We start from the raw sequence: 72,089 nt of genomic DNA on the forward strand, positions 1-72,089 counted from the left end.
TCTTCCTTTCTAAAACATCATTTTTCTATGGAGTTTATAGTACTAAACGTTGAAGGTTAATTCTTGCTTGAGTACAAAAATCTATAAGTCTTGAGTTCACATACTCCCTTCTATTATCTGTTCAAAGAACCTTGATGGCTTTCTCTGACTTCTTTTCTACTTGAGCCTTGAAGGTGAGAAATCATTCAAACACTTCAATCTTATGAGCCATGAAGAATACCCAAGTATAGCAAGAATAGTCATCAATGAAGGTGAGTGCATAGCAAGACTTTCCAAATGATGGCACTAGAAATGGGCTTGCCACATCACTATGAACTAGGTCAAGAACACTTTGTGCTCTCCAAGACTTCCCCTTGTCAAACATTTTTTTTGGATGCTTCCCAAGTGTGAAACCTAAACAAACACCATCTAAGAATTGGACTTGAGGTAGACCATGAACTATGTTCTTGCTACTAAGCTATTGAAGATACCTATAGTTGAGATGTCCAAACCTCTCATGCCATAGTTTGCTTTCTAGATTTGAATGAATTAACAAGGCTTGTGCATTAGATTTAGGCACAAAGGAAGAGAAAGTGTAAAGCCTTGAATCATGTTTAGCTTCACCTATTGCAACCATAGAATCATCTTTGATGCTTTTCACAATAACTGAATCTAGAAGAAATTCAACCTTGTTTCCACCTCCATAGTGAGTGATTTGGTAGACTAAAGGAAGGTTGGAGGTAAGATTAGGAAAATACAAAACATCCTTGAATGCTCCACTTTCCATCTCAACTTCACCTTTTCCTTCAACTTCTACTTTAGTATCATCCCCTACAAAGATGTGAGGTACCTCTGAAGGTGTCATTGAAGAAAAATCTCTCTTTGAAGCCCCCATGTGATGTGTGGCACCTAAGTCAATAATCCATTCCCGCTGCCTGACAGTGTGTGTGAGTAAAGCTTGCCTTTTGCTCTTAGAATCTGAAGATGAAGACCCCTTTTCCTTATAAGCATTAGGCAATGGAACATTGTGCTTCTTCATGATATTTTTCAATTCATCAATCTGCTTGTGATAACACTCATGTTCATCATGACCAATTCTTTTACAATAGGCACACTTCTTCTTTTCCTGATTATTGTCCCCCTTTTTGTTGGTATTAGGAGAAGACTTGCCTCCTTGTTAATTTGATTTATGTGGTGACTTTTCTATGTCCCCTTGTTTGTTATCTTTCCTCTTCTTCTTTTTACCCTTGCCTTTGTTTGAACTTTCACCAGTTGGATATTTGGAGCTCTCATTGTTAGCCACCAATGCCTTAGACTCTGAAGACTTGATAATCCCAATTGTTATCAACTTAGCTTGTTCATTTTCTAACAACTGGGCATATTCATCAAAAGTGAGTTTTTTATAAGAAGCCCCTAAGGTTGCCTTTGAGGTGTTGAAAGTAGAGACAAATGTGGAATAGTCGAATGGCAGCTTATTCTGAATTAGATAAATCAACTCGTCATCCTTAATGGGACTACCACAATCATCAAGTTATGTTCTCAACTCATTCACCTTAATGATAAAATCTTGGATGGAATCAAAATTCTTAGGATCGAGGGAGATAAGTTCATCTTCAATCTTGTAGACATCCTCCTCAATAACTTTCCCATATAGCTTTTTAAGGGCATCCCAAGTTTCCTTGGATGTATCATATTTTATGATCTGATAAAGGATCTTATCATCAACCCCTAACTTAAGGATTCCTAGGGCTTTTCTCTCTACTAATTCCCAAGCACAGATATCACTTTCAGATACTTTATCACCTAGGGTTTAGGAAGAGATACATCTACATATTGAGAAACTTCTTCATTCATTAATTCACACCATTTTTTAACTGACCATGTGGCATAATTATGTGGTGTTAATTTTGGAGCCTTAATGTTTCCCATAATGCAAGGAAAGAAAGATAACAGCAAGAAGAAAGGCACACAACACCAAGAAACATCCCCCCCCCCTCAAATGAATGCTTTAGGCACTTTATTATACTTGGTGCAATTACAATAGCCACTTGCTAATTTAGGGCATAAGTGGACTTCTGTCCTCTTGGAGTTCAAATATGGTGCTTAGCAATGTTGCTCAGATATACAACAATTTTGAAGTTTGATCAAAGCAATATAATGCAAAAAATGACCTATTTTTGAAAGTGGTATTTCTGTCCACACAAGCCTATAATCTAATTACAGATCTGGAAAGTAGATAAAAAATTATGCACTTTCAAAAAATATTAGAACCTAAATATGTGTCCAAATGAGCCTGTACGGAGCATTTGAAGTTGCAAAATGCAGGATTGAACAAGTTCAATCACCAAAAACTGATTTTTCTGACAAATCCATGCACCAAAAGTAGAAAATAATAGCACCACTAAAAAATTCAGAAAATTTTAGCCCAAATCAAAAAAAATTGTACCTAATTTGGAGTCTGGATGAGTGACTTATGGCCTTGCGAAGTTGGACTACCAAACTGAAAAACAATATGGTGAGGGGTCTGTGAGGCCTCGCCCCGACCCATCCTAGCACCGATGATACATTATTATTTTGATACTCATGACTCGATATGTCATAACATTATTGATGCACTGAACATTATTATGCTATTTTGGATGTGTGATGCTTTACTTTCAAATGTTTGATTTCATCATTTAATGCTTTATAAACATGTATGATGATGAAGTGAATGAATGCAGAACTAACACTTGATTTTTCCAATTTTAATGAATAAAATGAGATGAACAATTGAATTGTAGAAAAATGGATGTTTTAAATTACATGAAATTTTTGATGTATATATATTTGTGTGTGTGTGTGTGTGTGTGTGTGTGTGTGTGTGTGTGTGTGTGTGTGTGTTTCTTGACTACTGATGTGTGCAATGAGTGTGCAGAAAATTTAATCGAGAAATCTAATGGAAAGATGGAGTTGAACCCCTTTGTTCATTTGTGATATCTTTGCATTGTCTTTCTTTAAAGGTTGTTATTTGATCTTATTATCCCCCTAGCTTTTATTTGTTCCTATTAAGTCTTTAAGGCTTAAAAACATTAAATTTAAGCACCCTAGGGGTAAGGGTATGGGTGGGGAGCACTTTCCAACCCTTTAGCCTCCTTGGTTGACTTTTAGGGTCACTCAAAAATCCTACTTTTGGTTGATTACGAAAATTGATTGTCTTCTACTTGAGTTGGACTCAAAACTCCATCTTGAGGTTACTTGAACTCTAGTTGAGTTAAGGATACTTAGAGGCATTTTGGAGTAGTTTTGGTTTAGTTACCCAATCTCTAGTTTTGGAGAAAGTTTGAAGATTGAAGGAAGAAAAGGAAAAGCTCTTCTCAACCCACCATTTTTTCCATAACTCTTTTGGTGAAGGTAGGAGTTCTCCACTTCTTTGAATTGTTTTCTTCATTTGTTCATGCTTGAATCTTGCTTGAATCATGCATAAGGCATTGTGTTGTTTTTGTATTGCTTGCTTGTGTGTTGGGGTTGATTGGGAGGGATCTTAACTTGTTTTTCTTTTGATGTTATTCTCATGCTTACTTTGATGTTTTCTATTTTGAGGAGATTTCTGTAATAACCCTCCTCAAATCTGCCCTCAAAAAAATGCTGATGAAAGCTCAAGGAATTTCATCAAACAATTCACATGCAAGGGACGTATGACTGATATAGTATTTCAGCTAGCTTCAAATGACTTTTTCTTCAATTTGCATCAATAAAAATCTTGTGCTAGAAGACTACAATGGACTACACAATGACCTAACATGAGTGTGCTACTAATTTTGACAATATTCAGTGCATATATATGATCTAAGCATGAGAAATGAACACCTACAGCCAACTGGCATTTTTACAAACAGTTGGTATGCAAACTAACTAGCTGATAAATAATGATATTAAATTGCTTAAATGGTACCAGCAACTATTATCTTCTTAATTGCAATGAAAATTGCAATGCTCATGAAATATGGCCAAGACTTTGGCATTTACATGGATTACAAAATGATAATGCTGGTATAATGCACACTTACAACTGAAAGCTTATAACACTCTAAAAAATAATACATAACAAAAGAACCTGGTTGTAGATGGCTATAATAATTTTCTTCTATGTTGCCCCTTCTACTTTGCTTTTTTCGAACAGCTTTTTCGGCCTGCTTTTACGTACCTGCTTTTTTAGCTTGCTTTTTTGGTTCCGCTTTTTCGGCCTGCTTTTTTGGTTCCGCTTTTTCGGACTACTTTTTCGGCCTGCTTTTTTGGTTCCACTTTTTCAGACTGCTTTTTCGTATCTACTTTTTTCAAACTGCTACCCTTTTGAATCTCAAGACCATATCTTTCAATGGCGTCAAGATTTCCAGCTTGAAGGGATTTCGTCCTCCAAACTATTGAGACATAATCTCCAGCAAATTTTCCAATTTCTTTGATATTTTCAAGCATGCATAAAAGAAGCTCTTCCATTTCTTTTATAGTGTTCTCACAAGAGCTCCATCCTTCGTTTTCTCAATGTGGGATAAAACATAACTCCCTTTATGTAACTTATGTCTCCACTTTGTTATAAAATAAAGGGGACTCTTCTAATTTAAATATTTCCCACAACTATAATCTATGCATTAATAAAGTTAAATATTTAAATTTAACTTTATAAAATAGCTTTATCAATGCATAACAAATTTTATCAGTGATAAACAAGTCTTCTTGTCGATTTTAAACAATTACCATCGACATATCGTTGCCACTGGATGTCCGCCCATGCCCAAGATGACTTACCATAAATAGTAAGTATGCCCAAAGTTGCCTCAAAACCCCTCAGAAAGACCTACAACTGAAACTATCTAGGCCAAATGGCCTCTAAGTCCCTTTAATGTCCTAGTTAGCCTACAGGACAGTGGGGAAATAGGCTAACGACAACATCATGATATGAATGGTAAAAAGGGGACATTACAATTTCATGGAGATTGTTTTGGCATCACTCACCCTTGGATAGGAAAGAAGTGGCAATGTATGGGGGAAGGGCCTCAGTTGGACCTCAATAGTGTAGAGTCTCCAGTCATGGTGAGAGGACAGAAACAGGGTAGGGTGTATAGGCCCCTACTTGTCATCCCATACCTTGTATGAAAAATTGAATTCTTGAAGAAGGGAAGGAATGAACACCCTTGTTATATTGGCCCCGAAAGAGCATTATAGAAGAACAGAAGTTTTTGAATTTTAGCCCCGAAAAGGCTATGTTACGGTATGGTGATTGACATCTCCTATTGAGAAAATCCACCTCCCCCCTATTTTGGTTCATTGTTGAACCTATTGTGCAAAATCGGGTCAGGAATGCATGCTTGAATTATTCATCATATTATGTTGTTTTACCTCCATGTTAGTTCTTGTCAGACCCCTATGGTTTCTTTGATGCATTGAAGACATTGGAAAAGATCTATTGTGCAAGTTCTAGAAGAGATTTCAATTGAATTGTAACATTATGTAAAAAAGTATTTAAACTTTGATGTATTTGGCAAGGAGATTGGGTTTTCTTACTGGTTCTTTTTCGATGGAACCTTGAACCATGATGAATAATAGAGAAAGAAAAAAATTATGAAAACCTCCTTGCATTGCTCTCGTGTGATTTCAAATTTTGCATATGTATGTGAGAAATAGAATGATAGATAATGTCTTTGAATTATGAATTTTCAAGTTTTCAATCATGTTAATGAAAAACAATTTGATATGTTGAAGTTTCCAATTCGATGTTTAAGTATTAAAAGAAAATAAAAATCCTACATTGTGATCACAAAGTTGTCTCTGTCCTTGTTAAGTTTCATAATTGACAAAATCAAGTTGATCAAGAATTATGCATCACCTTGAATTCTGAAAAAAGAAAAAGAGAACACACACCATGAATATATGATGATTGAGAAAACATGAATTATAGGAGAAAAGAAAAGTATAATCCTATGCACATCTTTGGATTAGTATATTGTTCATAGGAAATCTATGTTGTCATTAGGCTAGAATGCACTCTTGAAAAAAAAATATATATGGCAAGAAGCAAGTTATATCATCACTTAGAAAATTGGCTTCAAAATAAAAATGTGCATATCTAGGAGTGAAAACCCTCTTTGGAAAATGTATGGAGAAAATTTCAATTCCCCCCTAAGTCACAGAGAATATTCTCTGAATTATTATTTTGTGTTGCAACAAAAAATCACTATTAAATCTTTTAAAAAGAATATAATCAAATACATTTGAAATTAAAATATTTAAGTGGATATCTTGTTGAGATATCTCACCCATAAAACTTTTGCATTAAACTCCTAGTGGCTAAGAGGGCAGGGTACTTGCCTAGGCCATCATTTCCATTTATTTTATTAATAAAAAAAAAAAAAAAAAACTTACCCTCCAAATTAAATCCCCCCAACCTTGCAGCAAGTACATGTGTCAAATCGTATGTGGGGAGGGCAAGAAAGTGTTTCAATTTTTTTGAAAAAAAAGAAAACTAACTCTTAATGCACCACCCATATTCCCCCCCACTTCATGCATTGACCTCAAGGCTCACGCGAGTGCGCTAGTCAGGTCTGCAGTGCGCAGACCTTGGGCAGCGCACTCCCCATTGGACATGGTGCCACATGAGGGGACATGCCCACTTGGCCTAGGGGAAAGGGAAGGTGGGTATAGGTTAAGATAGGGGGGTGGGGTAAGTATTTGATTAGTAGTCAGTATTTTTTTTTTTTTTTTGGTTGTATATGTGTTAGTGTTAATAGTGTATAGTTTTAAGATAGTTTAGTTAAATGTAGGATAGGATTTAAATTTATGTGAAATTTTAAATTAAGAATTACATTAAAATCTATAATTAGATTAGTAGCCTTGATAGTATTAGGAAGTAATGTAATATTTTATGTTGGTAATGATATTAATATTAAATAGTGTTTTAGATGTTAGAATATTAAATTAGTTTTAATTTAAAGGTTTTAACTTGAAATTAGAATATTTTAATTAAACAATTTTAATGTTTTATTAATCAATTTTTATTCCCTTGTGAGCTTGTAGATTGATTTTAATATGGACTTAAATTTATGATAGTTTTGAATAAAGTTTAGTTTAACTTATAGATTTATTGAATTTGTTCTAATCATCTTTTTTAATGTTAAATAATAGATTAATTAATTAGATTGTTATAAGTATGTTGGAGAAAATTTTAAGGTTAGTTTAGATTTTGGATTAAAGTTTTAAAACGTAATTAGAATGAAGTTGAAAGAAGTTAATTAATGATATTAAGCCTAAAGTAAATGATTAAAATTGTAATGACGTTCAAGTTATCAAGTTAATAAAAGGGGCTAATTAATTAGATTGTTTTTTAAGGTTAGTAGTATTTGATCATAATTAGATTGGTGCTAAACAAGTTATGTAATTAGGAGATAGATGTCATGTTAGTTAGTAGGTCCTTTTGACGTAGTTAATAAGTCGTTGTGTTAACCTATTGTCATCCCTAGGAGGTAATAATTTAAGGAGTACTAAAATCAATTGATGGATTAGGACCTTAGTTAAATGGGCTAGTCGTTTAATTTAATTAATTGATTTACTAGAAACTTTTAGTTCATCCAACTATCTATTTTATGATATGATCAAACTAAGTTGTAACCTCGTTACATTGTTGAGAACTTGCACCTAACTTCAAAGTACCTATGGCTATCTGAATTTTTAAACTACTCGAACAATTAGTTCCATCATAGATTAAACATCTAAATCTTTGTCAACCATTTTATCTTATTAAATCTTAGTCAAAAAAAAAAAATTGTGTGTTTTTGCTCTTATATTTTGGGCATCACAGGGTCAAATTCTTAAACACCTGCTGATGTCATCAAAACTAGGGCCTAAAATTGACGGTTTGGGTCCTGTCAAGGTAAAAAATTAAAGACCACCAAGTACCCTCAGACGAGTGTCAAATATTATGTAATGAATATTTGGCAAAAATACAAATTGATAATGAAATTTTACCAATTAACGTACACTTCTAATGTAGCTGCAAGTTGTGCTAGGAGGTCAATCATCCTGGTCGTGAGGAATCATCTTGCAGGTTATGCTCGTATAGGAGAAGTTTAACTGCCTCACTATTTATCTACCGCCGCAATGAAAGGATACAAGCCAGAGGATGATTCCTCCCTGCAAGAGGGCAATCAAAGCTAACAAGGTGTGGATATTCGCCAAAGGGATTTTCCTGACATTTTTAACATTCCCTTTTATCCACTGAGGGGTCTTAGCATTGGAGTTGATGATCTCTTCAGCAATCCATTTTTAGTGGCGTCTTGGGGAAACGTGGATGGGAGGAAGCCGTGGGATGCTGTCAAGGACAAAGATGCCTTACTTTTGAGGGTGGATATGCTTGGTCTTGGAAAAGATGATGTTAGGGTTTATGCAGAGGAGAATTCGTTGGTGATTAAAGGAGAAGCATAGTTCGATGCAGAGCTAGATGATAGTGGCAAGATTTCCCTCCCTGACTGATTAGAATTGATGTCGCTAATGTATCTTCCTCCAATGATTGCCTTTTGAGGGCACAGCTACCGATGATGAGGTAGCTAATGCACCGCCAATGATGATGAGCCACCGATGATGATGTCATGGGTCGAAGGGAGCTCGGATGAAAGAGTGTCGAGAATTCTTTTGGTGGAGCAATCATCGATGATGATGCAACTAATGTAGTCTTTGGGCTCTGCAATGGCCGAGACGCATCTCAGCAAGGAGGTGGAGCACTGCTACAAAGACCGCAAAGCTTGCCACGAAGAGGTTGGCTCCTATAGAGAAAATAGCTGCAACCAAGCTAGTAAAAGCGAAGAAGATCAAATGTAATCCTCCAAATGGGCAAATCAAGCTTCCAAGTCCAATTTGCAAAAAAAAATTGTCTCAGATTTGACTTTTTCCCAATATAAGCAAATTTATAGTCAAAATTTATGGAAGTAGCCACCCAAATGCAATGGTGAGGTCAGATCTTGCTCAAAATGCTCCCAATAACTGTGGATACTCTAGATCTAAATCGTGGCCCTCCGAGAGGTGAAGCAAAAAATGGTCTCCAATGGCTATGTGAAGAGATCTCCTATAGCTCTAATACAATATGGACCAATAATGGATGATAACAATAATGAGAATATTGGATAATGGATTGAATACATCATAGAGGGTGCCTGTATATAAGGGCAACTGATATGTCTAGAAGTCACACAAGAGATAAGGATTACAACTCAGCACATGTCCACCAAAGGTGGATTATCCTCCATTGAGAACAGGAGTTTGTGCAATGATGAGAGGATAAGTTTACATAGGTGTATCTCATAAAGAGATGTGGTAGACACCATGTGCTCAAATAAGTTGCTAACTCCTATGTTGTCAACAAGACAACTCATATGACTATGCATACTCCTAAGTAAACTTAAGTAAAGTATAATAATAATTAATTATTTACACTAACAAAAATGCATTACCACCCGACCTCGTGAAACCCAAAAAGGTCCACTCCCACCGCATTGAGGAGATAAACGCAAGTCTCAAATGGATAACAAACTCAAAAGTCAAAACCAACATCTAGGTTCAAGGAATCACCTAGAAGCAAACTATCTCAAAGGGTACCAAGGCACAAGTATTAACTAATCTCAGAGGCAACACAGACACATAGGAAATCTAGTATGTAAGTGGGCAAGTGTCATCGCATGAGCCAACTCTAAGGTTACCCTGGCAGCCTCTCTAGACTCTGGCCCCCTGGTGTCTCTATGCGGCATCAGTATCCTTTCGTATAGACAAGGCATACTAACGAGTCAACTCTAAGGTTACCCTAGCAGTCTCTCAGGACTCCGATCCCCTAGTCACTTTGTGTGGTACCATATCTTATTAATTCATTTTAAACCCATTTAATAAAATGTTATCACCCATTAAAACAATCTACAATGGGTTACCTAGGCAACCTCTTTAGGGCTCTGACCTCCATTGCAAGCCACTTCCCAACTTGACATACAGATAACCTACCCTAAGCTCAGCAAAAGAAAAGGATCTCAAATGACTATAAACCACACATCAGTTCTTAAACAAGCAACTGGAACATACTAAAATATTACTGATCACAATCACAGATTCCACCAATACAATCATCCTAACAGGACTGTCCAAAATCAAGTACACATAAACCAAATCCATGTCATAACATGACATCACAAAAAAGAAATCATTTAATCACCTCAGTCCTATACAAGCAACTGGGAAGCAATCATAGATAACCGATCGAAGACTCAAAAGTTATATCAAGAAAGACACATCATCCACCTCAGTCCTACACAAGAACTCAAAAGCACATCAAAATATCTGATCAAAATCACCATAGCACACACGACACATCACCATGGTCAGGTATAAAAGATCATAATCAAAACATGATCATGACATCATAGAACAAAAACTCCCAAGCCTCTGGTAAACATTATGATTTTCTCAAAGCTAAGTCAAACCCCAAAAACCCAACACCAATAAAACGCACGTCACATAAGGTACATACAAAAGTTATTTTCATAATTCATAAGGTTTTGAAAACACTAAGGTTTAATTTTTTAGTTATAGGTTTTCAAGTTCTCATTTTCAATTTCAAACACAAGATTCGATATTCAAAACTAGGGTTTTAGTTTTCATTTCCAAGTATTACTATTTCTAGAGTTTTCAATCTCAAATAGGGCTCACGTTTCCATTTCCATATATTATAGATTCGCTGAATTTTTCAAATCCACACAAGTCACAACACTCCACAAAGCATAACAAGTTGTTTAAACATAGTCTTCATATTTCAATTCATTTCCAAATACAATATTCAATAAACAATCAATTAATAGCTTTTCATCTTTTCAAAGTATTATATTTTGACAGAGTTTTCAAAACACAAGAACGTTTGATGTACAAACAAGGTTCTAGTTTTCTCATATACAAAGCGTCACAATAACTAAGGTATTCGAGTTATCAAAAGATGTAAAAAATTTCCTTTGATAATAGAATTCATTTTCATAACTACATCACATAATATATGAGTTTACTTTAAAATAATCATTTTTCCCAAAATTTACAACTTTCGAATCTACTTTACATATACATTTCAATTTTCACTTATAGATTCGATCACCCAATTACCACTAATTCACAACATCACGTCCCTACTAGGATTATAAAATGAACTAAATAATAAAAATTAATTTCATTAAATTAATTTCATTCTAACGTTCTTTTAACTAATTAATTAATTAATAATTAAATTAATTGTTAATAACATAATCCTTTAATAAAACACAGTAAATCGTAATAAGAAACTATTAATTTTATATATATATATATATATATATATATACATATACATATATATATATACATATACATATATGTATATATACATATACATATACATATATATATACATACATATATATATATATATATACATATATACATATATATATATATAAATATATACATATATATATATATGTATATATTTATATATATATATGTATATATGTATATGTATATATGTATATGTATATATATATATGTATGTATATGTATATATATGTATATATTTTTATATATATATGTATATATGTATATGTATATGTATATGTATATGTATATGTATATGTATATATATATATATATATATATAATTTAAAAAATTAAATAACTTTAAAATTTAAATACAATCTAAATTAAATTAAAATAAAAAAGAATGGTGTTTAAGGCCCATTGGTCGGCCTTTAGAAGAGTTGTTGCCGCAGTGGTCTATAGCTGCAGTAGCAGTACAAAGTACTATTATTGCTACCGCAACACCTCCTACGTGTAGCTGCAGCCAAACCGCCACCAGAAAGGTAAGGAAACCGAGGGGGAGAAAGGGGGGTGGGGGTGGTGGCCCCTACCTACCCAAAATTAAATTTTTATTTATTTTTATTATATTTTTAAAATTATTTTTAGTGAAACATTAAAAAAGGCTCCCACAAACAATTAAATTTGCATTCCCCTTTATTAATATTTAATAATGTAATTACATAGTAATTACAAATTGCTATGTAATTACATTATTTAATATTTTTCTTTTTAATAAATTCTCCAATATAACTCTAGTATAGAAACCCGGGCCAAATAGTCAAAATTTATAAATCAAAATTGGTTTTCCTTTTCAAAACCCACATCTCGATTTCAAAACTAAAATTCATTCACAGATATTTTCAAGAAACAAAGAGCAATAGTTTCAATACGAGGGTTTCAAATTCTCAAAGCATAAACGGATATTTCTAAATCAAAGAACAATAAACTCGCATACAAGGGCTTCAACGCAAATAACATTCTGAAACCAGAATCCGCAACAGACACGGAGAAGATAGAAGTTCAAAGAATGAAAACCACTGTACAAATAAACCATGAGATCCTACCTAGATCTGATACTAAAACAACAATCGCATGGAGCACACAAACAATCCCCTTTTTTCTGAAACCCTTCCGCTTGGAAAATTGCTCCTCCAAAACCCAGTTAATGAAGAAATGAACTCTAGATCTCTGATAAAGAGTTCTCCCCTAAATTTGGGGCTATAATTGTGCAATCACACAAGGGAACTCACTAATCAATTATCTTTTCTTATTTTATTATCTTTTATTATTTTATTACCTTTTTACATTTTCATGCATAAGCTTTATGCAATTTAATTAAAATAAACTTTATTAAATTTATGTTTCCTCTCTCTAGTTAATTACAAGACGTTTAATTAATATATTTATTAATTCAACTAATAATATTATTTAGAGTTTATTATTAAAAATAAAACTCTTAAATAAATATTATTAAATTAAATTAATATAAATACACCTAAATTAGAACTTTAATAAAATCTTTATATTTAATTCTTTTATATAATTAATTTCTCAATTAATTAAATATTGAATTTTCTATATAAAGTTTTCATTAAATTATCTTTTAACTTGATTTAATTATATCAGAAAATCACAACAGACTCACAAAACCAAATACAACAACTCAACTGCAAGACAAAGAGCATAATCAAACTCTAAGGTCAAAGTCACAAATTCACATCGCTTGACAAATTCAAATGGGTAAACAACTCAGATACTTGTCCTACTTTTTAGGACAATTGACTTAGGTTAGGATTTGGACTCAAGAGTTATCTCCCCACTTATACCATTGAAATACTACAATAGGGTACGCTCATCCTAACAATTCAGGGAAGTCAATACTCGATACCTACAATCTGCATAAAATCCACACATGTACAAACATATATATTCTAAACTAAACAGACAATGACAGGAAGCAGTACATTGTGTAGATCCCAACTAGTAGGTGATTACGACTCCCTCCCTCAACCACATCAGGAACGTCAATCATAAACTAAAACATACACGTACACTATACACATGCAAGTATGGGATAAGTAATCATAGGAACTGCATATAAATCATTCCTCTAACTAACATCATGAAATAACTAAAATTCATTAAATGAACATATATATCATCATTGAAATAATCCTGAAATAACTTAAATAACTTAGTAACTCATCACATATATAAACTAAGTATGAAATACATTTAATCCAATCCGGTAACCAAGTACTGATAATCATTAAATATAATCAGAAAACTAGCCTAAAAGAATCTAACAATACGACAAGAAAAGTCAACTAGGGGTAGGCATTATAGATTTGCATCATGTATAAAAATGTCTTTTAATTTGTATACCTTTAAAGAAATAATGAGGAATGCATTTAATCGTATGCCTTAAATGTGTCCATGAGTTGTTATTACTAGTTTTCCATATGTTAGATTGGTAATCTCTTTATGTATTGATTGAATCCAATGGTATCTTTGATGTATGTAAGTGGTTTGGCGAAATACATTCATTTTCTGGTATCTTGATGTGGATGTATTAGAATAACTTATATTTTCATATGTCAAGGTGAGCTATTCTTATTTTGTCATTGTTGCATTTTGTGCTAAATGGCCCTTTATAATTATTATCAATTTTGAAATCCTATTTGATATTTGCATGTCTATCACTAGGATTTCTTTGTTTGTCTTGTCTATGTTTTATTTCTCATTATTCTACTTTCTAGTTTAAACTACACAAAAATCCTAAATACTCATATCATACGAAGGAGTTGCCTCTCCAAACATAGAGAAATATTGCAATTAGATAGTGATCCGATTGCAATCTCTCCAATTGTTGACATAATTGTCATCGTTCACAAGATAAACACGCTCATCCTCAAAGAAGCACTGCCACTTTAACCATTATGTATATATAGACCACTTAAATAAATTAGTATAATATATAATAGCTATAGAATTTAACCATACAAACCATTAGACTAGAAAGAATTTAAGTACTAGATAAAATAATGTGCTACATGACGGGTTACAAAATAACTAGTTTAAATTTTATAAACAATTTAAAAAGAACAATTCTTTCAAAATAGCTCTTAGCAATGTAGATCATAATTTAAAGGAGCAACCTTCAACATTAATCCTTGCATAAATATTTAATAACAAACTTTCACATTAATCCTTGAGTACATATTTAATAACAATATAAATTTTATAAAATATCCATGAATAAAAAAAGGAATCTTATGACTAATATCTCATATAAGTCATTAGATTTTACACTTTCATACTAAAATATATAATTGTGCATTAGAAAATTTATATGCAATGTATTATATTTTATTTATAATTTTATAAATAATTATATTAAATAGTAAGGTCTTTACAAATATCTTTGTTCTAAAGTACGACAATTTATACTAAAAAATAAAATATATCTAGTTTGAATTTGTATTTATAAGTGAATTATGTTCTTCATATAGAGAGAATATTTAGATAGCTTTCATATTGCACCAGCCCCAGCATTATGATGGATTGCCCTAGAAACAAATTCCATCCATGCATTCTCAACTTCTTCTTGAGTTGCTTCATCAATTGGATGTTCTATCACCAAGTGAACTCCTATAGCATCCAAATACCATCCATTCCTTCCATGAAATCCAAGAATCTTGCATCCTGTAGATGGGGATGCAAAAGAAGTTCCTTTCTCCTCACCAAATGGACCATACTTTTTACGATTGGTATGGAAAGTAAGAGACCTCACTGTTAGAACATTATGTTGACCAAAATGGCCATAATGACCACTTATTGACATCAACACTTCATTTGGATAATCAAACTTAACCTGCGAAATATATTAAAATACATTTTCTTTCATTAAAAGAATTAAATAAAACCTTTAAATCTTTGAAAAATGATAAAACATAATAAAATTGAAAAAATATTAATATAAAGCTATCATGGGCAAAAATAAAATACCAGTACAATATAAAGGACTATGTCAATTATTGTCTATGATTCATTTAAGTTTATCCTTTATGTTGTCGAGGAGAGACTATATTAGCACATATAAATATTAGATTTGGGATCTAATTACTTATTCCTACATTATGAGAAAGTTGCTAATATTTTATAAATAGAACGTTATTTAAGAGTAAAAAAATTTGAAACACAAAGCTATTAGTATAGTTTTTTCAATGAGAGATTGGTATTAACTATCTTTTCAATTGCTATTATCAAATATGGACTGGGGTGAATGATTTCATATTTAGATTCAAAATTGTTTTGAACTATAATTGTTCCTCTATTATCAATAGATCTTATAAATTATCATAAAAATAAAAAATCATAAAAACTAGAATTCTTGAATTGTAATACATTAAAAATTAAATATAGTTTATTGTAAATTATAATATTAAATTCTATATAAAAAATAAATGCAATACCCTTGAGCACTTGAAAGCCCTTTTATGATAGAAAATATACAATGATAAAGAAAGATTTATAATGTAAAGATTTACCAATAAAAAATTAGTTAGATAATTTTTATTCTATTTAATTATCTTTTAAATTCAAATTAGAGCACATATTACAGTTAATAAAAATTACATATATTTATTTGGTATTATATCGTGGTGATTTGATAATCTTCCATGTTTCATTTATATATATATATATATATTACTTATTTTATTTTTCACACATTAATATGTACATAATGTGCATTGAGAAGTAAAATGTATTTCCTTATATTTCTCAATCCATTATTTGTAAGAGATTGAGTGCATTATTAATAATAATGAAATATGCAAATAATCATACTAAATAATAGAAACGTTAATTAAGAAAATGGAAAAAATAGCTTGCACAATGTGAAAGCAACCATTGCAAGTCTCAAACTATTAAAAGAAGATTGATTGTTTTAATAAATCTTACAGTCTCTGTTTTGTTGCCTCCATTGCCCCCGTGTCTTGCAGACCAGACAAACTGACCATTACGACCATACTCAAATTTGATATTATCTATTGCAGTACCAAATCCCACAACAATCTGTCGAATTCCACTATGAACTCCATCATCCCAAGGATTTCCACCACGTCCTCCCCATGGACCAGCGGGAACAGGCTTCAAACGAGACACCTTCAAATCGAAAGACAAAATGAGATGAATCTACGATGTTTGAACTTCAAATAAAGCAATTTATTAGTTAACGAAATGAGTTGTTATTAATTATCATGATGATTTTTTAACAATTCATAATGTCCTAATTGATATATTTCAATTTGATTGTGTGCATCTTTGATGTCAACATTGTTTGATCAACATATCAAAATATCAAAAGAGAAAAATTTATGAATTTATATTACAAAATAGGTCATATGTTAATGCCAAACTATTTGCTATCTAAGCTAGATGGTGCTCAACATAAATTTCAAATTAAACGCACATGTTGTAATCAACTTATATAGACGCATAAAATGTTATAGTTTAATACATGTGTAAGCTAGATTTTTGATAGTGCAAATGCTAGCTAGCATTACCTTAAGGTTTTCTTGAGGATTTGTAATCTTAACTGCTTCAACAATGTCTCTAACAACAGAAACTACTCTTGGTAGCAACATGGAAGCATCACATTTGTTGTTTCCTGAACAACAGTTGATATAAAGTCGATTATATACTCCAATGGCGTCAAGAAATAGGCCACTTCGTCCATGAAACCCCACTATTCTGCTGCCCAACTGGGGAGACTCAAAGAAAGTACCCTGCTCTACACCATATGGCCCATATTTTCGAAGGTTGGTGCAGAATGTGAGTGACCTTATCGCTGTAGGACCATTGGTATAGAAGGGCCCATGATATCCACATATTGAAAGCAAGATCTCATTTGGATAGTCAAAAGAAATCTGAAACATACACAAAGATCATTTTAGTTTTTGTGAATACAATATCATTACTATACCAAACTCCAATTTAAATTCATTATGTTAAAATTAAATTAAAGAAAATTTTAAAAATATTACTTAAAATTTGTCAAGTTCAAATCTATTTAATTATATAATTGTGAATTCATCATTTTTATCACTTAAAATCTTTTTATTTACTTATGTCTAAATTTTTGACAGGGTCATTCTACTATAAAAGAAAAATATTCTAAATTTTCTTTCTTTCTTAATTTAAAAGTTTCACAGAACATTTGACTTCTTAGATTTAAAGATAAGTTGTACAGAAACAATTTGAACACACAGAGTTAACGTCTAAAATCTTTTAACATCCGTTACAATTTTTTTAAAACCTTTCTTAAACTGCCTATAAATCTGAGCATATCTTGGTAGTACAATGCTTGTGCAAATTCTTAAAAACGGACAAATCCATACAAATCTCGTGTATAGCACAAGCATGGCACTTTACAGAGAATCTATATGAAAACAGAATTCCGGAGATTTAATCATATTTCAGATACATGTAGAGAACGAAAATATGGGCGTTAAAAATAGCAAAAAGGCAAAGTAATCATAAAAATATCTAAACTTACTTTATCAGTTTCGACGCCTCCAGAGCCACCATGCCTAACAGAGCGTTTTGGTTGTCCTCTATCATCGTACTCAATGAGAATTGAATCAATGGCTGTTCCGCTTCTAATTATAATCTGCCGTATTCCTGCATGGACCTCATCATCCCAAGAAAATCCCCCTTCACCTCCCCATGGTCCACTTGTCACCGGCTTATCTGCAAAATCTTTAATATTTGCCTGCAAATCATCACAACATCAGCTAACATCCATATAATTACAGAGTGTCCTTAGAATCTTTCTATAAAACGGTCAAAGAAGTGAAAAAGAACAAGAATCAAGGGAATATAGGTCTATATAAAAAATTATGATTTATGTTTTAATCAGATTTTGTTGACTAAAAGTTTATAAGGAAATATGTATAAGATCAATAGTTATTTGATTAAATCAATTGAAACATTTTATTAGAACTGATGGTGTACTATGATAAGGATATTTGTGCATAAGAATTAAATCAGTTATAAATTTATAATGGTTAATTTTAACAAGAAAATAGGGAATATGCATTGGATGTCAACTCAAAATTGCCACTCTTTTATCTTAAGTGCATAACAACGCGGCATTCATTGCAACCATCCAGAAATCACAACAAAGTTATAAATACACAAAAACAACTAAGAAAATCACCAAAAAAAACATAATATACTCTTTTAAGGAGTTCAGGGTGCATGAAATTAAGTTATTATCCATGACAACTATTAGTACCCTCCCCATCTGAGTTGAATGAATTAATACAACAAATTGTCTAGGTTTTTCCTAACGTCGACATATCAATAATATTTCTTATGTAAGTTTTATCCTTATCTATCCTATGACCTATCATTGAAATCAAATAATTAAAGAAGGGAAACTGTAGATCATGCTATTTCATCTCATTTTATATTATCCAAATATCCAATCATATTTTATGATTTATCATTAGAATAAAATGATTTAAGAAAAGACAATATAACTTATGTTCTTTCATCTAATTATGAATAATACCTTCTCTAAGTTATTTTCCTCTATTTACATTTTAAATATTCTATAATCTATCATCCAGATGAAACAATTAACTATCTATGAATTACCTCTTATCTATTTATTTTTTCATCTAAATTCTATATCAGATTCTATGATTTACCATTGGAATGAAATATTTATAAAAGAGAAACTATAGATCATACTATTTCATCTAATTATAAATCATAGTTTATCTATATTTTTCCCTATATCTACATTTTGTATCATATTCTAGATGAATCATTAAAATGAACTGTAGATCGTAAAAACTATGAATCTAAGGAAAATATTTTGATTGTGGAGCTGCCTAAAATTGAGTCCTCGCCTGACAAATAGAGTTGTCCCTAGATGTTTTAGATGGGACACGCCCAACTCCACTGGTCGCCGTTCTCAACATGGCAAAGAAGCAAAGGAAACCTCAGCGACTGAACAAGGCCTTAAACTGCCAAGGAACTTATTAATAATGCACTCAAGTCTAGACAACACTTTTGAGTGCAAACCTATGTTCTCTCGGAGATAGCAGGAGGGCTTTATAGAGAACTGAAAGTGGTGTAACCACGAGTTTAAGCATGACAGCTGATATCCCAGTAAAGAGATTCTTATTCCCTGCATTTTATACTGATGAGCAAGTTGGCAAATGGGAAAAACTATTCCTGCCCAATGACAGAAAATTAAGTTGCAAAGAGGATACCAAAAGAATTGAACGGCTAAAATCGTTTTGCTGAGATGCAGGTCAATTCAAAGGGATAGCATTTCATAAAGTTGCTTGCTCTTGAGCTTTTTGTAATGGGTGATATTCTGTTGTAATTATATTCTCTTTACTGGCACCAGCTAGTTGCTACTGAACATCTGTGTGGCTTACTTATTTTGGATTTTTGTTCTTCTCATCGTACAAAAGCATTTGTACAGTGTAATAAAGACCAAAGAGAAGTATGTATACGATGTAAGAAAACTTGTAAACTGGTTTTAATCCCTAACCTAAAGAATGATGAATAACCTTCAGCTTTTGTCTCACAGTCAGAAATAGGTCGTCTTTTGGCAAGGAAACGGACTATAGAATTTACTTCTCTATCACAATGTTAAATTGAGATAATCTTCTAATATCCCATAAAACTCCAAGTTTGTCTTAAGAATCTTAAGAATATTACTTAGCTTTAGCTTTTAATTAAGAAACGATTATTTATTGGGGCTAATTTCATGAGATCCAAAGTTTTTTTTTTTTAAATCTCATTACAGGTGGTCATTTTTTTCTTATTTTAAATTAAATTGTGATATCAAGATGAACACTTTGATTTTATAATATTTTCTATAAGAAAATATTTGTTTCACAAAATTGTTTTGTTCCTTTCTTTCGTAACATCACAGATCAATCTTTAAAATTTCTTATGTTTTCAGCCCTTAGCCTAGTTGATATTAAAATTTTGAAAACTAAGTTTAAAAGAGTCCACCATTTGAAAATAGCTTCAATTGGTGAAACCCTATGAATTAAATGATCGCAAATGACTTCCATCCACAAAACCAAGTCATTTTTACACAAAACCATGTGTTCCGAACTGAAATTGCAACTTGGATTCTTCATGCATCCCTTAGAGCTCGCAAATTAATAGTATTTTCTACATTTTGAAGGTGGAAAAGCTATTATCTTCACAACCCTCAGTTGCAGAAAATAAATTGTTGATGAGTATCTGTTCCTTTGAGGACAAATATGTGTAGTAACCATGTCCAAAATAAAGCTCGAAACATATCATTGATGACCTACTTTAGCCGGAGACATGTCCTGGGCTCTAAAAGCCATGTCCCTGTACTGAAAAGGGTCTAGGGAGTTGGGCATGGCCAAGGGATGTCCCCTCCTTGTACCCAATTCGCCAAAAAAATCCGTAAAAATGCTTCCTAGGGACAGCAACAAAAAGAATTTATGTACCAGAGACAGCCAGGGACACCTTGGACATCCCTCGATTGTCTCCGGTATGGACAGATGTCCCTGATGAGATTGAGCAATATCAACAATTAAAAACACAATTCTCTTTTAAAAACTCATTCTTTTTTAATTTTAGAATGGGCCCCTCCTTCTAAGTTCACCCTAACATGCTTATATGACTTTGTTCTTGGTTCATCTTAGCATTCGTCTCATAGCAAAAAGAGAGTTTGAAGGAAGCCATTGAAACAAGAGCAGCAGCACATGCAAGAGACAGAAGGAAGAGAGGGCAAATTTCTTGGTTGAAGCTTGAAAGAGGTAATTTACATCATTCCATTCTCTTGTTTTTCAATATTTTTAAAGTTAGGACCTTGAAATGGGTGAATTGTTTTCATCTTTTTTGCATTTTTCAGCACTGAATCTCAAAGAAAATGAACAGCGGTGAGGGTGGTGCTAGTAGTGAGAATGAACTGGAAGTCGGTGGCGGAAAACTGTCAATAGATTTGAATGTGCTGAGGCTAGTAGGCGACAGCAACCCAACTTATTTAAGTGCCCTTCAACTGTCATGGAAAAATATGCAAGGAGTCCGTTCAAGAAGAACAAAAATTCTTCTCCAATATGTTACACCTAGGGATCAGAAAAAAATTCAAGGAGGGAGTAGGGTGTGGGATTGTTATGTTTGTTTGGGTGACTTTAGACACAGTTACACAAGGGTGAAGTCTCATTTTTTAGGTATTGCATGCCAAGGGGTTAAAGCTTGTCCAGGACTAAAAGAAGAGGAGAGGATAGAGTGCCATAGATAGCACATGGAAGCTGAAATGGGAAAACAAGGTTTGGCAATGTTAGCACCTTCATTTGCAAGTACACAATCATCTAGGTCTAAGTCATTCATTATTGGTAGTAGTCATGTCAACACAATAAGAATGAAGAAAATGAGTGGTGGCGAGAAGGAAGCATCAGTTCAAGGTATGTTTAATGTGCAAGCACAAGAAGCCATGGGCTCCTCGATTGCCAAATTCTTTTTTCTCATGACATCCCTTTTCAAGTGGCTTGTTCCTCTTATTTCAAACAAATGGTGAAAGATATAACCACTATCGGTCCTGCTAATGGGAATTTCATACCCTTCCAATATGCAGGATAGAACATTCAAGGCTTCAAGATGAAAAAATGAATATTGAGTCCTCTCCTGAATAAAGACACCACTTATGCTAAAGATTGCAATAAAAGATCATCAAGGTGACTCCAAGGTTCCTCCTAAATGGTGGATCAGACAGAATATAAAATTTTCTAGGCCTATGAATATATTTTAATAATTCAATATGTCAGTATCACAAGGGGACTTGCACTAGTTCACTGAGACTTAGTCGACTTGACTTTGAATGATATGGCTTCACAATGTGCAATGAAAATATTCCAACTTACGAAATGCAATGCAATGAACTTAAACCTATAATTCTAACTTACGTCTACTCTACTCTAGGATGCAAGAAAGTCAATATCTTTTTGGACTCTAAAAAAAAGTAATTGTGTCATCAACTCCACTCACCTAGTGCAATCGTTTATGGTGTGCTCAAAAGATGTTCAGATTACTACCATTTCATTAATCTAATCTATGGATGCAAATCAATGAGCAAGTACCAATTGAAGTTAAATTCATAATAATGTCATTTGATCATGCAAGGCAAAACTTACAATAAGTAAGGAGTCAGTGGTTTGGTCTATGATCAAGTCAATCAAAGATGCATTCACAATTACTTTTACCCAACTAAACTACGCTTAAGAAAATTCTAACTAAATACTTGAAATCAAATCTATCTATTCTAAATTAGCAATGTAAATCACCATGCAATTCTCCAAAAGAATACAAATATTCACCATGCACAACATAACAATGTATATAGAGAAAATATGGCGGTATATTTGCAACGATTCTCTAACAATCTCCCTTAGAATTTCCATACCATGCCCCAATTACAATGAACAACCAAGATTAAATAAGAATCAATGGCTCAGATTTACAATGAGAAAACCTTGATTAAGGTTACTATAATCATTAAATACATAACCAAAGAGAATAAAACACCTCAAAATGAGCAATGAGAAAATTCAAAGGCATGAAGACTAATGAGAAAAAGAAAAGTTGCCTAGTCATCATAGAACTCAACTCCTAAGAGATGCACCCCCTTTTATTTCTCCCGTCTAGCAAATTCTAGGAACTTAATCATAATTACATAAAGTTCAACCATGACAATACTAGGTAGGCTACTATGTTATAGTTCAATGACCTCTAACCTCTTCGTGCAGGTATCAAGTATATGGTCCCAATCTGAAGTATGTCGCTGCAAATCATTAATGAAAATAATAAGAGAGAGAAACCCATCCAAGACCTAGGTAGGAGCCTTAAAATTATTTTTTAATATTTGATTTTTAATTTTTTTGCATTAAAAAAAATAATTTTTAATTTTTTTAAATTTAAAAAAAACATTTGGGGATAGTTGGCCGGCCGTACTCGGTACGGTTGGGGGACATCTAGGCCTCCCCTTTCCATACCAAGGACGGCCAGTCGTCCCCTCTTTTCCCAGCCGTCCCCAAGTTTCGGGGACATCCCCTAGTAATTTGCCTTTTTTGGGGACGTTTGGGGGACATCCCATACCCATCCCCTTGTCCCAGATAGCGAAACTCCTATATTTTGGCTGAGTACGCGTCCCCGAGAAACACAACTCTAAAGTAAACTGATTTCATCTCTTCTTTTAACTTCTCACAAGTACAACTCACTAGAAGCATCAATGTCAAGGCCAAGTGATAACTTGATTGCAACAAGGACTTGGAATGTGTCTCAAGGCAAGGACCCTCAATATCAAGACACTTAGCCTCTGTATGCTCAAGTATAAACCTCCTTATGGACAAGAAATGGTACCAATGACCAAAGTAATATGCACTTCCTCTCTTATTTACACATTGAATCGAAATCAACACATGAACAATCTCTTATGCTTATAACAAGGAGTCATTTTATCTACAATTGGCTGACATTCATTCCATGTCTCCATTCTTGGACCTTATCCATCAACAATGTGGTCCTTCCATATGCTTGGACCATCCTAGTAAGGAAATGCTCTACTTGTTTCTTGATATCACTAACCCATTCCCTTACCTCCTGATAAATATTCCTTATTACTTCATAGGTATAATGTGACTCCTAAGAATTGGGTATGTATGGAACAAGTGCAACACACTCATGCCCTATTGGTTTCATGTGCTTGTTTATGAACTCGTTCAACATCATATTCTCTAATTCTAGTGCTTCTTTCTTCTTTTCCAACATATCCATTCTTTCTTCAATTGCATATGGAGTATCCCTCAACTCCTGGAACTCTTGCCTCCTAGTGGATTGCCAATATCAAATGATATGATGTGATAACCATTTGGAGTGACCTCATCATTTTCTTATCACCTACTAGGACAGCCATGTGCAACAAGCGAGATTCCAAAGCATTTTTAGTGATACAACTGAACTGCTTTGCTTGCTTTGGTGCCTTTTCTTTATGTATCCTTCTTAGGTGTTACATCCCAAATTTTGCCCTAAAATTTTAAACGAATTATAGCCATTGTTATAACATGTGAAAATGAATTAATTAAAGCCGTTGTTCATTCCTTCATGATCATGTGAAATTGAATTAGTTAATTATAGCCATTGTTCATTCCTTCATGATCATGTGAAATTAAGTTAGTTAATTATAGTTGTATCAATTTAATTATCATATGAAAGTGAGTTAATTATAGTCGTTGTATCAATCTATTCATGATCATGTGAAATTGAGTTAGTTAATTATAGATGTACATATATGATGAGCATGTAAAGTTAGTTATCCTAACATTGATGAAATCCCTAACAGTTACTTGATGATTTTGAATTAGCAATTTATAAATCTTGAATTGATGTCTTAGCGAGAATGTTGTTTTGAATGTTTACAGGATGAAGACTAAAGAGAGAGGGGAAGCATTGCGAAACGAGGTCATCGGAAGGGGATGGTCGAATGGTTCAGACATCAGAATCGACAGGTTTGACCTAAAACTATTTTGGCAAGGTTACTAGGACTTGGCAACATATTTCATGGTGGAACCGCATGAGCTATAAAGTAAAACATTATAATAAAACAACGTAATATAAACATAAGTTCTTACCTTCAAGAATTATTAAATATTCATATCATTTAAATATTATTTTACATTCTCAAATATGATAATTTGCAAATAATAATAAAATGACACCATTACATTAAAAATGTTAATCCAATGATGCCACCTTATCACTACGTACATATAAGCATAGTTGAGAAAACAAAACAATAATAAAATAATATTATTTTTTTTTAAAAAAAACCTTTCATCTTCTTCTTTCTCATTTTTCCCTCCTTTCATTTTTTTTTCTTTTAAGCTGATTGGAATAGCTTTCAAATATAATCTTGTAACTGAAGGTAGCCATAAGGTCTGGCTCATTCTTTATTATGGATTCCTTAATTGTCTATCGGCATTCTTTCCTTCTCTCGGCCTTCAAGTTCTTTAAGCATTCAAACTCCCTATTAGCACCCTCTTAATTTGCAGAGACAATCCGAACATATATACTGTGCTATCCAACTAAGTTTACTTGCCATGGGTTTCAGTAAAAGTTGGCAGATTCATCCAATACACAAGGCTTAATATAAATAATCGGGCAGAGTCACGTAAGGGTTTTTATACAATCTGTAAACCCGTTTTCATTCCTTTCTTCCTGTTAAGTATTGAATATAAATTTACTCCTTTAGCTGATGTTGTTGTTCATCGAGTTCCTTAGTAATAGCATAGGATGCTATGTCTTTGACTTAAGCAATAAAGCTGTCGTATCTCTCTTTAATCTATCTTTTTCATATTGAAATAAAATAACACTGATAAATATAGTCTGATGAATTCCTTGTACTGATTTAAGCATATAAGCTTGCCATCTTTCTAAATATGTGAGATGATAAATTTCTTCGAATTCATTTATGGCTCAAGTCAAGAATGTTATCAATCCAGTATAAAACAATTACAAACTGATTTACATATATATATATAAAATAAGTGAACACCAAGGAATTCACCAAGCAAAATGCCAGAATATGGTGAAGAAGGTGTGAAGTATCATAGTGAATTTAATCTAATAGCACTAAGGAGTCACCGGCTTGATGGCCTGAAAAAGGTGAGGAGGTGCAGAGAAATCTACAAGAAACAAGAATGTTATTAGAATAAGATAATAACATGATAAATAAATAATGCAGTAGCTCATGCAGGTTCCACTCATGAAGTAAGTTGTCAAGCCGAGTGCTAGAGATCGAGTTTGACGACCCACATTTTGAAATCCTTGGCTAGGGTGGAATTAGGCAGATTTGCCGAAACAAGTGATCTTTGTTGATTGTCCAGATGCTTCAATTATTTTGTCGAATAACTGTTGGGACTTCAACCCACCTGGATACTCTGATGGCTAGATTAATGAACATCCCAAGCCCGACCTCAGGGTAGGGAGGACCATTCTATTAAATTGGAATAAGTGGAGATAAGTAATGGTCCGGGGTTGGGAGGTTAAGCCTATGTTAATGCTTCTCCTCTCACCAAAGCCAAGGCTTGGACAACCAATAAAAGAACCTTCACAATATTCACTATATGTTCATTTCACCTCTGAATATTTAGTTATTTCATTTCAAGATGAAAGTTATTTTACTTTTTAATTAGCTTCTACAAATAACTTTACTTAAATTAGATATTTCCTTTCAAGAACATCTGTTACTTAATTTCAACTGAATAATTAGAAGTAGTTAAATGATTACATCTGATATTTACTTTCAGCCGATTGAGTTAGTTAATTGTTATCTTCTCATTATGCATTCTTGGTATATTCAGCATTGTAAATAGATTTTAATTCAGTTTTTAACAGCCATTGGAAATCTTAGTCATGTGAATTAGGAAATTAGTTTATTTCTAGATTGAAACTTGATTAGGAAAATTGGTATGTTACATTAGGAATGTATCAATGTCATCCATCAGAATTACTGCCTCCACTTTTATCTTGCATGCTCTTCCTTAACTAATTAGGGACTATGGACAAATCCACATCATTGTCTAATGGCTCATCCTCATTAAAAGTCCTTTCAAAGTTGAAATGATCTCCTCATCAGCCTCTTATATATTGAGACCAGGCTGTCTCATCTCTCAAATCAGCTACCAATTGCATAATGGGAGATGTTGGTAATATCTTTGTCCCTTACTATATTGATTGTGTTGGTGAAGCTCCTCCTCGATCCTTTTGAGGTAGTACCTGTGCATCCCCACCTTGTTCTAAACTATGTTCCTTATCATGCATCTCTACATCCCTTATTGGTGAAGAATTCATGGTTGAAGTAGATGTGGTAGACCTATGCCTTTTACTCCCAAATCCCTTGTTGATAGTCCTCTCACTTGTTTGTGAAGTTTCAACCACACTATCCCTTTTCCTAGAGGTTTGTCCCTCAAGTGTTGCTTATCCTTTAATCATAACTTGAGGAAGATTCCTCATTTGGCATCCTTCCATATGTAAAGATAATACCTTACTTCCTTAACCTGTTTATCTCCTTGTCTACCATGCTCTCGATCTGCCAACCACTTCCCTCATCAAGATGCCCAATTTTGTAAGCTTATTGACATATGACCAATTGGGTGGCTAGATAGTTTGCCTTTTTCATGCTCATAATGAGGGTGACTACGATTTCCACCATCCTTGACTTGATTGGGAATGGGGAAAATGCTACACTTCCTCGTGAAATCCACAAACATCCTAGACCACATCTTTTTCCTTACAGCATATTCATCTGCTAAATTTGCCCAATACTCCTCAATATTACGATAATAGATAGTTTTCATTTCTATTTAATGATTATCTATTGTAATCTATTGTAAATATTAGAATCTTTCTAATATTTAGTTAGTTGTTAGTTACCTGATAACTAGAATAGAATGTTTATATTCTTGACAATTGTTTCCTTAAGGAAACATCGTTTATTCATTTGTATATATTGATCTATTGATCTCTATTAATAACAAGCAAGTATTTTACCAATTACTTTCCGTAATATGGTATCAGAGCAAAGACTTTAAAAAAAATCATTTTTTTTAATTTCAAATGAAATTTTGCCTTGTTTTTTAAAATTGATTTTTTCTCTATGCCTAGATTTTTTACTATGTTTTTTCAAAAACCCAATTAAGTTTTTCTATGACTGGGCGATCAAATCCTCCACTTTTTCGTGCCTGTTTTTTGTCTACCAATCACACCAGTTTTTAGTCATTTTTGGCTAAAGGCTTTTTTTTAAATTGCATCCATTATTTCCTCCAGATGCGAGCGTGTATTTAGCTGATTTTGGAAGGTTTTTTTTCCCCTGGTCACAGCTCTGTTTGGACGCATTTCTACAACCCGTGTGACCTACACAAACATACCATTTTTCAACATTTTGCTGCTGCTGGTTGGACATCATTTTGTTGTGTTTGGTACCGTCTAGGGTGTCTAAAACTCTCAATATCAGATCCGCACCCAAAACATGCATTTTTTCCTGCAAAATCTGCCATTTTTTAAGCTATGTACGTTTTTTTTGAAACCCCAAATTTATATACTGGATCAAAAAAAAAATATTATAGATCCTTGGTTGGTTTGTCGAGAACTCCATTGGGTTGTCCTCCATTTTTACTAGGTGCCTCAATTTGTGTGCCTTGATTTTCAAGCCAACGGATTCTGAATCCGATAGCATATTCCCTCTAGGTTTTTCAAGCTCTTGTTTGGGTACCTCTTCATTTGCTTTAGGCCTTCCAACATTTTGCCTCGAAATCTGTGTCTTCAGAGAATTTCACATGGTACAAAATGCACCATGGCATCACTGACAAACATTTTGCTCAAGGGAAATCATAAATTCAATGCTTGGAATTATGGCACATGGAAGCAACGGATGCTAAAAATATTTGAATATCCGAATACTAATTAGATTGTTTTTGGTGTTACACAGCATCTGACTACAGCTGGTATTGATCAGGATACATGGGGTGTGAAGACAATGTCATAGTGAGTAAATTGACCTTTAAATGCCTCAATTTACACGGAAAATCAAAATGTTGATGCCATGAAGTTCAACACAATTTCTGAAAACTAATTTTGAGGACCTAGTCTGAGTACAAGGTCTGCATCTAGATATAATCAGACTTCAAAATCATGAAAACCATGAAAACCATGCCTTAGATAACCAAATTTTAACCTCAAAATGGAAATATCAGACTTAATCTCAAGACATCAATTCTGAATTTTCTGAGGACTGCCCTATAACATGTCTGGAAATGCCTTAAAATCCATCCAATCTTCATGGCATATGTACTCTGACCAGTGTGTTGTGAGGTTTTCACACCATCACCCCAAAAATTTTGGGGACAACCTTTTTCGGTTGCCTTGGCAATAATTTTTGAAGTTCTCAAAAAATTTCCAATCTTAGAAAATTTTACTTCTTGGATGCCTTCAGGCCCAGAGGGAGGAGATTAGATTTGTTTTTTACCTGGTTTTAAGCTTGATTTTCTGGAACGACTAATTTTATCTTTAGGTCAAACAAATTTCAAAAAACAACACTTGGCAAGATAAATTTGTGAATTTTGTACTTAGACGATTTTTTTTTTAACATTTGGATATAATTGTATAAACTTGAGCAATTTTCAAACAATTAAATTGTTGCTAGATTTGGGTTTGTTTTTTGGAAAATTTTAAATTTTTCGGTGAAAAATTTAATTTTGTGATGTGAAATCAAATTGGAAAATCAATTTTAGATTCTAGAGAAATGATTTATTTCTGTTAAAAAATTAAAATTAAAATTGCAAGATCGATTTTGAATTAAATTGCAAAAATTGGCATTAAATGGGTTAAATTTGCCTTGAAGATTTTAAAATATTTAAAGAAATTAGTGATTTAAAATTGAAAAATTTGATTTTGGCTTGCCAAATCTAATTTTTAATGATATATTAATTACTAAATTATTATTAAATGAAAAATGTTTAGCATCTCCAAAGCTTTATTAATTTTATTTTTGCAATTTTGGACTAACCAGCAATTTAAAAATGCAAATTTTATTGTGGTAAAATTAATTTTTGGCTTATCATTTAATCTGGGCCATGTTTGTGCACTAATTAATTTTTTCCTTCTCTCGCAGGGCTAGTCGGCCAGCTAGAAGGAGAGTGTAGAGTTCAGTTTAAAGGGGTTTCCCCTTTCTTTCCTCTCTCATTCCATCAAGCAGCTTCTTCCATCCTTGGCGATTTTGGCAAAGGGCAGTTTTCTCGTCTTTCGTGGATTATCTCTTGGAGTCCATTCTTGGCAATTTTTCTTGGTGAAGGGAGCACATTTCCAGACTTAGCAATTTTTTGGAGCAGCTCTATGTGCTTTGGCAAATTCTCTTGAGGGGCAGATTTTCATTGCTTGGCGATTTTGCTTGCAATTGTGGACATTTTCAAACCTTGGCTTTTTTTTTTGTGGAGGCAGTTTTTTGCATTGTTGGGAGATTTTTCTCTTTCCATTAGGGCTACGATTTGTGCCCTAGGTGACTTGAGGGGGGCAGATCTAAAACTTTTTATTGCTTGGTGATTTTTTGCTAAGTCTGATTTTTGCTAGAGAGCTGCAATTTCTACCCTAATTGGGGCGATTTTATTTGTGAAGAAGTACCAGATCAAGTGATAAAGTCTGATTTTTTGGCACATGCATGAGTAATTTCAAGTGGACAGAGTTCTGATTTCTTCAGCTAGGGCATCAATATTTGCAAAGGGGCTTGAAAGTCTTGGGTCTGATCCGAAATTCAAAAGAAGACCTGGCCATTGGTAAAGGTAAGTTCAATTCATTTAGAGTTGAAAGTGGTCATTAAACGGATTTCGCTCCTTGTCCTTGTCTAGTTATGTTTCTCTTGGTTCTTCTTGCATTCATCATCCACCACTTCATCCTCCCATCCTAGGTTGAAGATTGGAGATTGATAAGGGTAGAATCCATGATAGGTCATTTGAAGAGGCAGAAATAAACTAAACCACCCTGGGTTGAAATTGGGAGATATAAGTGTAGTCCATCCTAAGGTAACGAAGAGGCAGAAATAAGTGGTAGTCTCACCCCTAGGTTGAAGATTGGAAGTTGATAAGTGTAATGATAGGACTTGGCGAGGCAGAAATAAATTAGAATCCATCGATAGAAAGAAGGTTGGAGATCAATAAGGATAGTTCATATCACTTAGAACGAAGGGGCAGAAAGAAGTGTTTAAGATGGTAGATGTTAGCGCAAGCAAGAACCCTAGGGGAACAAATACTAAAAAAGATAAAGAGAATATGATGCCCAAAACAACTTTCTTCTCGAAAATGAGGCGAATAACCGATACCAATGTCGGTACAGTAAATATGATACAAGTAAAGGACAAACTAAAGAAAGGACAATCCCCCATGGCAAAGAAGATATAGGAAGTAGAATTGTACACACAGCAACTTTTTCTCCTACCTTGCCTTGTCCAGAGTTGGCTATGGAGTGCGCATTCAGGTTTGATCTGATCAATAAATCCATCATTTTTTATGAAGGGAAGAGGGTGTTAGCCAACATTGGCGGATAGGCAATCAAAGAAGCATTTAACATTCCCCAGTACAAGAGCATGACAGTGGTGATGATGGATCAAGCAGCCAAGCCATTTCAAGATAACCAAGAAGCTTATTTCATGCATCTAAAACGCGATTGGCTACACAAGGGAAACAAAGGAGTAACCAAGTCATCGAGGCTCGCAGTGGCAGATTTCAAATCAAAATACGGTGATCTCATTGTGCTCCTCAGCCATATCATGGGCCTAGCTCAAGGTATGCAATTCAAGAATTGGATGTACTTCTTTATTGATGAAATTAAAAAAGGAAAAAGAAGATTTGATTGGGCTAGGATCATTAGCAAGAATCTAGAGTTGCAACTTAGAACCGTACAAAACCAAAAAGAATTCTCCATGGGATCATATCTGCTTTACCTAATTGCTAGATTGTATAAAAATCTAGGACTTAAAGCCTTAGGAGAAATTGGCAGTGGACCGAGACAATATTTCTTGCATGAATGCTATCCACAGTTTCATTTGCACAACAACAAAGATTACAAAATATTTTGTGACACCTTTGCCATGAAGACAATAAGGGTATTACAAGGGACACACGTGCTAAGAGACTTTCATCAGAAGTAGAAGCAAAGATTAAGAAATATGGGAGTTGGTTCATCTAGTTTCCGCAATTCACATACATTAGAGTAGCAGGAAGCACAATTTGTCCCAAGAGGCTTCCAAGATACCCACTCGACAAGGTAGTTTTGATGGAATTGGCTAGGCACCTTGAGCATTATGACAAAATAATGAGACTCGAAGGTAAGACAAGGATTACCTTCTCATTCGGAATTGGCAATGACAATTGCCCCAATCGTGTCGCCTTTGCAGCTGCGGAGAAGGAATTGGAATGGTATCATCTAGGATGGTACAAAGCAAGGCAAAGATTTGATCTTAATGGTCTTATCAAGGTATCTCACAAAAATGCATTTAAACATGTTCCCACTATAGAAGACTTTTGGGCCAATGCCAAGGATGACTTTCATGTGAGAAAGCTAGCTTTCTCAAGGTTGTCAATGAACATGATGAGAGATATCAAATGGAGAGGCCTTGATATTCCCGATCAACTGGAAGATGATGGAGATGTGCTAAGAGAAGATTATGATACAGTAGAGGGAACAGAGTTGAATCCAATAGATTGGGATGAACATCAAGATCCTTCCTTGGAAGCAATCACCAGGACAATTGATTTGCATACCGAGTTGTGGTATAATTGAAAGTTAAGGAAACTACAAAGTCAAAGGGTACACCTTACTTATGAGAAGATGAAGCCAAAAGAGGATCCAGCGGAATCAGTCGAACAAAAGGGTGAAGGAAGTAGCCGGCAACAAGAAACAATTAGAGGCAAGAAGAGAGCTTTGGAGGTTAAGAAAAACAAAAAACATCCGAAACCTCCAGCGAAGAGACAGCACGCAGCACCGTCAAGGGAAAGTATAATTGAGGTTAGAGGCCAAGAAGATAACACAAGTGAGCAAAGCACCACAGTAGAAGTGAGCTTTGATTCACAGTCAAGTGGTTACAGCAATAGCACCGAATACTCTCCTCTCTCAGAAGACCAACAAGGCGATGACATGGTAGTTACTAGTGGAGAGGAAGATGGACTGATTGATATTGACGAAATAAGCTAGGCGCCCAAGGCCGTTGGTGATGATTGGCTAATTGAACCAAATCCAGATTTGGGGAGATGCACCACACCACTATGGTTAAGGCAAATGCTTATGCCAAGAGGCGAGGTAGTAACTGCCCAAACAGTTGAAAACATCCAAGGATTAATGGAAAAAGGTGATAGAACAAGAAGCAGATTGCAAAGACAGAGGCAAAGGTGATTAAGAGCGACAGTGATGGTCATTGAAAGGTCCAAATTGCTATACCAACAATTGACAAGGCATTGGATGAGATTGCGGCCCAAGAATACGAGATAGTGGAGCATAACTTGGGAAGGAATACAGATGACATGGAGTGTGAGGAGATCCAGGAGGGCATAGTTTCAATAAGAGAAAGATTGAGGAAAGCAAATGAAAAGATCATAAAGTTGGAGGCCGAAAACAAATATTGGAGGGATTGTCAACCAATCCAATAGCTGCACCAGGCAGCCCTTCCTCAGGACAGCGAGAGCAATATAGAAGCGATAGTGGCTCAGCTACATGAAGTCAAGGTTCGGATCAATGATACAATCCAAGATGGGCGAAATTTCTTGCCTTCCTTTATCTCGACATTCTGGTCATCAGTGACTGCTAGAAACAAATTCAGAGTATTTGAAGAGGAGTGGAAGGATTTCCTTTCGGTCAAGGATTTAGCTATTCAAAGGCTACAGGCGTTCATTAGGCTACCAGAGACATATTTGGAAAGGGCCAAGTTGGTTGATGAAGGAGGATTGAGTATGGTTGAGTCTTGGTTTGTTGCCTTAACTACCAGATTGAGAACACTCGAGGAGATATAGAATGCAGTTGCACAGCACAGCCCAAGCGTCGACACTTCCATTTCAACCATGATGAGCGACGTTGAGGCAACACTTGATTGTGAACACATCACAGAAGAGGACATCAATGAGACAGGGCTTGGATCAAAATTGGATGAGTTAGGAAAGGTTGCTATCAAGAAAAAAATATTTGGGCACCCTTTCCTCCCTTAATGCCTTTATTGGATACGCAAAAGAGTACGAGAAGGACCATGAGAAGACACTACAGGTAGCAAGTAGCATGATGAAATCGGCTGAGCTCAAGATAAAGCATACATCTTGCCCTCCCATGGAGGAAGTCAACGAAAGGCTAGCTAAGTTCATTGCCTTAGCTAAAAGGATGAAAGAAAAGGGGAGATTTATATTAGAAGATCATTTGATGTAAGCCCAAGTGGCAATTTCTTGTTCTTCTAGGGTAGGACAAATGTCTAGTTTTGATTGGCTACCATTTTGGTGCCTTCTCATTGGTTGCCACTTTCCCTTTTTTTACATTGGTCCATTGATGAGGTGGCATCTTCTCATTGGCCGATGGGGTGGCAACCCTAATTAGGGTTTTTAGGATCCAATCTGGATCGTCGGTTTTGCCTCTATCTCTACCATCAATTGTAAATTTTGGCCTCTATATAAGGCCATTTGCTCTCATTTGTAATGGTTGAAGAAAATTGTTGCAAAGGTAATGCCAAAAAATCGCTTTTCCTTCTCATTGTTGTGACTTGCATGGTGATTAAGAGCTTTTGGTATTGTTGCATGGTTTCTACTTCCAAATAGTTAGAATAAAATTTCTTTTTAAGTTGTTATGTAAAGAGTAAAGTAGATGAATAGTTGCATGGTAGCATTGGTGGATGTTTGATAGGGATCTATAACTAGGCCACTAGCATCCTAGCAGCTTGTTGGGAAGCCTTGTGTGGTAAACTAATTCATTTTCCTTTGAATCATTGCATCTATGGAGGTGGAGCCGCTAGTTAACTTTCATTATATTCGATCCCCATCCATTTGCTAATCTTTCCATTCATAAGAGTACAAGTAGAGTAACAAATAGTTTAGTAATTGGAGCTTGAGGAAGGAAGTAAAGAAAACATTATCGGTACACACACCTCCCATTACCATTACCATTACCATCACCATCAATGCCATTTGAAACTCATACCTAACCATCATCACCACCATCTCATAAAAAGTCCAAGTTGTCCTCAAACAAATAGTGTAAGGCCGCCTACATGATTACCAGCAAATCAAATCGATATACTGAGTTAGTATCCACAGGTGTAAGGAACATTGGAGTTCTTGCTTATGTCTTCATAAGTATTAACTTTTCAAGAGAGGAATTGGGTGTTTGACACTCTGTATCAGATATTCAATTGCTAATATGTTATGTAGTGGTACAAAAACTGATGTCAACACAATGTCCGTGAGTTTTAATAAAGGTACGAAGACACTTTATGAATCAATTATGAGGAAAAAAGCCCATTTTTCCCATGATATGAAATTCTGACTTTTCTGAAGACAATGTCTGAAACATACCTTTGTTGAATAATTTTGTCCACAAAACTTAATGTTTTTTTGTTCAGGTATGGTTCATCAACACTCAGCAAAAAAGCTTTATGTGATTGGTGGCCTGTGAATTTTCTCTGATTTAAAAATTTAAAAAAAAACTCTAACTTATTGGGAAAATTTTCAGACTTAGTCTAAATACTCATGCATCATTAGCCCCTTGGCTACTCCAATTTCATCTTGAAACTCAGACTTTTGTCTTCCAATGAACCTGCAACCAACCCTGATATGATTTGTTGGATGAAGAAATTTTCACAATTTTTGCATAAATCAATTTTCAGGAAAAATTTCAGATCTTGATCTAAATACATGTGTTTTTGTCCACTCAGCGCACTTTGGATTTCCCTTTGGCAGTCGAAGAAAATTCTGACTTTTGTACATCTGCAACCTTGCTATATCAGTTTTCTTGATCATGGTTGATGTCTTTCTTTTTGCAGCTCTCCTTTCCTCAGTCAATTTTCTTATCAACTCCTTGGCTCTTTGTTTGACCGCCCTCAACTTTAAAGTCAATCCATCATCTACATTGTACTTATAGTTGTTGGAGGTTCTTTCAAAAAATTATAGTTGAAAACTCACCTACATAGCCAATGTAGGATAAAAAATGTTACCTTGAAACCTGTGTGGTGGAAATTTATTTAATTCCCCTTTTAGTTTTATTTTATTTCATTTTATTTCACCAAAGAGGAAAATCAACCAGCTTAGGGACTACATAATCCTTCAAATTTGCCTTGATCCCACTAAATAATCTTCCTTCTCCGTATAAGTGAGAATCGACCCTCATCAAAACTAATAAAATCCCAATATTTAACAGTTTCGCTTAACAAAAATGGTCCTCAAAGGGAAAAATGACCTTCATCTAGATTAGGGGAAATTTCAAATGCATAAGGATGAGTGGAAATTCTTCATCCATCAATATTTTTTCCAACTTCCCAGCTCAAAATTATGTAAGTATAGGATCAGTAGAAAAACAATCTTCATAGTGACAAAAGGAAAATCCTTGTCCATAAGGACTTAACAAATTTCACAAAATTTTCCAAGTAAAGAGTCCAATGGAAAATTGATGTGAATAGGGACTCATAATCTTTGTCCTTGTTCTTGATGTCCAAGAGGGGAAAAATGACCCCCATAGAGCTAGTTGACCCAGCACTTTTCTTTTTTATTGCAAATCTCCTCTTGTGAGTGGAAAAATTACCCTTATAAGGACTTACATGATTTATCGCGTAGAATTATTCCCATTAGGATTTTGACCATTTTTTGGAGTGGAAATTCTATTTTCATTGGGACAAAAGAGCAATTTGGGAGTGGAAATTCCAGTTCCATTGGGACAAAGTACATTTTTATAAAGGAAACTTTTTGGACATATTTTATATTTTATACATTATAAAGTGCACTATGAAGCCCCTATGTATAAAATGTCTTTATAATGTATTTTGGACTATTTGACTAGGCAAAATATTAATGCACTTACGAATTTTATCTCAAATCATTACAACTTGACCCAATGCAACCTTAATCTTGACACTCCTATTTGCACTTGCAACTTGATAACTTAATCACTTGACCAATCCTCAAAGTTTTGAGCTCTAAATTGTCAACTCAACTACCAAAACCTAACAACTATGAGCGAAAAGAAGGGGAGGGGGGGTGCATATGCAATGGGGCAATGGTGTGAAAACCTCACAAGAAGTCCCTCATTCATAGCCCCTAAGGAACATAAGCTATGAACTACCCTTAGACAAAGAGTATTTCGAGATTAATTTGTTGTTAGAGAATATGAGGCAAACTTGGGTAAGGATGAGATTCTCTATTGTGATGGATGGGTGGATTGATGTTAAACATCGGCCAATTGTCAATATCATTGTCACATCCCCTATTGATTCTTATTCTCTGAAAATAATGGATTGTTTAAGAAAGCATAAGGATGTAGACTTCTAATTTACAATGTTAAGAGATGTCATAGAGGGGTTGGGCCTACTAACGTTGTACAAGTGACCACATATTAGACATAGGTGTGCAAATTGGTCAATTTGATGGTGGAGTTTGCTTACAGGGACATCTTTTAGACCCCTTGTGTTCACACATTAAACAATGCATTGAAAGACATAATGAAGATAGATTGTGTAAATGAAGATTATTTGTAACTGATGCAGTGGAGATGCCCTGGACCCCAACAAATAACCACACAACAGTAACACAATGCAAGAAATAAGATCTGATACCAAACACAACTCTTTATTCATTAAATAGCTAATTACATGCAATGTGTCGAGCTGTAAGGCCTTCTCGGTTATGGCTAAATACAAAGCAAGTAATAGTTTTGCAAAATCCCTCAAAATCCAACACAAGCCCTAACTAGTCCAAACTTGTAACACCACAACACTCTGGTAGAAACCTCCAACAAGATCTAAACTTGTGCTCACAAAACACCAAGCAATCTCCTTGTTTCCCAAGCCGCAACTACTAGTTCTTCTCAAACTTCGTTCCTCTGCTTCATCCTTCTCTCCAAGCTTCTATACAAGAAGAGATCACACCTTGAGAGCTTGATTGCAAATGCTCCTATGACTTGCTTAAATAGGCACTTACCACCCAAGATGTTACAAACACAACCAATGTGGGATAAAAGGTAAATGCAACTACCTTACAACAAATATTTAACTCCCACCCAAACACAACTAAACACCACCATGTGACTAATTAGAAAATTACATTTCCTTTGTGGAGCATCAAATATTAAATGCATGATTTAAGGAACTTTCCACAAACTTCTAAAATGCCACCTATACACCTCAATAAATGAAATTACAACTATTTTTATTTATTTCCTCTTTATGCCACCTATGCACCTCGATAGACAAAGAAGCCTTTTTTCTCCATTTTTCTATTTTTTATTTTTTATTTATTTTTCCTCTAATTTGCGTCACTTTCTCTCTCCTCCATTTTTTTGGTTTTTCTTTTTAATAATTTTATCACACCCCCTTTTATTTCATGATGCAAGATGCTCCTGCATCAGTAACCACCACACATAGGTTGCTCTCTTTAGGTCCTTTCAAAGGAATTCCGCAAACCAGTTGAGACAAGGTATGCCATATACTTTATTTTATTAAATTATTTCAATATGGTGAAACATTAGGAAACTAAAGTTTTGAAGCTTCAAACATTATTACATGTGTATTCCAATTACATTGAGCCTTGTAATTAAATTAAGTAATAATAGGATTAGCTTGGGACAAATAATACCTACAAAATTAATGTTAGAATATAAACAATAATAAGTCTAACTATACTATTCTACCCTCTATCCTAACCCCAACCTTAAAAGACATACCTAGATCAAGATTACTAACCCTCCTGAGGATCTTGGGTTCTGAATGATATATCATCAATTCTAGTACCATCCTCAGTTACTTCTCCATCTTCTCTAGGGTGCTCCCTCTAAGATCCTTCTTGGAAGAGATATCTTCTATCCAAGGTCGTTATCACATATGCATATGTTACCTTCAACGATATATTTTGACTTTAAAAAACCATATTAAGATCACTCTCTTCCCTAAAAAGGTACTCTTGATCTTAAACCATTAACCATACTAAGATCACTCTCTTCCCTCAAAAGGGACTCTCTTGATCTTAAACCTTTAACCATTAAACCATGTATTCTTTCCATTTATAATTTCACCTTTACATAAAAATACGTTTATACATACATTATCCATAAGCATAATTTATGAAAATAAATAAATTTATAATTCATAAACATAATTGACAACATACCTTCTTACCTTCCCTTGTGTTAGGTAAACATGGTACTTCCATCGCGGGTTCTGCAATGGGCTTGTGTTTTATTGTTTTCCGGCACTAGAGTCATGCCCTTTGCATCTCTCTAGGGTCTTTCATAGTTGGTTCTCACTAGCTTCGGTGCTAGACACACCATTTGACCAGAGATGATTGGATTTGCCACCTTTGCACTTTGTTGAAGACAAAGACTAAAATCTATTTCATCTTCCGGTGCCCCATATACTATGAGATTAGAGGCAAGTTCCACTATTTATTCGGAGACTGCAGATCCCTTTCGACCTTTTTCAGTTGTTCCAACCAGCGGTGTTTAGTGTTTTACCTCCAGGAGACTTCATAGCTCCATAACCACACTTTACAGCTCATGTTTCCTCAGAGCCAAGCCTCAAACCAGCTCATCATTGCCTTTTTCCTGCCCATGTCCTCCACCAGGGGCATGAAGCAGCCTCTTGCTACACCCATCTCTGGGCATACCAGAGGTGTTAGACCTCGTCATGGATTCACCAGACAATGGCACCCTATCTCCAGTTCAATGACTGGTCGCATTGGGCCTTATCCTTCAATGCTAGATTTATTTTTACCGAGAAAGGATATCTAGTTCTTCTCTCGTCTTTTGTTGTTCCTTTTCTTTGCTTTCTTGTCCGCTCTTTCTCGAACACCGTTTGGTGCTCCTATTGGGTTGTTTTTCTTCCTTGTTATAATCTTCCAATCCCTTAGACCCTTTTTTGGTCTCTTGTTGGACATTAATATCATTATCTTATCTAAGGGTTTAATTAGATTCTAATATGTTTTATAGTCTTCTCCTTATAAGATCATGATGGATGCCTTTTGATCATTGTGTATCACATGTCCTTTGTTCCTTGATCAATTTCCTCCCTTATCATGAATATAAGTAGTACCTTGTTACTTATTGTTGGCATTATGGTTATTACCCTCCTTGAGTTTTCCAACATATATTACTTAAAATTTTTATTTTGCATATCCACAATGTTTCATACAATGGTTTAATCAAATTTTCACTTTCCCTTCCACATTAGTTGCTATAGAGTATTTTTTTTTCCCTCCCAATCTCCATGTCAACATATTAGATATCCCCCATGACCCCACCGAGCAGCATTTCTTTCCAATCTCACTCTTGGTGGCTCTTTTCATGTGCTTATGCGCCTTTTTTCTATGGTTGGTATCAATTGCATCGACTTGGTCAAAATTGCATAGGCTCTTAATTCCTCTCAATAACATTGGATGATAAAAATAATAATGACTTATGTTTCAAACCTTATAAATTGAGTAAGTGCCTTCCAATTACATTTTGGTAGTGTTTATTTCAAGACATGTTTAGACCATTTTGGGGACCGACTTCCTAATCGATCTAATCTCCAGCATTATGATTTTAACCAAATTACTATTAATATTTAGTATTATATGCTTGTTTATTTATCTTTTAACATTATTCAAGTAATAACATTAATATTGAATAAGATTGACATTAAAATATATTGGTCTAATGTCGCTAATAATGGATCATTCTAATATCTTAATATTGTTTTCTTTTGTAAGTTTTGCATCATAACCCTTCTTTGTCTCGTCATTGCCAATCTTGTAGAAATCATTGTTATAACGTAAATCTAGTGTTATATAGAAGCATTTCTCTTATATCTATTTTATACTCATCATATTTGCATTTATCAATGTCTAATTGTCATCATATGTAATTACCTTTGTTATCATCCATTGTCTCCTACTTTTAGTATTCGATTGAAAAAGATTGAGTTTACAAAGAATGCTTTGATAGCATTTTTTAACACTATAATAAGTTGCATTTTTATATTTAAAATTAGATATTAAAATATTATTTATCTTTTTTTATTATTCATTATTAAATAACTTTTTTCAATAGTGACCTTTATCTATATGTTTCTATGGGGATATGACAAAATATCGATAGGCGACTGTCTTCAGCTCGTTGCATGAGCCTCTACAATTGATGGCACTAAATCTAGAGTAGACTCAATGGCCTAATTCAAGCCCTCCTCAAAGAAAGTTGGTCAAACAAAAGATCCTTGATGACACTTGGTAGACCACAGTGAGGTAATTATTTGCTGGTTTTATTTAAAATGAAATATTACAATGCTGATTTTCGCATTAAATTTCTGAGTATAATTCTTTAGAATTTTTTGTTTGCATTTTACAAATACATTTTCTCTATCACCTCACCCATTGTAAATGCCATTAAATATGCCAATACAAACTCACCTAGTCTTGATAGATATACGAGACATTTGACAGTATGCTTGAAAAGATAAAGTAGACAATTTTGGTAGGGATCCTACTTTGGGGTTATACGGGCAACATATTAGGTCCATTGTGATGTAGAGGTGGTACATAACAAATACCCTGCTTCATATATCAGCCTATGATTTAAAATCTCAAATGATATGCAGAAATACATGGAAGAGAGCATCTATGTGATGATTTAGAGGCATTAGACACATTCACATAGGCCATTGATAAGATGTTTCTAGACGAGTAGGCTTCCATACTTTGCAATCAATTCCTTGACTTCATAGTTCTTCATCGTCCAACATCGAGTAAACCACAAGCAAGGTTGGATACAGTTATATTAGCTCAAAGAGATCGTATTGGATGGGGGACATGGCATGGGAGTGATACACCACAACTAAAGGTGCTTGCCTCTTGCATCCTTGTACATGTTCGCAATTCCTCTATTGCAGAGAGGAATTGGTCTACATATGGCTTTATCTGCTCCATGAAGAGGAATAAACTTATCACTAGAAGAGCGAAGAAGTTAGTTCATGTGTATAGTGCTCTTTGATTTCACGATCATTAGACCCCAAAGTATTGGCAAAGTCCCTCTTTATGGTGGGATGTTAATCCTGAAAAATGTGGCCTAGGTTGATGAGGACGAGATGCCACCAAGAGTGGTTGGGGTTTTGTTGGATGTGGTGAACATGACAATGGCGATGACTTGGAGGGCAAATTATGATGTAGTGTTGATAGATGCAAAATATTACCAAAAGTGTGCTTTTTTGTCTTTTCATTTTTATATCGTAATTGAATATTAAACTATATGGCAGCAGTGTAGCCTTTGGGCATTTTGTATGTTATTATTTTAATATCACATGGATGTTGACAAAAAAAAAATTATGAATGCATATTGAGTGTTGACTATTGAAATGTTGTATGTTATGGTTCTTATATATTTAAATGGCATCTTTATCCATGTTTTCATTAAAATGTAATGTATATATGCAAGTTTTCCTATATATTTCAAATTTTCCCCATGTTTTATATAATTTTCCCCTTAGTCATTTCCTTGTCATCCCTAAACTTGCCATAAAAAAAAATGTTGTCCCAAAAACGAGTTCTCTCTTCCCCTATTGTCCCCATCCCAAAATCTTGGGGTAATCTTGTTGATGACCACCGCCATTTAAAATTAAATATAAGTTAAGCCCCTTGAAAAACAATTGCAACTATTGATGAATATTATTTAAAACCCTACATGTGGAAGCCCCGATGCTTTGCATTTGCCAATTTAAAATCTATCGCAAAGAATTATAGCAATACTTATAACAACTCCTTGAATTCAGCAAAAAGAAACTAGAGGAATACAAATTACAAACACCTAAGAAATGGAAACAAAGTGTCAAACTTTGAGTATGGCAAAGAAATGTTGACAAAACCTTCTTAAAATGTGTTCCAAATTGCTCTTATGTTGTTTCCCTTAAGCGCATGATTCAACAACGATAAGAGGAAAATACGTCTGATAGAAATGGAAGCTCGCTTTTCTATTTTGAAACTGTTTTTTTTTTTCTCTTTTCTTGAGCATACTGTAGATCTCCATGGGTAATTTCCTTTATGTTTTCACTTGGAAATTCACTTTCAAACCTCAAAGGGACCACATTGTACACAACACAATTTGTTTATGTTGAAAACTTGAACTTCTTTCCCTATGCACATACTTTAGAGATCATGGGTACTTTTTCCTTACAATTTGATTTTAATTTGTGTTACTTTGATGATGACACATATACCCAAAACCCTTGCTACACCTTCTATTATGTTTTGAATTTGGAACATAGTGGCTCTAACAAGCTCCTAGGGGTATCTTACACTTTTTTTCCTAATTCATTACCCCTAAAGCATTGTTGAACAATGACTTTAAATGAAAAAACATTCTCTCGAGTTACTTAAGTACTTAATGTTTAAACTTTTGATTGACATTGAAAAGTTCTTGCATTTTTTGAATTGAGCAATTTTTCACTTTAAATTTATCAAAAATGATCTCATGTAAAAAAAAGTCGCCTATATACACGTATGCATCCTTCTATGCTATTCAACATTCTTTCTCCTCAATGTGCTTCTCCTCACCTAGATGCACCTTTCAACTTGAAATTGTCAAAGTACTTTATCTAGGCACAATCCAAAACCCTTGTGACCATTTTCTTTCCTTGGAACATTTTTTCCTATTCCTCATCATCCAAGTTTTTCTCTTTGCCTAACCTAATGTGTTAGAGAAATCCTTTCAATGACCCTAGAATAGTATTAGATAAGAAAAATTGCATTGATAACCACTAGAATTAAAGATTCAAATATAAGTTAAATCCAAATCATTTTATAAGAGCACAATCTAAGTCTCATCTCTTACAATGTTGTTATTTTTTTGTCAAATTCTTACCCATCCCTAATGATATCAAAATGTCTTACCTTTAATACCAAAATAATTATAAAGATGTAATAAATACCCAAAATAGAGAGTATGGTGATTCCATGAGCTTAGGTGCAACCATAATCCTTTACTAGTTTAAATAAAATCCTTTAATAGTTGAGAATGGATTGCAACACCTTGTAGTGGATGTACCCACAAGTAGGACTTAGGTTGAGGTCCCATGGGGTTACTTATGCTTCTATTTTTCAAGAACTAGAGGTCCTATGAAGAAGACAAAAATTGTTATAAAATTATTTGGAATATTTTCCTGCAAAATAAAAACTTTTACTTTTACTGATAAAAAAAAAGGATCATACTTCTAAGGACTACATATTTGAGCAGGTAAACATTGGGTGGGGATAGAAAATATGCCAAAATAGTTTAGGAACATTATATGCCACTTATCAATTATAAACTCTTCATTTCCAAAAGGCAGAAAAAATGAGGGAAAATGATTTCTTTTACTTGTTTATGTATACACTCCAACAATGCATAGAAGACCAACTATGAATAGACAGGTACCATTTTCCATCTATGTTCATGAGACCACCAGCGTCCTTGAAGTTTGGAGCTTAAAATTTGAAAGCTGAATTGCACTACTAAATTTTTGGAACTGGTATGTTCAGATGTTCCTAAAAAATCTGAGCAACTCTAAATCTATTTTTTTACAAAGTCCCCTCATGAAAACCCATGATGTGACAACTAGTCTTGCTCCTACCCTAGCTTCCTCTAGGGTCACTTTAGGTCTTTCACTTGACCTAATAGGGTTGCTAGTTACACTATTCTCCTTAGGATCCTAACAATGAGGACCTAAGAGATTACCTACCACCCTGTTAACCACCTCAGTCTGGCCATCAGTTTGAGGATGGTATGTTGAACCAAATGATAGGTTTGTACCAAGTCTGCTCCACAAAGTTTTCCAAAAATGGCTCATGAACTTCACATCTCTATCTGAAACAATGCTTAATGGAAGTCCATGAATCCTTACGACCTCCTTAAAGAATAGGTGTGCAATGTGGCTAGCATCATTGGTAGTCTTACATGGAATGAAGTGCCCCATCTTACTGAATCTGTCAACAAATACATAGATACTATCATGGCCTTGTTTTGTCTTGGGCATACCTACTATGAAGTCCATGCTCACACACTCCCATGGCCTATTTCGGACTGGTAAGGGCCGATAAAGTCCTGCATTACTCATTCCACCTTTAGCCTTCATACATACCATGCATTGCTCTACATACCTAGTCACATCTCTAACTAATTTAGGCCAATAATAGAACCTTTGAACTAGTTCTAGGGTTTTTCTCACACCAAAGTGTCCACTTAGTCTTCCATTGTGCTTCTCCCGTATCAGGTTCTCCCTTATTGATCCCCTTGGTACACACAACTGGCTGCCCTTAAATAGCAATCCATTCTATAAGGCAAATTTAGAGAACTTACTATGAAAATGGTTCTCAAAATCAAAACATACCTTATATGCCTCTACAAAATCTTCATCCTCCTTATAGAGACTCTTGAAGCTCTCTATCCCAATGCTATGCAACTGAATTTCTTGAACTGTTAACAATCTCTTGCTCAATGCATCTATCACCTTGTTCATCTGCCCCTTCTTATGCTTGATTGTGAAGGTAAAAGCTTGTAGATATTCCATCCATTTCAAATGCCTATTACTCAACTTCTCTTGGGTATTGATATAGGTGAGAGCTTGATTGTCAATAAACACAACAAATTCCTTGGGCAATAAGCAATGTCTCCACTTCCTAAGAGACTGAACTAAGGCATAGAGTTCTAAGTCATAGGAGGAGTATTTCTCTTTGGCCTCATTAAGCATAGTTACACCGCCTTGGGAGACGGGGGGACGGGGGGCCAAGTTTCCGAGACGAGAGGACAGAGGGGCCTTGATTTGGGGATGGCAGGGGGATGACGACAGGGGACGAGGGGGTGGCGGAAGGAGCAAGGGTGTATATACTATACATATGGTACTTAAAATGCTAGTTATGAAAATATGTACTACAATTATACAATATAAGATACAAAGATGTAAAAAACTAACATTGAACATCAACAAATAATAAATATTAGTCTAGACTCTATATATCAGCCTTCAAATCAATAGTATGACTATTTAGATTCTACTATCTAATAGTAATCAATGATCATATGAGTCATGACATAAAGATGATTACAATATGTATCATGTGCCATGAATCATGATATCAAAATAAGTATATAATGCAAACAATAACTACAAGTCTCCAAGAGTCCAATCAAAATGTCAAATCAATGAAGGAGAGTCTGTGGCGTCTCCCCACAATGAAGGAGCCTCCTTGGCATCCCCCCTCAATGAAGGAGACTCCTTGGCGTCCCCCTGCACCCCCACATTCGAAGACATCTCCCCCGTCTCATCTCGAAGACATATCACCATCTTTGGCAGCAGCGACGCTCTAAAGTGGCGTCGCCCGAAACTCCGAGACGCCGTCCCCCCATCCCAGGGACGTCCCCGTCTCCAAGACGGCCCAATTTAGGTTGGGAGGACACATCCCGTGTTACATTGTCATTAAGTTTTTCACTAAAGAAGGCTACTGGCCTACCTTCTTGACTCAACACTCCCCCTACTACTAGGCCACTTGCATCACACTCTATGGTGAAAAGTTTCTCAAAACTAGGCAATTGCAAAACAGGTTGGGTAGCTACTTGTTTCTTTAGCATCATTAATGATTTCTCAGCTTCTAAGGTCCATTTAAGCTTAGACTTGAACCCACCCTTTATGGTATCTAGCAAAGGTGCACATATGCCACTAAAATTCCTAATAAATTTCTTGTAAAACTGAGCTAGACCATGAAAACTTCTTACCTCAATAGATGTAGTAGGTGGTGGCTAGTTGAGGATAGTAGCAACCTTCTCTTGATTCATCTTCAAGGATCCCTTAGACACCACAAAGCCCAAGTACACAAGTTCCTACTTGAAGAAGTCACACTTCTCAAGGTTTATAGCAAGCTTCTCTTCATGAAGTCTCTACAATATTGCTTCCACATGTTTGATGTGCTCCTCCTTGGTCTTGCTAAAGATTAGTATATCATCTAGATATACAACCACAAATCTCCCAGTGAAGTCTTTAAGCACCTCGTTCATGAGCCTCATGAATGTACTAAGGGCATTAGAGAGATCAAATGGCATCACAAGCCACTCATATAGTCCATATGTTGTCTAAATGTTGTTTTCCATTCATCTCCCTCCTTAATCCTGATTTGGTGGTATCCACTCTTCAAGTCCAACTTTGTGAAGTACATTGCTCCTCCAAGACAATCCATGAGATGCTCAATCCTAGGTATGGGAAACCTATACCTGATTGTGATCCTATTTATGGCCCTTGAGTTTGTACATAGTCTCCATTTTCCTCCCTTCTTGGATGCTAGTACAACAAGGACTGCACATGGGTTTATGCTCTTCTTGATCAGACCTTGGTCCATTAGTTCTTGTACTTGTCTTGCCACTTCCAAGTTTTGGTCTGGAGTGAGCTTGTATGCTACTTTGTTTGGTAAGGATGCACAAGGAACAAAGTCTATTTGATGGCTTATAACTCTCTTAGGAGGTAGGGTAGTAGGAGTGCCATCACTCACAATGTCTTTCTACTTTTCAAGTAATGATTGTACCTCTGCAGACAAAGGATCTTTGACTGTCTTGTCTTCTCCTTTGGACTTCAACACAACTGCAAAACTTTGGCTTTCCTCATCCTTGAGATCCTTGACAAATTCCTTCCCACTACATAGCAACACACTAGGCACCTTGGACTGTGATTCTTCTCCTTCCAACAAAGATTGGATTTTTAAAGTTCTGCCTCCTTTCTTGAATGATATGGAGTTTTCCTTGCCATCATATATTGCCTCTCTGTCATACTGCCAAGGTATGCCCAAAAGTAGATGGCAAGCATCCATGGGCAAGATATCACACAATAACCTGTCTATGTACCCTACTATGGAGAAATCCATCCAAGTTTGTTCATTAACCAGTATACTCTAACCTTTGTTGAGCCAAGCCACCTTGTATGGGTTCACATGTGGTACCTTGGTTAGTTTAAGCTTTTCAACTACCTCCTCTGACATTATATTATTAGTAGAACTTGAATCCACCACCACCTTACAAACCTTTCCAAGGATCTTGCATCTAATCTTAAACAGAGCCCTCCTACGCTTAGGTTCATCAAGAGCAGGTTGCTTGATTAGCATCCTCCTAAACATAAGGTTCTCACCTTTTTCAGACTCTATGTGATCCACTTCATCCTCCTTGCAGCTAGAGTTATCCTCTTGTACATATGTCACTCTCTTGTCACAATTTGAAGAAGAGGGCTTTTTAGGGCATCTATATGCTAGGTGGCCTAGTTGACTACAATTATAACACTTCAGACTAGCAAAGTATGAGTTGCTTCTGCCTAATCCTCTACCTCTAATAGAACCTCCTTAGTTACATCTTCCTCTACTATAAACTCCTCTAAGAATGCTTTCAGTGGCTTGCTCAGTGAGCTTGGTCTCACTTTGGTTCCTCTGCTCATTACCCCTGCCTTGGTATCCTCCTCTTTGTCCTCCTTGATTTCTGCCCTTGCCTCTATCCTTGAAGTTTAGTCTTCTCTTCCACCTTTAGGGCTAGTTGATGGCACCTTTGAACAGTAGTAGGTGTCCATAGACTTAGCTCCTCTTGGATATTCCATTTTAAACCACCCAAGTACCTAGCCATCTTTATTGGCTCTTCCTCTTGCTTCTTGGATCTAAGGCATAATCTTTGAAACTGCTTTGTAAAAGAGGCCACACCCAAATCCCTCTATTTTAGTCCTTGTCGTAGTCCAATTGCCTATAGGCTTCTTGCCTATCCTGACCCTCTCATCTTGGACATATTTCCACCAAGTCAATGCTGATCCTATGAGTCTTGACTTGGCTACTTTGATCTTTTGTGCCTCTGACACCCCTTCACATTCAAAATGGTTCTCCATCCCATCTATCCAATCCATCACTACATCTATGTCCATCTTCCCACTAAATAGTGACACACCTTCCAAGGCCTTTAATGGCCTTCAAGAAAGGGTCTTTATTCAAGATAGGGTCTGGCTCAGGGACAACATCTTCTACTATCTCCTTACCACTAACATTGCTCTCTTCTTTCTTCTTCTTGGTTGCGTTAGCAACTGCATCCAACTTTACCTTTACCTCTGCTAAGGCCTCTTCAAGGAGTCTATTCTTCTCCTTTTGCTCATCAACTTCCTTAGCTAGCTCTGCATTAGTCACCATACTTGACTCAACCACTAACTCTCCAATGGCTACAAACATAAACTAAGTTCCCACATCCTTAACTTGCTCTAATACCACTCTGATGTGACAACTAGTCTTGCTCCTACCCTAGCTTCCTCTAGGGTCACTTTAGGTCTTTCACTTGACCTAATAGGGTTGCTAGTTACCCTATTCTCCTTAGGATCCTAACAATGAGGACCTAAGCCATTTAACTAGTGCACACCAATTAGTAAGAACAACTCTCCATCACCATTCCCTTAGCTTAATGCAACCATTCCACTTCTTCACACAAGACTACAACCAACCCCAACAACTCAAATGACACTCCAAATGGAGGAATGACAATCTAGGAAGGCATTTGGACTCCCTTCAAGGTCCACAACCATGACCAAACTTGAAACCCTAATCGAGTTCCAAAAATCTGAAAGATTACACAAAAATGCTTGTAATAGGGCTACAAGCAATTAGCCCTCCTAATGAAGAAAATCCCAGATAGCTTGCAAAAGTCCTTAACAAGGGAGCAAATAAACCATTGATCCAGACACCCTTTTCAGAGAACTCAAAGATTTTGGTGTTATAGGGTTCTCAACCTATCCGTATAGTACAGCCACAATATAAGCCTAAAACCAAGGGTTTTAAGGCTTTAACAAGTTGTCTGATAAAAGGTTTTTTTTGCCCTCCACAGAACTTCAGCAATGCCTCTCATTGAAGTTGGGACTTCACCACACCTCCTTTCAACACACTCCAAGATTTGGTTGAAGTATCTCAAACATTCAACCACTCAAAACAGCTTTGTTGTATATTGCGATCCCTAGCCATGCATCACTGGCTCGCCTAGGGCATCACCATAAAAATACTTCCTTAGCTTTCCAGGGCCCCTCATTCACTGTACAGCATGTACAAGGAGTCATCTCCCAATTCTCAATAGGTCGTACAAATCCTATGGTAGGAGAGGGAGTTATGACTCCATTTTGCTCCAACACCGGATTCAGAACAGCAGGCAATCAAGAACCAAAATAATTTATACAAGCAACTAAAACCTCACAAAAGCACAAACTAGAACTGTACAGAATCACAAATAAAACTAACACTTACAAAAACGACAATTCCAAATCTAATCCATTAAAGTGCCAAAATCCTCAAAAGCATAAAACTGTAACTATGAACTTGCTATTCAGTTTGTACACCCAGAATTTGCTCAAACTTCCAACCCTGCCAAAAGATCAAGGATGGCCTTATAAACACATCCCAACTCCTATCCTAACTATTTTAGACAGTTATTAACTCCAAACTACAAAGTTGCTCGAATGCAACAAAAACTTGTCAATATTGTCATTGTCAATGTTTTTTGAACATTTTTTACATCTTTAAATGTTTGACCCTCAAACTTGCTCCAAAGTTTGCCAAACCTTGCCAAAAGCATTAAATGGATGTAAAACATGTAAGGACCTTAAAACACTTATCTGAGCATTCTACCTTACTAAACACAAAGATGCTCAATTTGACCTAATTGAGCAACTATGAGCAACTTAGGCCCCATTAGGCTTTCACACTTTAACTCACCTCAACCTAGGATTAGGTTAACCCTATTATTCATCTAGTGGAGTGGCTAGCACCACTACAAGCCAAAATAACATAGGAACCCTAGGTTTTCCATGAGCCTACCTAGGTGCCTCTGCACCAACCCCGCCTTATTGGATACCATATTATACCTCTTCTTCATAGGACTATTACATTTCATTGATTATAATTTATTTATCTTTAAGCGAAATTTAAGACCAAAGTAGTAACTCACAAATATCCTTCCCTCATTCAGATTGTATTAAGTGTTTGATAGATGTTTGGAACCAACTTTGCAAGATTTAGAACCAAAGTCTCAAACACTGGGTCAATCCTACATAGGCACCAAAGTGAACTAAGCGCCCTTCAGGGTATCTTACACACTTACCAAATGATGAGATTTTTGAATTCAAACATATTGTACTGATTCATTAAATAATTATATCATACTACCCTGAAACATATCAAGAGCGTGGTTGTGATCAATTTAGATCTACGCAGAAGCTGCAGAAGTTCTAATTAATTTGGAGCATTTATGTTACTTTGATTAAAGATGATGAGTGTCTTGTATCTGGTGCTTCTGGTTATTGTTTTGTAAATGGTTTTGGCCTGTACAAACCATAACTCAAGTAATTTTGAAACTTGTTTAGTGCCGTTAACTTGTTCAACATTTACAAGAAGATCGTCGTTGCTTGATATTTACAATTGAGCGAATATAGAAATTTGCTTCAAAGAATCTCAATGAAAATGGAAATCATGATTTGAAACTATAGGCGCACCTTGTTCTCAACTGCCAGACGATGCTAGAGGTTTGGGGTCGGTAGATTTTCTTCTTAAATCACCAGTAATCCCCACAAGAACAAATTCCATTGGTGAAACAATGGAAACGATTTGCATCCCTCACAACAATTTGACGCCCTTCTATCTTGGAAATGAACTTGGTGGCAGTGTGACAGTCACCACAGATGCGAAGATTCTTGAATATTCTAATTGGCTGAGTTTGGTCTGTACTGATTAACCCAAAAGCGATTGCCAATCTCTCACTGTGATGATGTAAAAACTTTTCTTTCTGTTCCTCTACTACATCATGCAGCACAAAGTTTGTATCTGGCACGTACCCATCATCTTTCATCTGCTTCAACAATTTCTCCAGCTTTGCATATATTTCCTCTGTTTGAGGATGTGACCTGTCTCTCACAGCAAATGTATGCACTTTATTTCTGACCTCAATCCAACTAAGTCCAGGTTCTTTTACTACCCCTCTTTCTTTCATCATTCTTCTCATCTTCGCTACATCATCCCACCTGCCACCTGCGGCATAAATGTTTGACAACAAAACATAAGCAGAGGCATCTTCAGGTTTCAGTTCAAGAATTTTCTCTGCGGCATGTTCACCTAGCTTTATATTTCCATGAATTCTGCAGCCCCCGAGCAGGGAACTCCAAACCAAAGAATTGGATTTTAAGGGCATTTTTTGAATAAAATCCAGCGCCTCGTCAAGAAGACCAGCGTGGCAAAGTACATTTACCATGCAAGCATAGTGATTTGCTTCAGGAACAATCCCATAGTGTCTAGCCATGGAATTAAAGTACCTATAGCCCTCTTCTACTAAACCTAAATAATTGCATGCCGAGAGAACACAGAGAAAGGTGACACTGCTAGGTTTTACACCCTCCCTCTGCATCTGCTCAAAGAATTGTATAGCCTCTGTGCTACAACCATGCTGAACAAATCCTGCTATAATTGAATTCCAGGATACGGTATCACGTTGAGGAGATTCATCAAATACTCTCCTTGCATCTGACATACTTCCACACTTGGCATACATATCAACAAGGGCACTTGCCACAAATGCATCAAACTCATGCCCGCCCTTAATAGCATGGACATGAAGCTGCTTGCCGTGTTCCAGAACTGATAGAGTTGCACACAATCGGAGAAGAGTCGAGAAAGTGAAATGATCAGGATTGGTGCCCTCATCTTTCATTGAGCAGAAAAGTTTCACGGCCATCTCGTAGCGTTCAAGGCAGGCATACCCATTAATGACCGTATTCCACAGAACTAAATCTCGTTCAGACATTTTGTCAAACACTTTGTGCGCACATTCTATGGCATCGTATTTAGCGTAAAGGTTAACAAGAGCACTTCCAATGAACACATTCGACATATAACCACTTTTAGTCACCTTTCCGTGAACCCATTTAGCATGTTGCAAACTAGACAGCGCACTGATAACAGTAGAGTATGTAAAATGATTGGGTATTACTCCGGCTTCTTGCATCTCAAGAAATAGTTGCAGAGCTTGCGTGTGAGGACCATTGTGAACATATCCTGTAATGATAGTAGTCCAAGCAACCACGTCTCGTATGGACATTTGGTCAAACACTTTGTGTGCATCCTCTAGACTTCCGCACTTGAGATACATATTAATCAACCTGCTCCCTAGGGCAATGTCTACATCAAAACCAGTACTGATAATGCGGCCATGAACAATCCTGCCTTGTTGCAGTGCTTTCTGGTGTATACATATCTGCAACAACCGAGCATAAACATTGCAATCTGCTACACCTGGATGTGTTTCATTCAAATTTAAAGCGTCTGACTTTCGGTTTGATTTTGGAATGGATGCAGTAGACAATCCTTTTCCCTTTTTGTTTAATTGACAACGAGCAGATACAGTAACTGCCATGGTTACGCTATGCTTTAACTGATGAAGGGTTGGGCTTGAAAATTCCATCCGCGCTAAAGCAAAGATTGTGCTTTCAAATCAACCGTATAAACCCAATAAGGTCCATGAGATTGTGTTTTCTCTATGCACATACACGTTCATACTCGTATAACGGACTGCGTCTTTACGAAGTGTTATCACTATGGAGTGGCGTTGGAAAATACTGAAGAAAAATATACGACTACTTGCGTCATAAGAGGTGTAAAGGAACAGCCGATAGGTAATTTTGGATATGATGATTTTCATAATAATTAACTTATTAAAAAAGTCAACAATAAATGCAAATCCTTATTATAATTAGGCATTTTATTGAACAACATCATATATGTTGATATAGTCAATGGTATTGCATTATGAGCATGAAATATAGTAGATACTTTTTTCAAACTGGGTGTTGTAAAGAACTGGAGACCTGCTAGAAGAGTTGAAGATGGTTACAGTCTTATTTTTTGAAAGATGTTTCAAAGAATACGAATTTTACCAAGTGTTGTGCTATTGTCTTCTAATCCATAAGTGTCTAGTGTTAATTTTTCATTTAAATTATCTATAGTTTAAGCTTTCTTCTTGTTATGCCTATATATTATAGGAAGTTTGTAGTTTCATAAAGTTCTATGCACTTACCACAAAGGAAATAAACTTTCATCCACTATTGGTAGCCCTGTCAAGATATCTATGATGTAGATTATGGAGGACCTATTCTCTGTTATATTTCAATTTAAAATACATATGCAGATAGCTATTTTTGGATTTGATTGTGTTATAGTTTTGTCATCTATGTTTCATATCACACTCCACAATCCATCATCAGGATGTTAGATAGCCAAGAAGTAAAAATATCATTAATCAATCAAATACGAAGTCTAGAATATCCCTAGATTTGGTATCCAACCAGCACATTGATCTTCTAATTCCAAACTACTTAGATTTAATATGCAAATGGGATAGGTGATTTACTGAGATGATTATTTAGTCGATACTTTAGATAAGATGAGCTTCATCTCATGGAACTTTAGGATATCTCAATACAAACCAAAGTACGTCAAACTCTGTGGCATCATGTACACATGAAACAACGTTCCTATCCACCAATTGTTTACATCTGCATGTAGATACTTGTGTGTATTTAAAAATTTTGACAATGTTTTCATCAACATATGATGCATAACATTCATCTCAATGTTTTGCAACCTAGAAATCATGATATTGTTATTTCCAAGCACACTAAATTCCGAAGCCCCTTAAAATTTCAGTTCAATTAATAATCCAAAATGCAATAACTTGAAGTGAGTGGGTTAACCTCTGTGCCAAGGTGGAGGCTAGCTAAATGCACAAGTGAAACAAACCTACAATACTTTACATGAGCAATAATACAGTAGTACAACGGTGCTTGGATGATAATTAATTCAATATAGATTTTTGTCTTTATTATTACAATGAACATTTGCATGAACAAGTTGCCTCTCAGTGGGGATTTCTTTCTAACCTGTATCATTTAGACAATCAACTTATTCATTAGAAAATGATTTCTCAAGTTACAGATTTAGACGAATGGTTCATTAATCTACAGATATTGTCTAACCACATTCCTGCATGGCTATCATGAAATATGTGTTGTCCATGGCACCATAATTTGTATGGGTATTGTGCCAAACATATTGCGTGCATGATGCTTCCACATTTAGCATACATAGGGACCATCATTTCCTACACGCACATATGATTTGAAATGATATCTAAAAATTCATGCAAGTGCTTCTAAGAAAATATCGGAAGAGCACTTCATGGTTGTGTAAAATGATGCAGCAACAAATTTTAGAAAGACAAAATTCTATTATATATTTTAATCATCTACTACATTGGCTTTGACATTATGATTCATAATTTGAGTGCAGTGTCCTGCAAGGTTAAGTGAGTCCAAGGCTTCAAAGGAGGAATCTGGATTGAAGCATGCAATCATCAAAGTATGACGCATTCCTCCATGTGAGTCCTATAATATGCGACTTAACGTATTGTATCCCTATGGCACTCTCTTATCATTGGCATTCAAAGCATCAATAACATTTGAAAAGACAAAAAGTGACTGGTTAATGGTGAAGATTTCCTTCAAACTAACTTCTCCATTTTTACTCCTCCTTTTATTCTTATTGGCCACAAGATCAATAAGATTAAGGTTCCCGACAACATTTCCACAAGTTACCCAAATGACAAGAACTCCATGGCTTTGACTTGACACGTGATTCAAAGGCCTGACCTATGCTCCCATGTTCTGAAAACATGTATGCCAGGGAATTGGAGATCTTGATTCTTTGAGTTTGTCCATCTTGTTCAACCCCATTCCAATGTTAATATATACATATGTAGACTAAAGGAAATGATCATAGAGGTGTGGATTGTAGCCTCACATTTGCAATTCTATTTGTCCCCAAAAAATTTAAACCCCTTCAAAGACCATTTTGGTTTAGGCAGTGAGATGATGGAAAGAGTCATAGAAAATTATGCACCTAGATACCCTCTTATATATATGCAAGGCTAATACAAGTGCTCAATGTGCTAGAAAGAGTAAACTAAACTTTTATTATCTTGCATCTTCCTAAAATTAACCTGTAATTATTGTATTTGATGAGACAATTTAAGCCTCGTCCATTTTGTCGAACATTTGGTGTACATCCTCAATTTCATTGCATTATGCAAACATGTCTATAAGGGGACTCTTCATAAAAATATCAAACTCCACAAGACTATAGTTTCTAATGATCAAATTGTGAATTTGCATTCCCTCACTTAGAGTTGATATAGGCAGTCACGCGAATTGGAGTTGCAAATATGCATGTGTCTATCATCACTCTTTATTGTATTTTCTAGTTGTAACAAGTAATCAAAATATATTTACATTAAAGATCATGGCCTTCCCTCACTTCTCGAGCACTCCTCAACATGTTGTTTCAATATTACTTCCTATGTCAACAATCCTTAACTTATGTGATAGCCCACACAATATCTAAAATCCACAGTTCTTCCTAACTAGAATTGTTAGAGTTAAGTCGACATTCATGCTTTGGTAATCATTGAATGTTTGATCCTTCAGACACAAAATAGTGGAATTCTCTATGCACTTTTTCCCCAATGCACATGAAATTCACATTTCCTTACATAATTCAACATGAGAAAGGTCGATTGATTTTGTGGTCACCATGGTATTGCCACATAGATGGTTCATTAATTTTCCTTACCACACAAATGCATGTGCACTCACTGCTCAAGTCATGCACCTAATCTTGCATCATTTCTTCTGCTTTTATGTATCATACCTCACTCTTTTCATAACATTATGGCATCATGCTCTTTATTGTGTACAACCAATTTTTTTTGTTTGTAAATATGAGAAATCTCAACTTTCCCAAATTTGGGACTATTGACTTATTACCAATCAAATGGAATTCTTAAACTACTTAACTAGATTCAATACGAAGAATGATGCAAACACTTAAATTTGATGCCCCCTCTTACAATCCATGAAATGTTAAAAGGAATAGACTAGCATCACATAATTAACACCAAAAAGATAATCATGACCATCAATTTATACATTCATATCTATCAAAAAATTATACTCTTTGAAGAATACGTGTTTTTTCTTATTTTCTTATGGTATCAATAATACTCAAGCATTAGGGGTTTACCCCACAGTGTGACGGTAAACGTCACAAGACTTAGTTGATTAAGGTCTTGGGTTTGAAACACATGTCATTCCTATTGTTCCTACTATTCCCATTGTGCTTGTTGTTGACTGTGCTCATTGTGTTTGCTTGGTGTTGGTTCGCGCATTTCTTCCTTAGGGTTTACACATCCATGTAGCTATTATTGTCATCTTGTGTTCAAGAGTTATAAGGGAAGTCGCCATGGAGTGATAAGGGATTGGGAGGTATAAGGAGATATGATTGGAGCGATAAGGTGATTGACAATGCTGACGATGTTGACTCTAAGCTGATGTGATTCTAGGGTTGATTGCAAAGTTAGGTGTATTTAGAGTTGAATATTAGAGGTGTTGATACCTCGAAATTACCACAGGATGGGCCCCCCAACTGTGGCTCCACTAGTTCATAGCTCTAGTCAAAAGTGATTACCGATCACAAATAATAATAATACTCGACCATTAGAACATAGGTGTTTGAACAATGACACACCTTTTTAGAAATATATATATTCTTTGCAACAAAGATAGCTATCAAGTTTTGAAGGGACCTTGTATCTATACAAGCTAAATTCCTATTTGGAATATAGCAAAGGAATCTTGATGTAAAGGGGAAAGGGAAAGGATTCAAAAGAAAATAGACTATTATGTAACTTCACTTATTTGTAATATCCAACAAACTATGAACTTCATTGAAAAGCACTAAACCATTTATGTATACTTTCATGGTCTTAGATTCATCAGAAAAGCTTGTGGAATGCATACTTAAGTTCTAATGCATTGCCCATGTTGTAGTACTTATTGTAAGCTAACTCCCCTAAGAGATTGTAAAATGCTTCCAATTTTTCACATCTATGTGGAATTAGCACAATGCTTCTCCTATATTGGTAATTTCAATGTGTTGTACATCATCTGCATTCTCACTTATTTGAATGAAATTGTCACATATCTCAACACAAGTTGCTACAATGTTATTTGACAAAATCATTATATTATTTTGGTTATTTTCCCTCCAATTCATATATGTTGACATTTCAATCAGTGTTGAGACATCTTTATCAAAGTCATCACTTGAAATATCTATAATTGGTTGAGGTAGTTGATTGTTTTCTATAACCTAGAAGTAAAAGATAGTGGATAAAGTAACAAACAAACATTATACCTGAGAAATAGAGATTGCCTAGTCTAGGTGTACCAAGTAAAGAATGTCAAATACTTTTCTCACACCAACAAAAATATTGGAGGACTTAATTGAAAATAGTACAATATCAAAAGGAATACACAAAATAAGAGCAAACAAAGAGAAATTGGAGAGTATTGGATAAGAAACACATAAATATTCCCTAACACATAGAGAACGTCATTGAAATAAAATAACAACAAAATAAATATTTTCCCTAAAGATTGATTGACAAATGCACACCTCTTTGTGTATGTACCTCCTATACTTTGAAACAATAAATCCAAATCCATGCTATAGAAAATCCAAGAAAGACAATAGTTAGTATCTATTAAATGAACAATTGACGCTTAACACTATAAAAATAGACAACTACCAAAACACTGACAATTGAAAATCAAATTTGAACATCATTCATATGAATCTGTCAAATACCTTTCAGTGAATAAATAGAAAATTTACATTGATTATTTAATTATTAACAAATAGATAATTTTTTGTTTTTTATTTTACAATCAAAATTAAAATAGAAAATATATTTTTTCAATTAGTAGAAATCTATTTTATTTAATGCAAATCTATTTTATTTATTATTCAATGGAATTAAGAATCATATTATGATTGACTTTAATTTTAGTAGTTTTATTTAATTAAAAAACTAATTTTACTAATTATTTTAAGTAATAAAAATAGATAACAAGATTTTTTAGATTTTATTGTTATAAAAATTTTAATTATATATTTTTTCAATTAATACAAATCTATTTTATTTATTATTGTATGTAATAGGCCTAAATGTCAAAATTTGAAAGGTTATTGAAAAACCCATCTCAATAAGACACCAAGGATAAGAGATGGGTTGGTACCCTTGATTTAGTCCTTATAGTATCTATATTTTTTGTTAATTTTCATATATATTTGTTTAATTAATTAAATACATGTTATTTTTTTTTATTAAAATAAAAATATTGAAAAAATATTTATTTAATTTTTATTATAAAATTTAATCTTAACTTAAGCATATAAAGTTTTCTTAATTAATTAAATATAATTTTTTTTATAGAAAAATTAAAATATTGAGAAACTATTTATTCATTGTTTAATATAAAAAGTAATCTTAAATTTAGTATATAATCTTTTGAAGATATTATTATTATTTATTTATTTAAATGTGAAAATTGCATTTATATTTTTCTATTTTATTCATTCAAGCATATATATATAAGCCGAGAGAGTTATCCTTTTCGAGGCACCTATTTTTAGGTGCCTCAAGAAGGATAACTCTCAGCTTTTATATATATATATATATATATATATATATATATATATATAAGCTAGTTTAATAAAAAATATAAAGGTTTGCATCTTATTTTGATTTCAATATTTGGTTGACTACTTTTTTATTTGTTTTCAAGAAAGAGATGTTATCCATATTTTTACACAATTTACAAGTTTTTATTATAATATTCAATGTACATAAGAAAAAGATTTACAATATTCAGCTACCTGTCAAATTTTTCAAAATTGCTGAAAAGTTTACAACGATGGATGCTTTCATTGTAGAAGCCTCTCAGTTTAAAAAAGGAAAAATTGTAATTATTATTTCAATTAATTTTAAAATAGATAAAACTATATTTTTTAAAACTTATAATGTTAAAAGAATAATTAAATTAAAGATTAAAAAAACTTGTTATATTATCATTTACCAAAAAAACATACAAACTTTTTTATACTATTATTTTATTTGTACTGTTAATACTTTCTCTGATCAATACATAATTTTTCTATTAAAAAAAAATAATTTTTGTGTTTTATAAGAATATTTTGTATTTATTTTAATTGTTAAAAGGTATTGAGAAATTAGTTGCAGAAGTGATAAATGTTAATTTGTTGAGTGTCAAATGCAAATTTTACTTCTCTACTTGGGATGGTAGATTAGCAAATGTTTGGAAGGGGATTTTTATTCCATTTGAATCAATTTCTTAGTGGAATGTTGTTGCTTCCATTGACAAGAAAAGTGTTAAATGGAATGGGGTAGGAATTATGAATCAAGGACACAAAACCTAAGTTCATCACATAACTTGCTCACATATATGCATGTTTAGAATGTAGAAGCAGATAATATAAGGACAAGATTCCTTCTAATCTCAAATCTAAAGAACTGGGTCTAGAGAGATTAGTGTTAATTGAATGAACTAGGAGCACTAATACAAACTAGATCTAGGAAGATCAGAGAAAAGATATCCAATTCCTTAAAACCCTCGGTGTGCATGTTTCTAATAAAGACTAGATATATGTAGATATGCTAAAAAGATAAAGGAGGAAAAGGAACACACCTTCGAGATCTATTTGTGTTTGTTGTTTTGGCTTAAATGAGTGGAAGTTGGCAATTCCAAGCCTAAAACTGCATAACAGACAAAACCCATAATTTTTTGGCAAACTATTAGGGGCAAACTAGAGCATCAAGGGTGTAGTGCAACCATGATTGACTATGTGTGATGTTGATTCTGATTTCACAGATTTTCAAAGAAAGTCGAAAAGGGTACTCTAATCTGCAACTTGTGTATTGATTCAATATCAGTAACCAAAAATCAAAAGGATTTTTGTTGTCGATGGGGACTTTTCCTCGGTCAAATCCCAATTTAGGAATCAACCTTGATTTGAAATAATTGAAATAACATGAATGTAAAGAAAATGTACGAATTCACCTTACAAAAGCTAGATCTCCTTAATCGAATGTGATGTGCTTATTTCAGCAATGAATTTGGACCAAGAAGATGACGATGAATGGATGTGGAAGATGTAACAAAGGATCTTGAATGGATTGAAGAAGATCTTGAAGATAAACTACTTCAATTGTTTGAATGCTTGAATCCTTGATCTTCAATGGAGGAGTGCTTGAATGAAATCTTTAAAGGCTTGCAAACTTGAAATTTGAACACTTGAACCAGAGAGCTTGTGGATGCAATTTCTTGTTATGATTGTGGATTCTTGGATATGAAAAATGGAGTGAATGGAAGGGTTTATATAGAGCTCAAAATTAACTAACTCTCGTAGACTGACAGACCTAGAAGTTAACGCTTAAACATCCTAGAACATGGGACCCAAAGAAAGGGGCCAAAATAGAATCTCATCAGGAGTACATTACACCCCTGATCAACCCATTAGGGGTGCACTACACCCCTGATGATCAAGTGCACAAAACCTTGGGTCTGTCTCAGGGCTCAAAATAGGCCTCTAGATCCAAAAATTAGGTCCAAATTCCAAGGAAATATCATTTTAGTGTGAGGAGTGGATTCCAAGAGGATAGATGAATGAAAAGGGAGGACCTAGGGGAAATATATCTTACCTTGATCTTAACACTATGAAAATAGGAGCTTTAAAGAGGATCAATTAGGTTTTACCTCAATTCTACCTAAGTGGAAGGACAAAAAAGGGAAGAAGAGATGAAAGAGAGAAAGAGATTGATAATATTGCATTAAATAGGTGTTAAACTTTCATTAAATTAGAGTGCTTCCAATTTAAGATGGTACAAATGGTTTCTACTAGCTCATGGTTTTGTTAAAATAAATTTTGATGGTGCTTCGAGAGGCAATCCAGGAGTGATATGCATTGGTATTTTCATTTGTGATCATCATGGGAATGTGTGTGCAATTAAACCTCATTCTATTTCTCATGGCACTATCAACATTGCTCTATCTACTACTTTATTGCATGGGTTAGTTTTGGCCAAAAGTGGTGGGTTCCTTGAGACACACATTGAGGGTGAGTCAATGGTAATTGTTAATGCTTGTATTAAGAGATCATTGGTTAGTTGGAAACTTGAGTGTGTTCTCAAAAGGGTACGGAAGTTAATTGACTAGTTTCATGAATTTTACATCTCCCACATTATACGTGAAGGCAACCAAGTTGCTAATCTCATTGCTAATTGGGGTTGTGACGTGTTACATCTTGATTCCTTGTGCCCTACTAATTTTATTGATAATCATGAGAAAATTGGTAAGTTAATTATTAGTGAAGCTTCGTCGACATTTTAGCATATTGGTTTCAATGGGTACAAATTTTCATCTCATTTCTCCTATCTCCTAAAGGAATAACTGTTGTCACAAAATTTTGCACCCTTGCCTAAAGTTTGACCTAAAGGCAACCTTGTGAAACATGAAAACAATCTCCAAGTTGTGGGACTTGAATGATGAGATTGGTTCTCTGGAGAAGGTTGACTTCCTCATTATCAAGGTGCACCTAACTACTTCTTAAGAGGAAAAAGGAGAAGGAAATGTATGAAAATCAAACTACCTAATCTAATCTAGAGGGGTGATACACCAAATAGTATGTCTAGTCTTATCTCTGCCTAGAAAAGCACAATTCATCAATATAATCTCAACTCAACAACCATATGTAGATCAAACACCAAAAGAATGCTATAAGGAAGGAGCTTCACTCTATCTCATTCAAGGCCAAATAGATACAATCATACAAGTTGAAGGATAGAGGTAATACATTAACATAAGGAAAAAGATGTTATATAATATATTAATGAAGAAAGAGATAGAATAAAGAAGTATATTCATTTAAAGGAAAAGGAAATTATAGTAGCAGAGTATGTCATACGACTGATATAGAATCAAAGAAGAGATCGACTCTTGAAAGGGTGACAAAATTTTCCTTTATAGTTTAAGCATAATTGAAAAAACTTCTACTGAAAGCCAAAACTCAATTATTGCCTACAAAATGTAAAGGAAAATCGCTATTGATCTTGGGAAGATTTGATTGGGTGTGTGTCCATATGTAGAAATCAAATCTTACAAGCAAATTTTGGCCTTTAAGAGACAGGTCAACGACCATAACTACTCTGGTTGGGTAAATGGATAACCAAGGCAGCGAAAGGATGAAAGCTGCATTTATCAGGCATGGAGAACGCCAAAAGGGTGGTTTCAAGTGATCAAAGGATATGTTTGTCATTAATGAGCTACTTCAGATAGTATTCATGATGCGCTAGGTTAGCTATATCATCAAGTCAACTGAATTCAAACATCCAACCTACCATTTGTCCCAATATCCTTTAAACATTCTACCACCTAACACAACTTTCTAACTATCATGTTCACCTACACCTGCACTTGTTTGCAACTTTGCAACTCATTTTCTTCATTAACTATCTGGCCATGTGAAATGATGATATCTTTATTCTGTGCCTTGTCATTTCTTCATAGCCTGACATCACTTTATCTTGCTAACCATTGCGACCCTATGAACATCACCAAATTGACCTTCTCCCATCCTCACAACCGCCAAATACAAGCCTATCTGAAACTGCATGATGTTGTGAGCACTACCTCGAATGACTACTATCATTATTTTATAGCTTTGCAACTAAAAAATTTAACTATAGATCAGACCTTGCGATTTTGTGCCAGTCGCTAACTTGATTGTTCTAATTTCATATCACAACTTCATGACTTAAGCATTTAACTCCCCTCTTGACCTTGTGAGATAGTAATAAAGGAAATCAACACTTCACTACCCAAACCTTTGGTTAACTTGAATTGCATGCGATAATGTGAAAACCATTCCAACCTTAAACTCTTCTATCAGCATTACCCTTTTGCACCTTTGCAACTGAAAATATCAACTATACCTTCAACCCTACTATGGTGTGAACAATGGGCTTTTGCAGTTTTGCTGCCTTAACCCTGGGGTACTCTTAACCATGTGTAATGATGCAAAAAATGCATTTTACAACCTCGTCACCCTAATCTTAGGTTAACCTCAACCATAAGTGAAGATGCAAAGACCATTAGACTTGACTATTTGCTTCCCATCATAACCTTGCAACTTAAAATCACTTAAGCCTGACACTATCTACAATGATGTGATCAATGAATTTCACTCCTTCACAACCCAAATTTGAATGTTGGCCCAAATAGCTACAAAGTTGTGCTAATGGTGGACTTGACTATTTCACACATTCGTAACCCATCTGATGATTAAGCCCTAAACTGGGGCAATACGGCGATGAAGGGGAGTTTGCATCATCACATCTTAAACACTTATAAGATTTTTTCACACGATATGAAGAATTACTAAAAGACTTAGGGATATAAAAAAGAAAGAAACAATTTTTTTTTACGTATGCCTTATATGCTTACATGGAAATTTATAATAATTGATCAGGACATGGAACATGACTATCATCGTGGGTACTCAGAAAGATGGCAACGTTGGATTTTAGGAGGGGGGCTAAAATGGCTAACAATAACTTTGTTGCCTATTGATGGGAACTTTGAGGCATTAAAATGCACATGGTTCTTCATCATCTTTTGTACGTAATATGGGTCTCGATTGCTAGTTGTGATAAGGATTGTGATACAACCAACTACCTATGATACATCATGGCAGTTTGTAGGATTCTTGGGGCTATTGTTCGTGTCAAATATGGACATTACGACACTTGTTTGAGTCTTCTTTCTTCTTATATGGATAGTCAAGTGATTTTTCTTATTATACTTCAATGGGGAAGCAAGGTTTTATCTCTAGTTCTTTCCCTGTGGATTTATTGAACTACTTATTATTAATAAAATATATAATGGCTCCGACCATTTTTTTTTCAAATCTTTAGTTAAATTTATTTATGGGGTGTGTCACTCTAAAAATCTAATATTTTTAAAATTTTAGTAAAAATATGACAGTGTTGATTTTAATTGGTAAGAGGCCAAAACCCAAACTAATTATTATTATGCGTTGTAATTAATTATTAATATTTATTTAACTTGAGTAGACTCAAACCCAAGACCTCTCAAATAAGAGGCTCACAATTTACCGTTGTGTTGTAGGCTCTTACTTGTGTTGATTTTTAAGTATTATTATATGATTAATATTTTTTTAAGTTTGAAGTTATATATGAGGTGTATTTACATAATTAGATTTCTTTGAAGTGGGGTCTTAGTTTTATTTTTATTTTTTAGTATCTAAGTGTTAGCATGCAAGATGACATTATTTATTTAGTTTACTTTTATTGTAAACCTATCCACACTTAATTCAAGATCATTGTGAGGCTTTCTATTTGGATGTCTCATCTAATTGAGGCTTTGCACATGTCCTCCACCTAAATTAAATATTTGTTCACATGTGACTTCTTTTGATTATTTTTCAATAGTGAATTCATATCTTCCTTCTTCCTCTATGTCATAGACATACAAGTTCTTCATTGTATGTTATTGATTCACTTTTATAATAATTTTTGGTATGCAATGTGTAATGTCTAAAAATTAATGAGAAAATATTTCAACTAAATTACTTTATATTTTATATTTTTTTAAACACAATAGTAAAAGTGGATGACGGTTAGATCAGAAGAGAACTATTAATATCATCAAGAAAGTAATATTTATCACTACCCTTGTGTGTTGGGAGTGGTTTTCATGGTGTCTTTCTTCCCTTACAATTCACCAAAGAAGATCTTTTCATATTTGAGAATTAGTGTGTTGCCATCACGTGGCTTTCAAATATGTTTGTAGGTAAAGATAAAATTATGTCTGCGAGGTTTTTCTAAGTAGTGGCTATAATCATTTTTAAACATGAGAATCAGTTTAGTTATTGAGGTTACTATAATAATCATGATAACCTTACAAATAATCCTAATGTTGAAGTAACATTTGTATATTAGAGTGTACACATTCACATTTTACAAATAATAATATAATAGAAATTTGTTGAAATATTTTGTCAATAAACTTTAGGCATTATAGATTGCATACTCATGCTCCATAGTATGTTGACATTGCTATCTATTTAGTTTTAGGAAAGACCCCAACATACTTTTCCCCAAAGCATTAAAATAGACAACAAAAAAGAGGCTTCCATACTTGTGTATATTAGGATTTTTTTCCTATACTAATAATTTATTAATTTTGATCTCAACATTAGAGCTACAAAGCATAATTTATCATTTATAAATCACAAGTCACTTTACAAAATCATGCAAATAGAACAATCATTAATATACCAATATGAAATATTTTTATCACCATAATAATATCTATGTAAAACCCATCACGTATTAGCATTGTTCATACTGAAAAATCATAAATTACCTATCTAAAAATAATATTTAGAAGACAATCATGAACTCACATTAGAAATATAATTAATGACATGATTTTTTTACATAATTGTTAAATGCACATTTTTACACATTATATGTGAACATTGTTGCAAGTGACTAGTCTTGTTGACTTTACAGAGCTAGACTTACTTAGGAGCCAACAAGTTGGGTTATCTTGGAGACAAGCAAGGAACTAGCTTGGGGGGGCTAAGCAAATTCCCTTTTAATATGGGTTTTCTTAAAACTTTAGTTAAGACTTTTGCATGTTTAGTATGTTTATGATGCCTCAAGAGACTTGATTATTTTTTATAAATTAAATATGCATATGATACATTCTGGTGTTTATTAATAGATCATGGTAATGTAAGTGTATGCTTGATTATATAGATAAATGTGATAAGAAAGAATGAAAATGTGATGTATTTGGTAATTTGTACACTAACACCTTGTGTAGCACTTGGATGTTAGCCAACGAGATAACTATTTACAATTAAGTCAACATTGTTGTAGTCGTGTGGTAGAATAATTCTAAACAATTTAAATAGAATGCATCACCTTGATGATTAGTTAAAAGACATAAAATGATCTAAGACTTGTTTGAGAAGAAGCTTTTATTTATAATTAACTATTTTATAAATATATTTTTATCTCGTGAGAAATGGACATTTATTTTTCATAATTGATGTTGTACAATGCTACTAAGACTCTTCTATGGTTGTTAGTGTTATGTGTACAGTTTATCAAACCCTACAATTACAATGGTGATTATGATGGTTATTAGTGTTCTTGTAGGGTTTGATAAAGTGTATGAGCATTTAGGTTTGGACGTGGTTGAATTAGGTAAAGATATATCCCAAGGGCATATTTTTTAACAGAAGACATTAGTAAAGAAATGGATCTATCTGGTGTTTTGTCAGAGTTCAAATTTAAAAGGAGTAATTGAGCTACATGGAGGATGAAGTGAGCCAATAATTATCTAGGTGAGAGAGGAAATATAAATGAGAATCAATAAATTGAGTGATGGATTAATGTGACTAAGGGTACTGTGTGGGGGAAATATGAAGCAAGTAATAAAACCCAAGTTCATCACCTAGCCTAACACCTCAAGAGAATGTGGTAAAGGAGAAGAACTATTTCCATCCAATCCTCAAGGATATTAAATTTTAGTAGTTCCATGTGATCCAAATGATAGCAGAGCACACATAGATATAATGTTTATGAAGATAGCTAAAAGAATGCCCTAAATCCTTGAGATCCAAGTTAATTACTTCTACACCTATGAGAAAGAATGTTAGAATGAATGTAAATTACTAAAGTGATCAAAAAAAATTAGTTACTTACCTTGAAGAGAGAACCAAATGGTTAAATCTAAATTTATGTCCAATGCACTTCTCTAATCAATGAGCAAGTCTAGTTTTAGGCCTGTAATTGTCAAATCTGCATAACCAAGAAATATTTTATCCTTATGGTAAAGTCGACATGTGTTATTAGGTTCAACTTTTAGAAGTAGGGTCAACTTTATAAAGCGGGGCTAACTTTTGGAAGTAGGGTCAACTTTTTAAAGTAGGTTCGATTTGGTAGGGATAAAGTGTATCCTTGTCGAACAATGTTCAATTCCAAAACTGATTTTGCACCTCCGAATCTTTATGAAAAGGGTATCTAAATCTATGATTTGTTTCATCCTTCAAGATCTATTGATATTTTAAAATGGAGTTGTAATGCCCTGCCAAGGAACCTGAGAGGACTTGGTCTAAGTTGTTAAGTTTTGGTGTAATTTTTTTTTTTACTATAAGTACATTTATCACAATAGGTTCCCTAAGATTAAGAATCTCAAATATAATTTTCCTCAATTTTTTTCAATAAGTTTATCAAACCAAGTTTTCATTCATCTCTTAAGTTGTAATTTGATTACAATAATCCCATAACATATTTACATACTTAAGATGAAGAGAGTAAAAAGTACAATATATTTTCAAATGAATTATTTGCATAATTTAGATTTAAAACCTAGAAGTATAACAATAACATTTTCTAACATTAATCTTTCAAGAGGGAAATAAAATAAACATCTTTGGAATTTACATTTCCACTAACCCTTTTCCCCCTTTTCCTAACTACCCTCCCCTTCAAATTATTTTTCTTTGAATACAATAGTAAGAACCCATTTTTGGTTCATATATTTACATCAAGTTAAATAAATCAAATAGTTATCAATTTAAAACATCTTCAAGTATCTTTAGAACATCCTTAGAAGCATCAAGAAATTTTCAACTCTCTTTTCCAACTCAACCATGCACAAGCCTGAAGTTTTTTCCACCCAATTGCATGGAATCATAAGGAACCACTCCCCCAAGCTAGGAGACAAAATCATGATCCTAACAAGTCTAGAACACAAACTAATGCTTAACTGAAAACCACAAGTAAAATGTAAAACTATTAAGTCAAATTGATTGCCAAGGGCAAAGGCAAGAGTGAAGGGTTCAACCATATCTAGGTGAGTGTCATCTTACCTTCTTATAGTGTTGGGATCAACCCCCTAGGCTAAAGACCATCTTTTCAAATAGAACATCTTCTCCCTGAATACATCAACCAGATAGGTATGGCTTAGTAGTGTGGGATTAACTCCCTTAGTTAGGGATTAGTTAGATGCATAGAGTGTCCCTCCTTTGAATACTCCAATAATACATCTATCTTTATCTTATTTATTGTGAAAACTCAAACTTAACCGATAAGTTTATTTTTTTTATCTATATTGCCACTTGTTATCTAACTCAAAATTGGAGCCAACCTCCATAGGGCTTTGGCCTCTAAACATAGGATCCCCTACCACTTTTAGGCCCCAACAAATATGGTGAATCACTCACCTAGGTTTCTACCCTACTTAAAGAATCTAAAACACAAAAATGTCTCAAATAAAGAAAAAAATTACATCACAGGAAACAACATGCCCTTAGCCACAATATAGAGTAACAACAAAGTCATATTGAAATTAAACTCAGGTGATTGACCAAAACATTCAAACAGTGAGAAAACTGACAAAAGACCTTAACCTTTACATATGTTATTTATTTTTGTGTATATATATTTTTTTTTTGTACATTTGTTATATCTACACATTCATTAAGTAGCGAAGTGCATCTATTCACTAACGCACATTTGTTATTTTGGTGCATATGTCAAGCATTCATGCACATAGATACATTAAGGTTGCACTTTATTATGGTTTTCACCATATATGTGCTTCTATCAAGAAGACCGATGCACTTTTCTATTATAGTTACACATCCATAAAGGGTCACTGGTAGTAGGCATATAACTGGTTAGGTGTAGGGTTGTACATATGTGTAGTATACTTGCACATATATGCAATGTACCTGTGCATCTATTCCAAAAGACAAAAAAAAATAAGGAATGTTATGAGTTGAATTTCTAGATTTGTTTTAGATATAGGAGATTTTTCCATACATACCCCTAGCCTGAATTACCAGGCTAGAAACCCTACCAATATCCAATCCTCAAAAAATTTAAATCATAAAAAACTATTCATAATTAACACTAGACTTAAGATAAACAAAAAGACACAAAAGGGATATGACAATATTTGCAGAGAAGAAAAACACACAGATTCTTATAGAATAATAAATACATTTCCTATAATGTTCACAAATTTTCCACTATAGTTTCCATGATAATGAACAAAGAGAGAGAAGAAAAGGAATTCTGACCTACTTTTTTTTTTTGAGAAAGTTGCAGGTGATGCCAAGCTTTTCCCGCTCTCTTGTAGGTAGTGCTCATATGGCTCCAAGCTTCCGTGGTTCTCTCCTTCCACCTAGATTCTTTTAAATTTACTTTGTGTAGGTTTTCTTCTCAATGATATTTTTTACTATAGTTTTTTGGGTAAATTTTCTTATGTTTTCTTTCCTAGGAAGGCTCCTATTTTATAGGGAGTGGGATTTTGTTGCAACCATTGCAACCAGCATCCTAACAAAGTTTTATTATTTAAAATAACCTATTTAATTATTATTTATAATTTGTTTTTTAGTTTTCCAACTAGTTGCTAGCTATCTATGTGATCCTGAGTTTGTAGGGGAGAATGTGAATCAAGGGAACTAACCCTAAGTTGATCACATAATCACACACCTCAAATGTATTGAGTTAAAGAAAAGAGATTCTTTCAAACCAACCCTCGAAGGTATTAAATCTTGGTAGGTTAATGTGATCTAAGGGATAAAGGTACATCAACACAAGCCAAGATCTAATAATTATGAAGGTAAGGAAAAGAATACCACTCGTCCTCAAGATCTGAATTAGTTACTTTTATATGTGTAAGATACACAATGTAAAGTAAAAAAAAGTGCTTATAGGAAATTTTGAATTGACAAGGAGAGATAAATGTATTTATCCTGAAAATTGGGATCTTCATTTATGTGTGTTGTGTTGTATTTGGAAAAGAACACAATTGGATATAGGCTTGAAATAGCGAGGCAAACAAAACCTAAAAATGTGTTGGTGATCTATTAGGGAAAAACTGGACTAATCATGGGCAAAATGGATGATCAAGGGTGTTTTGGTTCCATGATGCATGCCCCATATTTGACTTCAAAAATGGGGACCCCCTTCTTCTTTTCCTTGCATCTTTTAGCTCCTTGATATGTTACAGCATGGTCTCTTCTAACAGACCTTGACAGTTAAGAGGCTTTGAGTCATGTTAGATAGGTTTTTGGGTCAATTTTGTTAATTTCATTTTTGAGTTCCCAATCTTTGTCTAAGTGTTCTATTTTTTATCTTTCACTTTTCATTGCTAGAGTATAATGATGACCCTTGGGATCCACTAGACGTAACATGGATTCATGATTTAGATCATAACTGGGTTAATTTTATATGATTGTTTTTTTGTATTCAATAAAAAATTACTGATAATTTCATTGCATGTGCATATTCAACACATGCATCTTTAGAAATTGAGGCTAAAGAAGTAGGAGTTCAAGTCCATGCCAATGTTAGACTATAAGGAGGGCATAAATCATCAAATAGACAAACAATAAATACATTGAAGTGCTCCAAGACCCCACTTGAGAAAAACTTAGAAATCATTTTTAAATCTAGGAACTTTGTTTTTTTGGGACTTGAGCACCTTGCACAAGTCTCCAATGTGTGTAAAGGTGCACAATTTTACAAGTTTTGAAAATGTATAAGTACAAAGGTGCACAAATGGGCATAAATCATTAAAAATATTAGAAATAAGTACATAAGAGTTGTTTAAGATTCCATATGAGCAACAACTTAAATCATTTTCAAATCTAGGAACTTTTATTTTTTTGGACTTAAGCACCTTGTGCAAGTCCCAAAGGTGTATAAGTGTTGAAGTGTGAAAGTGTTTAAGTCTTGGAGATGCCCAAAGTCCTAAAGATGTGCATGTGCACAAATGTTGAAGTCTTGGAGATTCCCAAAGTCCCAAAGGTGTGATGTTGTGCAAG

General features: G+C 34.4%; 1 pseudogene across 1 annotated transcript; it reads right to left on the reverse strand.

The window, feature by feature from the left end:
• Positions 1 to 17,968: 17,968 nt before the first annotated feature.
• Positions 17,969 to 53,852, reverse strand: LOC149561206 (pentatricopeptide repeat-containing protein At2g03880, mitochondrial pseudogene; annotated as a pseudogene). The gene is made up of 2 exons (XR_016363791.1): positions 51,689 to 53,852; positions 17,969 to 18,139 (listed from the first exon to the last, which is right to left on the reverse strand). The product of XR_016363791.1 is annotated as a pentatricopeptide repeat-containing protein At2g03880, mitochondrial pseudogene (transcript).
• Positions 53,853 to 72,089: the final 18,237 nt, after the last annotated feature.

This window comes from Cupressus sempervirens, chromosome 4, assembly GCF_028749045.1.
Source record: "Cupressus sempervirens isolate cs-2001-9-10 chromosome 4, ASM2874904v1, whole genome shotgun sequence".
Taxonomy (NCBI): Eukaryota; Viridiplantae; Streptophyta; class Pinopsida; order Cupressales; family Cupressaceae; genus Cupressus; species Cupressus sempervirens.